Source organism: Protomyctophum bolini (assembly GCF_963924005.1).
Source record: "Protomyctophum bolini genome assembly, chromosome: 11".
NCBI lineage: Eukaryota > Metazoa > Chordata > Actinopteri > Myctophiformes > Myctophidae > Protomyctophum > Protomyctophum bolini.
In genome coordinates, this window is record NC_137872.1 from 32,392,888 (window position 1) to 32,453,835 (window position 60,948).

Consider the following 60,948-nt stretch of genomic DNA (forward strand, 5'->3'; position numbering starts at 1 on the left):
CGACCTTACCTGTGTGACCCGCACATGACTCAGCAGTCGCTACAGAATATTTAATAACTTTATATAATATAGCACCTTTCATGACATAAATGCAGTGCTTTACAGAGCAATAAATAAATAGAAAAGAATAATCATAAAACATAAAAAATAAAAAATAACAGTAACCAAATTATTCTGCTGGGGTTCCCCTGAGTACCCCTGTGAGTCCATGTTGTTCCTCATTCTGCTGGGCTTCCCCTGGGTACCCCTGTGAGTCCATGCACCCCACTTTGAGAAGCACTGCATTAGCCTTAATTCGATTTGATAGAACCACATTAGGGGATTTCTTTCAAGAATGGGGGCATGCCAGGACACACTGAGACTGAAGGATATGCGAAACAAAAGGAATTGCTTATGTGCACACATTTCAGCCAGCCTTTCTGATTCGTAATCAGAAACATGCTAAATGTCTGTTTTTTTTTATGGAAACTGATCCATTACAAACAAGCATAATAATTATTCGATATTATAAGAGGGATCGTATGAGGTGACACACATTTCCAATAAAATAATGAGAAACATTCGTGATGAGTTCCCTGATGATTGATCTAGCTCCTTCTATGGTTTAAGACATGGATAATTCATGACCATGGTTCCATCATTAGAAATCTCCAAATTAAATCTTAAGAGCTCCAGGGCCCACTTTCTTACTTTAAACTGGAGCAAACTTAGCATTTCTATAAATTGCTGCACAGTCAAATGTGTTCGTTTCACTCAGGAAGTGTAAAAATGTGTCCCTCGGAGGTGAATGAACACTCTGGTTGGGATGTGAACCCCCAGCAAGTGACAGAGAATGTTAGAACTGCATGCATTCGCCACATCATGAACCCTAAAGTCCCTTTCTGGCATCTTGTAAACTAACTGTGTACATTTACTCAAGTACTGTAACCTACTTAAGTACACTTATGAGGTATTTGTTTTTACTTTACTTGAGTATGTCAAGTTTTCAGTATATTTTCAGCGATGCGACGCATTGTGTGCTTGTAGCTTGCTATTTTTAAAAGATTTTTATATGTTTTATACATATGAAAACTTGTGAAATGGGACATTCTTTATAAAATAGCCATTGGGGCTTGTACATCGGCTACTTTCCCCAAAGGCATTCGGTGTAGAAGGAAACAAGGAGGGGACCTAATATAGAGCCCTAGGGAACCCCCGGTCAACAAGGGTTTCCGTGGTTAATTGAAGAGAAAGATAGCCCCTTGCGGTGGTTGTGTGTATATATTGTACAGTTCAGTGGTGGTCTATTCCAGTGACACCCAATCTTTTTAATTTCAAGGACACGGTTTGATATGCATTATTACTATGCCATGGCCGTCTTGGTGACATTTTCTACCTCTGGGCCCCCGATCTACACTGTAAATTCCTCAGTGTTCATTTATCTCTGAGAGCGTAGAAATGGAACCCTTCACTTGGTTCCATTTCTTTGTTTTCTTCTTCTTTTTTTCCACCCTTTTGGCTTTATTGATAGATTACAGTCGAACCCGCAACACGCTGTCAGCAGTCTAGGTGTCTGTACCGCTACCCTAGCCGCCCCGGGTCTATTTGGTTCCATTTCTGCACTGTGAGTTACAGACCCATATTTAGTTAAACCATCAATCATTTAGTTGGGGACCCCCTGGAAAAGGATTGACCCCTGGGTTTCTTTGAGTCAGTGGTGTAATAATGCTCATAACTCCTTGGAATTCTTTTGTCTGAAATGTACTATTTCTTGACTTCAGAAGCCATCACAACAAATTCTAATTCAAATATAATGAGCACATTTTGTCATGAGACTTCTTGTGAGTTTGACATCTTTTCTCAATTCATAATACTTTCTTTTCCATTGTTTTGCAGCGATGCTTTGGGTTATACGATTATTCAATGGACTAAAGTACCAGTCAGAACCGCTTCTTTCTTTTCATTGGTTTCCAAGTAAGCTATGTGTCATGGTAGGCTTACAGGAAGAAAAACTAAATTGGGGGAAACATGCAGACAATCATAATGGCTCAAAAGTGGAAATCCTGATATATATATATATATATTTTCATATTCTGTGGCAACCGACGTCGTTTGAATAATGTCATGATAAAAACGCCTTTCAGTGGAAAGTAAATTAGAGTGCGTGAAGGATAGTACCATGGGGCAGATAAGAACAGTTGAAGTCAAACATAATGTTCCTGTTCAGTGAGCACATTAAAGCCACAGATTTCAGCTTCCCCTTGCCTGACAAGCACCAGGACACTGAGTGCTCTTGAGAAAACACAGACCTGAACATTTCAAGCTTAGCTGGAGGTCTTTTTTTTTTCTTTTCTTCTTTAAAAAAAAAAAACTACAAACCAAAACAAAAGCCCACAGAAGACCCCCAGAGGTACAGACCTCCCCAACCTCATCAACCACTCAATCTCACTCACAAGACAATCCTCGGTTTCAGTGAACTCGAGTGCACAAATAGAACCAAATGGACCTGAGGATTTGACTATAGTACACACGCACACATACATATTGCACATGCCCCGATGCCCTTGTAAACGATGACAGCCCCAGCACAATTTATAGTGGAGCGCTACTGGGGAATTTAAAATCAAGCAACCAATAAGCTTGATTTGCTGAGTAACACAAATTCACACTCTCCTAAAGGAGAGGTCAGCACTCATTCAAGTGGTTTATTTATAGAAATGCAGCATGAACACTCCTTGTGGTGGTCCTGTCAACTAGCTGTAGCCTATACTGGAGTCATAATTAGATTAAACCAGCCCCTGCATTCATGAACAGACATCCAAACCTTTTAGTTTAACCACTTGATCCCCACTTGAACCCCAGCATGGGGAATATTCACCAAACATAGCAGATAGCATATAGGCCTACAAAGGACCCCAATAGAAACAAGCCATAGGATTTCTTTGGGTTTAAAATCCTCTTAGCAAACCTTGTATCGAACTGCTAATAAAGTATTAAATCAAACAAACAACCAATCAGATCTACAAGCTCACAGCGCATTTTGAGCTTATGTATATCGGCTATTCTTACTTCTTAGGGAAGAGATTTGGTGTAAAACTGTTAACCCTGTTACTTACAACTTATAGGCTTATTCATTTTAATCACCCCCCCAACCTTGAGAAATAGCAATGCAAAAAGAAACCTCGAAATTCAGACACAAATTCATAATTTATATATATTTTTATTCAGCTAGTTTCAAAGAAATAACTAGAAATGTACTCTGTCGAGGTTCCAACTTGTGCCTTGCACACAAGTTTAGACCCTTTAGACCCGTTATTGACCTTATACCAACCTTAAAACGTACCTTATCTGTTGGTACCATCAACAGTCAATAAGGGACCACCATTCTTACCCCGACATACATACATACATACATACATACATACATACATACTGTACATACATACCCAGCCGATCACCAAGCGTACCTTAGTTACGTCATCAGCCAATCCCTGATTGGCCGACAGACAACACCGACATACGACCGACATACGATTACAGTACTTGCACGCTCTTGCATGCTCGCAAGTAATAACTCCAAAAGCTGGAGAAAGGTTCCACAGGCCCAAAATAAAGAAGATGCATTTGTATTTCAGCTGTTAAGAAGTGTACAATACTCAAGGAAAACCTTCTTTGCATAGGTCTACAACAAGATTTAGTGGCGTTCTACATTATTGTTGAAATGAATAAGGATATCAAGATGTGTCTTAGTAGTCTTGAATAATGGTGTGATGTAACCCATACGTAACCCTCAATTTCCCCCCCTAACAGTACATTATGTTCTGAATACGATACAGGGTTAATGGAGGGTTACTGTACAGTGTACTGTACATACTCTAGTCTACACCACGGGTGTCCAAAAGGTTGATCGTGATCTACCAGTAGAACACAAAGGCTGTGCAGGTACACCACATGACATGCCCCTAAAAAATTAAAATATAGAAAGATATTTATCAACTAAAAACACATAACTCGTTCTCTTTTTGGCATCTGCCACTTGAATTGAGGTGACTTGATTGATTGACATCAAGAAGGGCCTGTCAGCTCCCTTCACAGCTGAGCTTCTATAGTATAGGCAAACCCCCACAATGCAATTAGAGATGCACAATATAATCGGAATCTGCCATATCGGCCATAAAAATGCCATATCGGATCGGTCTCAAAATAATCCAGATTATTTTCACAGATCTCTATCTCACAACCAGCTCACAACATGAAGCGACGTGTTGTGAGCTTGTAGATCGGCTATTTTCACTAGTTTGGATCCCAGGCAAACATCTCATTTCTCTCTTGGATGTTGAGCTAAAAACGTTTTCGGAACCAATGCTCTACACTGTAAAATCTGCACTATTAATTTAAGAGGGTACACATGTAAGGACATTTGTATCCTCTCAGTATCACGAATGGATACATTAACACTCTAGTGTACTACACTATAGGCTACAGAAGACATTTCTCAATGCTATCATTGAGAACCCAAAACTCAGATATCATGGAATATAGAAGATCGACCCTGAGTCCTGACCATAAATGAGATTCTCGTACGAGCCCTATACAGTTTATCCTGCAGTCTTCACACTCTGAAAAAACAAAAAAGCAAATGCATTGGTTGGATTTGTACACTCAGAGTTAAATGAACACCACGGAGTTTACTGTGTGTAGCCTCACACAATGACAGAACTTTGGTGGTAACATAAAAGAGCAGTAATGGCAGGGAGAGGCAATTTACTGCCACGCTCCATCCTTCTCCATGACCTTTTCTCAGGTATGTCTGTAATGTATTTGTGTGCCTGCCAGGTCTGTAAATAATACCACGGCAGAATCACAGATCTTCTATACCTTACCTGGGCTCAGTCTTCACAAAATGCCACCAGGTCATCAAACAGAAAGGCCCAGATTGATGACTGAATTTAAGGCGGTCTGCCTACAAAGACGTTTCCTCGTCGATGTAAAAAATTGTGCCCATTAGGTTGTCCATGTGGACCCAAAGTATTTATCAAATAATGAGCTGAATAGCATCCAAATGTCAAATGACTATAGCAGGAACAATCAATAGTATGGTGGAGAAAATACAAAGGGCTTGATAAATGATGGTGCTGCAAAATGAGGATCTTTATTTCAAATTAGCATTGGTGTCACACAGTAAATGATTTAGGACATGATGTATCCTAGCTGTTCCAATATCTCCTATTCTCAGGTGTAAAGTGATGCAAAAATAATATACAATACCATACTGCAATACACAAAAACATATTGTATTATGTGAACTATACAATATTTCCTTTCTGTATAAGGTATGGCTCCCCCATATCTTGCAAGTATGATTGAACCCTACAAACCCTCCCGCGCACTCAGATCAGCCAACGCAGGGAAACTGGAAGTACCCTCACTAAAAACGCCGGGACAACGCTCCACACGTCCCAAACTCTTCTCCCTTCTGGCTCCAAAACTGTGGAATGCACTTCCCATTGCAGTCAGAACTGCAGCATCACTCCCAATCTTCCGCCGTAGTCTGAAAACCCACCTTTTCAGACTCCCCCCCCAGATGGCCCCTAGCACTTACCCTACCCCCTTAGATAGCATTTCTGTAGACTTAGATAGCATTTGATACAGACTTATAGCATGTTATGTAGACAGCACTAGAATTGCATTGTATATAGTCATAGCACGCCATAGTACATATGTATAGCATAGTAGTATAATATATATGTATAGTTTCATTATATAGATATTCCACTGTTACTTTCTTAGCTTACGCATGTTTCATGATAAATGCTTTTATGTGATGTATTCCCATGCTTTTGTTGCTTAATGTAAGTCGCTCTGGATTAAGAGCGTCTGCTAAATGCCTAAATTGTAAATTGTAAATTGTAGGACACTAGTAAATGGATGCTTTTTTAGATTGACATGAATTCTTGATTATCTGGATCAGCCTAAAACCATTCTCTATTTTGTCTCTTCTCCATAGAGAACGCCTACCTGCATCTCATTTGTGTACCTGTTGCACTGCTTTGAGACCTCAGCAGTAATTAAAATATATTTTTTTCAGCAGAAGCCCCCCACAGCCCCACACCAACCCACCCACACTCTCCCATCAGACACAGGGACAGGCAAACACGGACCACGTACAGAGCTCCCCAGGAGACACCCTTGCTAAGCAGCGACTTGGAGAGACTACTGAAAAATTGAGTGGGGTGCAGTGGCTGATCTGGGCAGAACATTTAAAACACTCATCCTCACAGAAGCCGGTAGTGTTGTTTTATTCATTGATTGTTCACTGAGCCTTATATGTAGCCACGACGGGTCAAATTTACAACTGTTTCACTAATGGTATTTTGATAAAGACACATTCATCATGGATATGCAGATGTGCATCGCCTATTGACAGCAAAGCAATGCTGAGAACTGAACTCTGATCGTTGTATTGTACAGTACAGTACAGTACAGTACAGTACAGTACAGTACAGTACAGTACAGTACAGTACAGTACAGTACAGTACAGTACTATTGTACATTGTTTTGATTCAACATGAAAACCAATCCACCAACTCGCTCGCCCCATTTGTGAGACTTTCTCGCTCTATTGTATTCCATCCTTCGCCTTTGATTCTTAACATGTTCAAAGATCAACCTTAGAGACTCAAGGAATGTATTCTAATTTTAAGTCTATTGAGTAAACAGAGTCATGCCGTGCAGTACGTGCTCCACATTCGGAAGCTACTCGCTCCCTACCTCTTCAGGGATTTGAGAATGTTTCAGCGTGTTCAATTAAAAACTAAGTCATTAAAAATGTAGCCACCTTGAGACTACTCTGTGCTGTAGTGAGCTGCTATACAGATTCGGCCTGTGTTCCAGTGTACGCCAAGGGATGCAGATAGAGATTTAATTGTCTACATGTGAAATGAATGGGTGCAATTAAAACTCAACAAGCCCTTGAGTAGGAACATGTACAGTGTAGTACTGGGAGAGAAAATATCATGGAATTATATTTCGCGAAAGCCACACAACCACAAAGACAAATGTCAAAAAGACAGAAAAGCATGATGAACTCTACTTTGACAGCATTGATCTGGTTGTTCCATTAAGCCTCCAAGGTCTATCTAGAAAAGATTGAAGACACGATCAAACCTTCACTGGACTTTGGAATTACCTGCCTGAACAGATCATGCTATAGCAATTCAGCGTTTTCTTTTAAATCTCTTCTTAAAGTAAACTTTTATTGCGAACGCAGTGAGCACTTACTATGAGACCTAGCAGACCCAAAGCAGCTATACGTCCAAAACCCAAATATGTACGAGCTGCGTTCGCTTCCCGCGTTTGCGCGTCTTACTGGTAGTAAGTGCTCACGGTGTTTCGCAATAAGAAACTAGACCAATGCCTGTTGCGAATGCATGCCTCTAGGTTTATGCAATGCGAATGTTGTCATGCAGTACTAGTGCAGTATCCATTGTAGGCTACCCATTGTCAGTAGTACTAGTGCAGTATCCATTGTACCCGTTGTCAGTATACTCGTGCATGCAGTACCCATCATAGTCCTTGGTTGGAACCTATGATATCTATGATATCAGTGATCTGACGTCATATTGATTACATCGGGGATCTCCAATTCTCCATATGTGGGCATAAAAGGGACACATGGATTTATAGATATATTTTGATCAACTTCCTGGACCATCTTCCAGGAAATATGACATTGATCGTTCTTGCCTTTTTGTGCTGTATTTTTGAGGGCGGCTAGCCCCTCCTATGTCCAGCCTTGATTATGTCATCATGGTATGTCTTCTAGACTAATCCAGTTATATGCACTGTTTGAAATGATAAGCAGAGTCTGAGACATACCTTTGATAGCTCAATCAGGAATGACATAGTTGTACTGAATATCTGTATTCATTGATTGGAATATTTAATTCAGTCAGAAGATTAGAATGCCTTCCAGCAACTCCAGTCTAGTAATGAGAAGCTGAATCACAGACCAGACAGACAATCATTGGCACAAAATAACAAACGTATTCAAATTAATCAGCTGCTACAGTTGTGTGACAGTTTAAACAATGCAAAAGGGTTATGGCGCTTATGTTTAATTTACATACCGATGTCAAGTAATGTTTGGAAGTGATTGTAGTTAATGAACTCATCAAACATTAGTTAGACGGTGTCATAGAAACGCATTAATATCTCCTAGCGAGAGCTGTTGTATATACCCTTGTATATGTACAGCAACTATACTTTAACCACTTAAACCCTATTCACGTACTTTGTTGTAAGGAAAATAGCAAAAATAACTGATCTACAGTACAAGCTCACAAGGTCTCCAAATGGGGGCACCAGGGTTTATGTGGGTACGGGTGATTGGCAGTGATTAAGCAACTTAAGGTGGAGCACCTGTACTGGATGTTTTATTTACTGCTACTGCAGTATGGAAGAAGCAATAACTTGCTGTGACTTTTAATAGCTACATTTCATGCAACTTTTCATTCTTGAAACAAGGCCAATTTCATTTTTACACTGTGGCTGTGATCATATTTCTAAATCAAGAAGATAGTTCTCTGTTTAAGGACATATGCTTCATCAAGCAAACCGTTTTAGATGCAGCTGACTAACTATTTCTACCGTATGTACAGTAAAGGGAAGAAAGGTTCTAGCAGAATTCTGCTGAGACAAAAGTTAAAAGGCCTGAGAGGGATAACATGCGCCCTCCCAGTGAAACTCTTCACTGTCAGGTGAAGAGAAGCGGCTGACTCCTTGTGTACTGGAGAAGATGTGGTTGTTTGTCTATACTCTAAAAAAGAAACCACCCTCCCCACATCACCCACGGCAGGGTTGGCAGTGACAGGGACTATACAAACATGGGGGAATTGCCCAAAACGACTAAATTGGGCAGTAAATGCAATAATTATATAATACTGAATATTATCATCGTTATAAAATAAAATATCACTGATATATATTCACAAATTGGTCACAGATTGTAAATCCATATTTATTTGTGAATAACAAATATCCTTAATTAAGATATTTTTTCTTAATTTAGACTGTGCTGTACTTTAAAGGTTTAACAGAAGGAAGTCCAAATGACTACAAGTACAACAGAATACAGATCATTATACTACTATAAATCTCACTGTAAAGTACCTCCATACCTTTCTTCTATCTGTAATACAGCACAGCACTCTAGTGGCCACAAGCCTAATGATTGTGTGTGTGTGTGTGTGTGTGTGTGTGTGTGTGTGTGTGTGTGTGTGTGTGTGTGTGTGTGTGTGTGTGTGTGCGCGTGTGTGTTATGAAACACTTCAGATATTTAGTAGTTAATAACGTGCCATACACCGGGCGTATACGGATAGTGGAAGGGTGGATTTATACCCTTAAGATAATAATGATTTATGCAGTGAAATGTTGCATCGCAACGCTTTGTGAGCTTGTAGATCTGCTATTTTCACTACTGTATATATTTTTAGGGTCGTTCTTTAATCGTAAACGAGGCAAACGTTTTCAATCAAGACATTGAATTGATGTCATATCAGAACTATTACAAAGTATTACCAGTTGTGCTTCATCTCTACTATCTGCCTCCCTGTCTCTCAACACATTACCGTAGCTTTACGATAACATTATGGCTCCACAAGTTGACAGTTAATTGTACATGAAACTGAAAAGCTAACGGCATGTATAGGATGATATGTACACAGCTATCTGGAAGGTGGCAGACCATGGCAGTACGGTCTCAGGAAAGAGACATCAGACGTGTGTGTACGTGTGTGACAATCCACATGAGATGAAGGGAGAGAGAGAGAGAGAGAGAGAGAGAGAGAGAGAGAGAGAATACCAGTCACATATGATATAATTAACATTAAATTCAGTAGTGATGCGCTGATCAAATCAACAAAAACATGTTCATTTCAACTCCAGCATGCCTGTTTGTCAACTGTACACTGTATCTGTGATGTCAACACAGAGAGCTGCATTGGGTATATTATTTTTTATGCATGCATTGGCAAACGCCAGCAGTCTAATCTCAAAGGGGCTAAAAACTGACATAAGACAGCTCAGACTGAATTGAAAGTGTGTGTGGACATTAGGGCCCTGTTTTACATCCAGTATGGGTGACACCAAATAACATGCCGTTTAACTACCACGATTGGAGTACTCTAATATGTTGTCAATCATGTTTATGAACGTGTATTTTGGTCTTAATCCAATATTGGCTTTTGTCCACACAAGAATTTCTGACAAGGGCATGCATATTAAAAACAAATCATTCTACAGTGGAGACTTGCTACTGTATTAATCTGGGGAGGTATAGGACAGGATTTCTTACGAGGCATTTACAAAGAGATATTGCTTATCCGTAGTCGGTCGCGGGGGCAACAGCTCCACCAGAGAGCTCTAGACTTCCCTCTCCAGAGCAACATTAATAACTTCCTCCTGGGGGATCCCGAGGCGTTCCAAGGCCAGTGAGTCCGATATGATTCCTCCAATTGCGCCTTGGTCTGCCCCGGGGGTCTCCTCCCAGTGGGACGTGCCTCGAGGACCTCCCTTGGGAGATGCCCGAGAGGCATCCGAACCACCAGATGCCCGAACCATCTAAGCTGGCTCCTTTCCAAGCGAAGCAGTACTACTACTACTACTACTACTACTACTCTGAGTCTCTCTCGCTTGACTGAACTTCTCACCATATAAATCTCTAAGGGAGATGCCAGCCACCCGTCGAAGAATTTTTCATTTCGGCCGCTTGTATTCGCGACCTTATTCTTTTGGTCATGACCCACACTTCATGACCATAGGTGAGAGTAGGAACAAAGATTGCTCGGTAGACAGAGAGCTTTTCCATTTGGCTCAGCTCTCTTTTCGTCACAACTCGAGGCACAGCGACTGCAATACTGCCCCTTCTCAGCCTTCCCCTCACTCGTGAACAATACTCTGAGATACTTAAACTCCTTCACCTGGGGTAATGTCTCATTCCCTACCCTATTAATAAGAGAAGCCTATAGTACAACAAGTAGCAACACTGGCAAATAATATACCAAAATAAAGGTAAATCTGTAAATGATGAATATAGCATGTTCAGTGTGTGTCCTCTTTGACATACATAAAGTCTTGGGAATATGTTGTTTACTTTAACAAAGCAAACAATCAATAGAAAGGGAAATAATCAACATACACACAGCTAGCAACAAAACAAGTTGTATAACTAATTTGATTGACATAACACCACTGCTCAATTACAATATCAGGTTGTTGTTTTTTTTCAGGTGCTGTAACAGCAGGCCCCATATTGCAGAAAACTTCATCCTGGCTACCTGACAGTTTGAACTTCAGTCTTTCTGCATGTAAAATGTCCACCAGTTCTCTCAAAACTAGACAATGCATCTCTTGGCAGTTGTCATGCCATACATTACAGCAGGGTGATCAGTGCTGGCGTCAAATCTTCCAAGAGCAGTGGATTGTCAAAGCAAAGTAAAGTAAAGTAAAGCAAAGTATTGTGCAAAAGGAAAAACGCAGTAGAATACCATTGGAACATTAAACACCAAAAATGTTATGAATTTGGTCCAGAAGAGGTGTGCTACCATCAGCACCCTTACATCTGCTGCAATCTCGCAAACTGGAGACACATCAGGAAAGATTCTGGTCTTTGGAGTATCTTTGAAGCAGTTGTAATCTGGCATTAACAGATTTAATAACTGCCAAAGCATCATCCCCGACAGTATCATCAATCTCAATGTCCAGCTCCTCTTCCCAGGCTTGTTTTGCTGTTTAAATTACTAAAAACAATTGGCCACAAACCATATTTCTCAACTCTTTCTCAGCATAATATTTGAGCAATGATGGTTGTGCTTCAAATTATGTCATATTTTAACTTGTATAAAACTTTTAGTGGTAAGTATCAGAAGAGTTACTGTGATAATTTGGAGTGTAATTGCTCGAAACTTTTTGTTTATGTAGAAATCTTTTATACTGAATATGCCCTTCTGACTCTACTCTCTAAAGGCATCCTCTGTAACAGATGGTGAGAAACCAAATTGTGCCAAATCAGGGTGTGTAATGAGATGTCTGGGAGTTCACAGGATTTTCTGATCTGGTTCCAAATTTTCTGGGCCAAGGGACAAGATGAAGTGGTCCCCCCTAAAAACCTTAGGAGGCCTCGAAGCTGAGAAAAGCAGAGCAGGGAGAGAGGTTTTGAAGATTAGATTATTTTCAATTTCCAGCCATGATGGGTCAACTCTGTCCACATTATAGCCATATGCCTACATGTCATGGCCCTTAGCTGCCTCCCAATTCTCTATAGGATTCTTTCTGAAGGTGGACATTGGAGATTATATGTTTTTGTATCCCAAAATGAACGGCCTAACGCTGGAATAAATTGTTCTGAAAATGATAGAAATCTTCTTTGCAAGGAGACCATTATTCACAGAATGTACCCATGTGGCCAATCATAGACAGTGTACCATACAAAAGGTCTTAATGAAATATGTACACATACCAAATGTATACATAAATAGGATGCTTTTAGCCATGATTTTGTTGACTGTATCAACAAAATATGGGCTTAAAGCATCATATTTAGCTAATTTTCAAATATTTCAACCTACTGTACATACAATTCCTGAGAAATGTTTCTCATTCAGAACATACTGAGGACACAAACTCCCTCGAGTTTTTTTGTTGCAAGTTGCGTGAGGTTGACCCACATTTGGGGTAAAATGCCTGGTACTATTTATATCTACATAGTAGAGGGAGTAGGGCAGTGATATTCAACCTCAGGCCCGCGGGCCACATCACGCCCGCGGGACCATTATGACTGGCCCACCAATGAAAATCTAAAAAAAAGAAGAAAAAATCTGGAAAATGAAATAAAAATAAATAAATCTGAATGAAGTTATCTTTAATTACATTATTATAAGTAATACTATTAGAGTTGTACTATTACTCGAACGAAAATAAAAGCTTGGGGGGGGGGGGGGAGATGCAATGCAAATGAAAGACATATACTGTGTATCCCTATTCCCTGACATAATTTTATAGCTAAATGGACAGAATTCTATTTTATTTGAATGATGAAACCCAGCTGCCATTAATAGTTGGAAATTGCGGAAATGCGGAAATGGAAATTGCGGAAATGGTAATTGCGGAAATGGTGGAAATGGAAATTGCGGAAATGGAAATTGAGGGAATTGCGGAAATTGCGGAAATGGTAATTGCGGAAATTGCGGAAATTGCACTTATAGCTATCTATTTTCAGGTAGATTGTTTTATTTTACTCAGTCAGCCATATCACTACTCATTTTTTTTCATGAAAAAGGTCATAGCTGGGTAATCTATTTTCAGGCAAATTGTGTTTATTGTATTTTATTTTACTCAGCCATAACAATTTATTTTCTGTTAACCAACTTGCTGGCTGGCAGGCAGGCAGACAGCTACTCATAGACAGGCAGACAGACAGACAGCTACTCATGGAGAATTGGACAGGCAGGCAGTCAGACAGCTACTCATAGACAGGCAGACAGACAGCTACTCATGGAGAATTGGACAGGCAGGCAGACAGCTACTCATGGACAATTGGACAGGCAGGAAGGCAGACAGCTACTCATAGACAGACAGACAGCTACTCATGGACAATTGGACAGGCAGGAGGCAGACAGCTACTCATAGACAGACAGACAGCTACTCATAGACAATTGGGCAGGCAGGCAGACAGCTACTCATAGACAGACAGACAGCTACTCATGGACAATTGGACAGGCAGGAAGGCAGACAGCTACTCATAGACAGGCAGACAGACAGCTACTCATGGACAATTAGGCAGGCAGGCAGGCAGACAGCTACTCATAGACAGGCAGACAGACAGCTACTCATGGACAATTAGGCAGGCAGGCAGACAGCTACTCAGACAGGCAGACAGACAGCTACTCATGGACAATTGGGCAGGCAGGCAGGCAGGCAAAGAGCTACTCATGTTATGTTATTATGTTATTATAACAGCTACTCATGTTATGTGCAATAATTTGTGCAGTTATGGAAACAGCTCTTTGTGTTTATGCAAGAAAATGTAACACATTTATTTATTTACATATTGTGTGCATGCACATTGTACTTTGATACATTTTGCGAAAATAAAGCAATTGAAAGAGAGAAGTTATCAAGTATCATTAATGTCGTAATTTTATCTACTGGCCCCTGGCCCCTTTTGTAATGTGGCCCAAAGGTAAATCTATTTGAGTATCCCTGGAGTAGGGGGTTCTCCTCCACAGAATGGAACCTGCCATGAATGGACAAACTCATAGAACCCGTTTATATTCTTTGTGTATGTTATTTTATGCATGAGATTGGGACTCAAACTGAATTATTGCATAATGTGGCCGAAATGAAATGAAATTCTGGTACCAAATTCTGGTACCATAGGTTTACTCAACTTAACTTTTGAATATAGATATGAGAATTACATATTCACTGTTCCTAGACTGTTATCGACTAGTTAAGATTTTCACCAAATTTTCTATAAAGTAACGGTTTGGTCATGAAAAGTTTGACAGCAGAAAAAGAAAAAAAATCTTGGGAATTGCACTTGTGTCTTATGTAAAAATGCTATCTATAATGTATTGCTTTTTCCAAATAAAAAAATATATATAAAAAAAATTAAAAAAGGTTTGACAGCAATGATCTACATAGATCCACTCATAGGCAATGTATGTACTCTATAGTCATGCATATATTGGTGATAGATTGTACATTATAGTAATATGTATTGGTAGAACATATCAGACCATGTGCAGATGAAGGTAAAATTCCAGGTATATTTATTGTATTATTAATGAATTCTATCTCTAACTTACTTTCAAGCATCAATAAAGTTCTGTGTTATCTTATCTTTTATCTTATTCTTCCATTTGCAGGCAAGAGAATAACCCACATATCATTGCCTAAATGTGATGAGATTCTGGAATTAAACCTGCATGGCCAGTGGGCCACCTAACATTTTTACTGCTAAGTTACATAAGTTAATTATAAGTTACACAAGTCTCTCGCTCTAGTTTTTAGAATATATGCCCCACAGGGGGGAATAAAAACAAATTGTGGACTTTCTGAAGAAGTAGGTCGGGAGTGGCTTATTGTCAGTATCAGCCGGTAACACACGGGAGTCTGTCCCCACTCCCATTACAATGTGCTAGACCCCTGGGAGATGGATTGCTGAGGTGGAGCGCCACTGTCACCACACCTACCTTGGAATTACACTAGACTCAAACTTGACACATAACATGTTAAAAATGTAGCCAATAAAATCAAATAAATTTTATCCAATTGTGGTCCGAGCTAAAAACACCAATGCACTAAAAACATATATACTTATAAATTTACCAATAAAATACAGTGATAATTGTAAAGTGCAGAGGTGCTTAGCTTAAAAACTCAATTAAAAAATGTAGCCAACTACGCCACCTTTGTGAGAGGTCTGGTCCTCTATTAAATAATATGACTATAAAAACAAGGCAACACAGGTTCGTGGACAACTTCAAATATAAAAGGCAAACTTAAAACAGAGGCCGATTTGAATGAACAAACATACTTTTATTACACTAAAAACAATAACTCTTAAAATGTCCTTATAAAAACGTGTGCAAATTGGGCCAACAGGGGGGAATTCAGTCCATGAGGGGATCTCCATGGGCTTCTTTCTTCTTGGTTCACTGTGAATATACAAGGAGAAGTACATCTGTTCCACAATAATTTACTCTAGTGATGGTTCCACAGATAGGTTGGCAACACTACAGAGCAGGTACTTACAGACAGCCCAGGTTTTACCCTGGGCCCTTCTGATGATGGCGTGTAGTGTTGCGGCCTCTACGCTCTCCTCTGTCCATGGCCAAGTTCACCCAGCTGAACTTGGACTCTGAGGAGTCGTCTCGTCTTCTCCCCTCACCTCTGGGCAGCCCCCCCTCACGGCAAGGGGCGCAAACTCTGGAGGTCGTGGTGCTTATAGAGTCGAGGGACATGGCTACCACTGGCCCCCCACAGGGGTCGTGGTCATGGCACTTACAGCCCTTCTCGTGTCGACATCATGGCTACCACTGGCCCCCGGCTGCATCTTGGCCCCCAGCCATGAGGTCACTGCCCTCTCCACACCCTCCTTCAACCTTCCTTCTGGTTCTGTAGTCCTCTTTCCTGCTTCTGTTTCTCTCTTCCTGTTCCATTTGCCAGCCTCAATATATAGGGCTCCTGATTGCTGGCCACGCCCATTCCCAGGTGCAAGTCAGTCACTCAGCTGCAGGTCCTTAGTGAGTTATGGTAGCCAGTCAGTGGAAAAATAAAGTTATAACAAATCATGCAGTTCAAACAGAAATAAAATAAGCAAAATAATAAAGTAAAATCACTCGACAATAATCTCACTTAACAACAAAACAAAATCATAAAACACAGCAAATACAATAAACCAAAACACATCTAAAATTCCACCGGCTCACACAATTACAGACACAAGAGTCAAGACCATTATGTACCTGTAACAACAGATGCAGCTAAACTCTTCATGCATGCTATGATTTTTTTTCACACATGACATAACATACTGTTTCACAACCTAGTCACAGACAAAAAAACTACCAGAAGAGACTGCAAAGTGTGTTTGGGAGGCTCCGTTAGAGCCTCCCATCACTGGAACAGTCTCCCTACAGAAGTAAGAGAGACCCTCCAACTATCTGACCTTCAAATACAACCTTAAGAGGTGGCTAAAAACAAATCAAATCTGTAATCACGAGTTTATTTTCACTGGTGTCATTTCGTTCTGTCCCCTGTACAATGTTTATTTGTTCCTGAATTTATTGTATGTGTTTTTTGTATGGATAGTTTTATCATTTTTAAGAGCCTGCTCAAGGACTAGCCTACAGATGTAAATGTATGTATAGCTTCTGGCTAACTCTGGTCCATTTACATGGATGTGAAAACTGACATGTTGATTAATGAGCATTGTCCTTTTGTTGGCGGACCCCGGGATCGAACCCAAGGCGAGAGCTCTACTAACTGAGCTACCAGGACCTAACGCAGACACTGTAGGCCTACAGAAATACACTATACCATACAAATCTCTCACATGAATTCACACACACATATATATATATATATATATATATATATATATATATATATATATATATATATATATATATATATATATGTGTATTATTTATTGATTTATGTAATTGTATAAATATATACACTGTATCTATGTATATATAATATATATATACAATTACATAAATCAATAAATAATACAAGACATACAATACAATGTATAATTATTTTATTTCACAAATAGTGTGCAAGAAATTGATATATTTTTTACTGTACACACATACTCAATAAAACAGAAAAGAGAAGAAAAAAAACTATGCTGTACTGTGTTTGAGCCGAGGTGGCATTGCTTCAATCATTCAATGCATACCAAATGATACCATTTATTTTGGGCTCAAACTCAAAATGTATTTATTTTACCTTCTCCACCTCTGCCTTCCACTACTAGCAGTTTGCCTACAACGTGACGTATATGACCTCTCCTTCTTTAGGCAGCCTTGCTAGAATACATATGACGTCATCACGCTAAAGGGATCTTATTGGAGACGCTGTGCACATGTACAAAATAATGAATGAGGGCCGTTTGCTTTATAGATTTCACAACACATGTATGTTGTTAGTTATAACAAATAACCTCCAAAGTTGGATGCGTGGTCTGTGTTAACGCAACACCAATCAGTCAGACTTTCGGTTTCCATAGAAGACACACACAGGGTGAGGATTTGTATTAATTTTTATTCAGAACAAATAGTCCTGTGATTTGAGCGAACACATTCGTAGCAGTTTGCTAACATTAGCTGTAGCCTAGCCCCACAAGCAGAACCCAATGGTACTGAAGTTTCTGACATTTTTGAGACCTACGGGTCAGCCCGGTTCGGTTCGGATTGGGCTGACCCAGGGGGTTCCGAGATGGGCTAGCTGTGTAGCTGTAGCCCTGGCTGTCATGATCAGCCTCGGTGTGTCCTACTTTCTGCAGCCGAGACACTAAAGGCAACTCCTCTATAGCTTTTCCGCTGCATTAAAACAGAAACCACATACGGTATACCGGTAGTTGTTCAGCGATTTCATTAATTTTACTTTATTTTTTATTTTTTAATCATACGCTGGTGCCAGTCGAAGAAAATAACAGCTGCCTGTAAACAACGCTTTGCAAACCCGTGTGCTTGAATTGAATATCTGACATTTCGGGAAGCGACACGTACGTCGTACGATGGGGCTTGCTTCAAATTCAGATTATCTTGAAGTGATTGAATCTCATGAATTATTACACTCTCATTCACATTGATTCAGCCTGCCAGTCTGAATGTATCTTTGCAGTGTTTGCCTGTAGTTTAATGGTATAAGTCAGTAAATAATACAATATACATAATATGATATTGCAGTGGGTAGTAATTAGCGCCCTGGTCCATAGCTCTAATGCGTTGCATTTAGAATGAAATGAAACGCATTAGAGCTATGGACCAGTAGTAGTAGCCTACACAGTTGAAAGCTGCAGAGATGGCTGGATGGCCGGATCGCTTAATTATTTATTATTCAATAGAAATGTAGGCCAGGATCATTATGATTAAAAACCTAATTAAAGGCCACACACACACACACACACACACACACACACACACACACACACACTCATCAGGGATGGCAATATGCACGCACACGCACACACACACACACACACACACACACACACACACAGGATACTGAAAGTGCAGAGGAAAAAAAGACTGTTAATTGTTATTAATTTGCTTTTCTCCTGTCATCCCACACAGGATATTAAAATATGCCTTCCACCGAGCCTCTCATCAGATCAAAGCAGACGGAGCAAGAAATCAATGGCATCTCAACGCAAGTTGTTTGTACTGAATTTAGCAATTACATATTCATTGTTATCACACAGTATGGCAAGATTGGAACACTGGTATCCGTGACACCTGACTCCCGGACCCATGATACCATCTCTTCAATGTTCTCCACCAAAGTCCTGCTGGGAAAAGATGAGGTACGCTGTAAATGGACGTTTTCTAATAAATGGTACTGTCAACATGACGGCTTTGATCAGAATCAGATGGACCATAATTGTCTCACAATTATGGTCCATCTGATCAAAGCCGTCATGTTGAGTCACTCCCAGCTGTTTTACAGTGTGGGGCTCTCATTTCATGCTGCAAATAAATAGGCAAGAAAGGTTGTGTAGAGTCTACAGGAACCTTTAGTCTTTAGGAACCACTGCTCTACAGTCTTTTCAACTGTAGAGCAGTGGTTCCTATGCCCATGACCCAAACTAGTGAGAATAGCAGATCGACAAGCTCACAACATGTCGTTTGTAGATCGGCTATTTTCACTACTTCTTAAACATTTGTTTTCTAAGTCATGGAATTGCTTTGATTTTTCTTTTACTTTGTGAAATTGCCGAATGTTTTGTTTTTAATTCATGGAAAATGTTGCATTTTTGGGGAATGTTTTTTGAAAATGCTTTGAAATAATACTGTATAATCAAAAACAAAATGCAGAAAACAATAATTAAAGGGACCCTTATGTGTCCGACCCACTGTTTGGGAAACAGTGGTGTAGTAGAGAGACTGCTGTGGTAGATAGCGAGCCTAATTAAATGTGCCCAAGGATAGATTTCACTTCAGAGGTCTGCCTGGCTTCTTTCCATATAAACGATCTGTGTTCGTTGTAGGAACATCAATAAAGAAATGCATATTATCCATGGTCTATTGCATCTTGGTCAACAAGACATATATATACTTGTATGCCAAACGCGATTTCTGGAGTAATGGGAGTGGATAGGAAAAGATAAACATACAGTACTCGCCCCCATCCCCCCCCCCCCCCCCTCCCGTGGACAGTGGTGGACCACTGGACCCAGCTTTTTACTGACATTATGCATAGCTTTACTGAGGTTATGTTGTGGAATAAGTTTAGGGATAGTTTGACTGCTTTAGGAAAACCTGGTGGCGACCACTCTGAAGTCGCCGGATATGACCTGGGGTGAGCGTCTTTTGGGGTTTCTTTCCAGAATAGGGAGCTAGGGTGGTTAATTAAAAGCAAAAAACTGAATTCCTTTGTGTGACATGAAAGCGTGACAGTGGCAGTGCTGTACATGGCGTGTATACTGTATGATGAATGTAACAATGTCTTGTGTTTGATTTTGCAGGCTCTGACACATGTCTGTGCCAAAAACCTGGCAACGTCTGTGTCACAAGAAGCTGGCAACAGGCCTGTTTTGCTGGGACTGTCACTTAAGGACTCCTCCATTGACTCTATAAAACAAATGAAAGATGTTATCAAAAGTTGTCAAGTATGGTAGCATTAGTCAGCTGGAGAAACAAGGTAACTCAAACAAAGGACATAGAGCCTACATTTTGTTCAATTCAGCCTTTGTGCTGAACCTCTTATTTTCATTCTGTTTTTTCACCTTTTAAAGTTGTATTTGCTTGTTTTCTAAATGTTCATTTATGTAAAGGTCAACTTGGAATGTAACAATTGTAATGAGGTAGCCTAAAGGAATATGTCCTTGGCTTGGGCCAAGTTACATTAAACTAAAGTTAATGTTTCAAATTCTTGCACTGAGTTGAATCTTGGCAATAAAATGTGTTGTTTTAAAAGCAAGTTTACTTTATTCCGTTTATAGGAGTGTTAATGCCACTTGGTCCTGCTAAACCTGAAGGATGTATGAGGACTTCAATAAATAAAATCTTTATTATAGGAGTTTTGTATTTTTACCACCTTCCACTACTTGATCAAACCGATGATGTGTAGGCTGACATCAGTAGAGCTACGTACATCATAGTCTTTCATAGTATTATTAATATTAACTATGTATTTAGGGTTTAAGTTGTTACAAAATCTGTCGACTCAATTCAATATTTCAATGCATTTAATTGGATGTCAAAAGGATGAAACATGGAACAACTCCTGAGCTTACTTCCATTGTGGTCCTTTGTGTGCTAATGTGTGTACACTGAGTGTCATGTGTTTTGAGGTGGGTTTGGTAGCAGAGACATCCAGAAAAATAAGTTAAATGGCAAAGAACAACATGGGTATACTGGGTACTGTTACAACTCAAACTCATGTAATAGCCCCTTTTCAGGGTTCCCTTCAAATTTAGAGAAAATAAAAGCCATAGTAATGGTGAATAAATGATATGAAAATACATAGTACTGTTAAGGCCTATTCATACAATATGACGGTGGTCACCTCACCACTCACACAAACACATCTCTCTGTTTTTACTAACCACTGTTTCGGTGTTCACCTTATTGAGTATGAATACCGAATAGGCCTTAACACACACATTCCCCAAGGCAAATAACAGTGCACGCCAACCCTTCCCTGTCTGATGCACATCCATCACTGATCACTCTAACAAGTTAAATTCCACGACAATTCCAATCTTTGGAATGCCAATGTCGTTAGCCTGAGTCATAGCATAATTGCCTACGTAATTTGGTGGTCAAATCTTTCTGCCTATTAGTCCACTGCTGCTTCATTCACTGTGCCTATTGGCTATGTCCTATCAGAATGCTTGTTACATTGCAAAATCTCTTTCTGCCTAAGTCATTTTAACTCAACTTTTTTGATATACACCTATGTATACACTATTTATTTTTACAAAACCATTCAATAGTCTGTGTGACTGATGACAGGACAAAGGGACATTATTATGCAGTCAGTCCGTGACACAACCAGGATGAGCTGTAATGCTCTGACTGCAGTGAGGCAACGTGATGTTGATGATGTTGACTGATCACGTGACCCAGCCAGGCATTCACCTGTTCTGAACCTGTTTATCTGCTGCCCGGTGCCCGTGTGTGCGACTTGTCGCTCAACGATGATAATATTAGCACGACTCTAGTGTACCGGTTGCTTAGCGGAACAAGGTCAAGTACCATAGTATTATATGTTTTTATCGATCCGTGCTTACAGTAGCCTAGCCGCCGCCGGTGTGGACTTCGACCTTATCAGTTTACCTGTTTGTTTCAAACAAGGAAGTAGCTGCCTCTGGCTGACTGTTGGAACTGTCCACTGACGCAGTTGACGGGGCATTTCTAAGAGGACGATCATGGTATTTGAATAGGCAAAGTCCTATATTTAATATATTACTCGTCTCTGCGTGGACAAATGGTTACCTCGTCGTGGAATTAAAGCTATTTGGATCATCAAGCTGGTCACGTCACCACGACATCAAGGACGAGGTGCGTGAGCTGCTATTGTGTGTGTGTGTGTGTGTGTGTGTGTGTGTGTGTGTGTTGGCTACATGAAATTAATTACAATTATAGTAGCTACACACAACTCCTGTACCATGCTTGATCTGACAACTATATTGCCTCTGGCTAATTATTGTTCCTTCTTTACTCAAATAAACAAATCTGATCATGTTCTCATGTGCTGAAACAGTAGCCTACCCTAGTCTTTAATCAGAGCCATTGTGCTCTGATTTTACATGCATGATACAGTATGATAGGCCTACTGTATGAGAAGATGGGAGACAGTGAAGCAACACTGTCTGCCACTACATGGGAATGTCATTAACTTTTGCATGGAGGCCTTTAATTATTACACATTGTGTGTTTTCCTGTTGTTTCAGATGAATATTTCTTTGGAATACATGGACTCGACAAACAAGACTGGTTCGAATGGTTCTTTACCTCACTTGCCTGCAGCACCAATTCTTGGACGCGAGACTGATATCTCCAAATCCAATTTGACAATAATCCAAACAAGTAATGGGTCACTCATAGAAGCAAACCAGATGTTTTTAAATACAGTGGCTGCCCAAGCCATATCGGGGATTTTTGTCTGGGCAGCCTTGCTTATTACTTGCTATCAGGTGAGTTTTGGGAATCTTGCAATGATCTCAAGTTCTTAACTTGTACCTTTTGATATTAATATTTCTACACGCCAAGGAAACAAAATCTCTGCTTCTACCACACCTGTCTTAAAGAGAAGCAGCCTCAAGGTATTTACTCACTGTCTCAGTGTACTCAAAGGGTAATAAGAGATAGTAAGGATCTGTTTTGTCTCCACCCCTGCCAGAGGACAGTGACATAATACACATGAATAATGGCGGCCATCACTTTAGGTTTCAATGTTGTTTTTTGTTTAGTTTCTTAGAGCTAATGATTCCAGTACAGTGCAGCCTATTCTATAACCACATTTATTTATGAGTCAAGGAAATGGTGTGTGTGTTCTGTGACAGATGCCATGGTTTCCTTCATGCTATCATGGGACATTTTCCTTGCTGGCTTTCATCTTATCAGTGACAATCCCATTGAAATGGAATGAGCTGCTTCAGGCGATTTAAATGGGTTGATACAATGCAATGGACAGTCTGTAGAATACATAGCCTTACAGCTCATCAGGGCATGTGGATTGACCGTAACATCTATTAAAAAGAAAGTAGAGGGTTCTTTATAAATGAATTTTGCCTTTTGAGTGGGTGTGGTGGTTAGTTTAGTCTGTTCTGTAGGGGCCACGCGATAGCTTATCTTTATTATATAAGTACATTTCTGAGAAATGCAGTTGGGCGCAGTAAGTTATCGACGGGGAAATCAATTGATATTGAGAACTCATTTACAGCATCATAAAGAACTAAAGTCTTGCTTTCAGGCCTGCTTGCCAAATGTGCGTCCTAGTCAGCAGTCTCACTAGGGATGTCTGCTTCTTATTGGCCTCCTGATATTATTGGCAGATAATAGTTTAAAAATGTTACATTGGAAAAGATTTTACCGACTGAACAAAAATCTTCATCAGAAGAATCAACAATATCGTAAAATCACATATTAGCAAAAAAACAAATATTGAACATCCCTAATTTTCACATTTGGCTCATGAAATACAGTAATGACTGTACCTGCAACTTGCATTCTCCAACAGGATTGGCAGGGATGGTCAAGTCACGTGTGTGTGTGGTACACTCGGGATGAGTTACTTTACAGTCTCACTTAAAAGCCATCATTGTTCATGGAATTTGTGGCACACAACTTTCGTCTGATCATAGAGTTTTGCTTGTCCAATCACTTTCCATTAACTCATATTTATTGTGCAGTTAAATAAGTAGCGATGTGGAGAAATAATAATGCTCTAAGACCTTGGCTGTAGTCTCCTGTTCTCACAATGTGCATACTAAACGCAACCACCTCACATCCCCCTAGCTGTAAAGTTGACAATACTTGTTTGTCTGCTGCTTGTCCGTTTGTTTGTCTCATCCATCTGGTGGGCTTATTGGTGTCTGCACTTTACATCAGCAGATATAAAGAGGATCAACAGTACACAGTCTATTCTGTATAGCAGCTTAATGGCCTTTCTCACTCAGATACACTACTCAACATCAATATTATGCAATCACCACTACGGTTTTATTTATTTATTTCGTTTTATTGTCACAACGGGGCTGCTTACACTTTTAATCACCTCAGTGGAATGATGGGCTGGTTTTCTGAGCTGAAATTAGTCTGCGCTTGGGGCAGTGATCCAGGGTGCATCTTTGTATTAACTGTGAGGTCAGCATTGTGGTGCCGGGAGTACCATAGCTTTCTCTAGCCATTCTAGCAAAATGGAAGACATCCGTCTACACAGCCTGTTCGCTTCACTTCTCAACAGGGCCAGATACATCACCCCCCCCAGGCTCACTGTGGTCACGCTTTAATGTGCAGCCTCTAATGGCCATTAAATCATGCCACAAGCTTCTAATACAGTGAACTTGAAGGTGACCAATAACGACACGTAATCTTCTCCTCCTTCGAATTGTATTAGTAGATTATGAACTTTGAACTTATGCCTTTTTTATGAATATTCATGTGTGAGTTGAACAGGTGTATGATGATAATTATTCAGTATAGGTTCTTTAATTAAAATGATATTCAATTTCAAACCACGCTACACTAAAAACATTCCATCACTTTACAATTAGCCATGTATTAATTAACAGTCACTCATCGTGATTCTATACAAAACTTATCTCTTCAAACTAGTAACACGATGTCAAGGAACCAGAATAGATTACATTAAACATTAAATGAATGGCTCACCATAATGGAACATACACGTCAGCTCTGCAAAGTTAATGCAACATTCATGGAGGGAAGTGTTGTAACATGTTCACTAATACACCAGCAACACCACTATCATCGTGTGCATTCGGATATAGCACACTGTGCAATACAAACTTAATACGTGAGTGTATTCCCTGTGCGCATGATCGCATATCCGAACACACCCATCATGTCACTGTTAAATGTATAATTGCTGAAATTCTACCGCACAACATAACGGATTATGCAAGAAAGACCATAGATTACGCTAGGGAGAATGCCATAATTAGTGGTAACATCACACATTGACTGGGTCATCACTGCAGTTGATGATTTTTATTAATATACTAGTAAGACGCCTGAGGGCGAGAAGTGTGCACGCATCCGCCTGGGTGACAGCAGACTGCTGGGAGAGCGCTGGCGCTTTGAAATGGGGGGGGTCAGATCAACATATCCGCCTGGGTGACAGCAGACTGCTGGGCGAGCACTGACGCTTTGGAATGGGGGGTCAGATCAACATATCCGCCTGGGTGACAGCAGGCTGTTGGGCGAGCGCTGGCGCTTTGGAACGGGGGTCAGATCAACATATCCGCATGGCTGGGTGACAGCAGGCTGTTGGGCGAGCGCTGGCGCTTTGGCATATCAGATCAACATAATGGAATTAATTCTGTTCTGGCCATATATGGAGCGTGTCTTGAGAGTGTACAGGATTTGATGAGGTCAGATCAACATATGGAATGTCAGAACAGGTCAGCTCCATAGCAGTGTTGGCGTTTTGGGCCTTTTATTGATAGGGTACAGTAATTAGAAAGGAAAGGGGGAGAGAGATGGGGGGGGGGGGGGGGGGTGGAAGACACGCTGCAAAGGCCGAGGGGCTCAGGACTTGAACCTGCAACATTCCGCCAGGCCGGACCACCGGCCCAGGCACCAGGACCGTTCAGCTGTGGCCCAGGCCGCACATGGTTTGATGAGGGTGCAGGTAGGGCCAGGCCTTAATTTTCGTGCCTGTTGAGAACTCTAGTTTTCACCGCCTGCGGCTGCACTAATAACTTTGGGGCAGGCCCGTCTAGTGTTTGAATGGGCAGGTATCAGTCAAACGGGAGACATCGGAGAGGAAGGATGGATGGGGAAGGATCAACATATGGAATGTCAGAACAGGTCAGCTCCATATATGGAGAACTAAGGGTTTGAGTTGCCGGCCAATATTGATGACATCAGGGATCTCCATATATGGACTTAATATTGATTTCATCACGTGATGTCACGAGGCATGACCATATATGGGGCGTGACCAACTGACGGGAAATGCACAATTTCATAGTTAACTGCGTCGCAATTAATTTAACTAATCATTGGTTATAATTGGTTAATTTTAAGATGAAAAACCGTACATATTTTATTCTACTAGCAATTTAACTAACTAACAAATCAACACATCTTCAAACATTTAACCCCTGTTTCTGAACAGTCGCCCACTGTGGTTCTCAACCCTAGATGACAGTAAAGTGACTGAATGTAATTACCTATTAGCCCTTTTTAATACTTAAAGAAATGAAATGGAGAAAAGTAATCAACAAACTATTGTCAAATAATATAAGAAAGGCAAAAAAATTGAACATAGCTGAAGCACAATCTCACGTCGGCTATTTTCACAATATTTATCTGTGGAACCGAGTAAAACTAAATCTAATGCTTCAACTTTTATGATTATTATTATTTGTATTTTATTTTTTTGGCAGGGGGTTACAGTCCGAAAAAGTTGAGAACCAATGGCCTACATGTTTGCTTTACTTTTGTTGTCTGTTCTGTTGCAGACAGTGTTCTCAAGGACAGGTCACGTAATATGATACTTCCTGTCACAGCTGTCATGGTACATATCCTATTCCGTTCACTTTGCCTTTTGAGAAGCTATTGTTGTCGGGAAAATAGTTAGCCTTAGCTTATATAAAACAGTCAGACCATTTGGTTTTAAACTGCTGAAATAAATCTAAATGTCATGATTATGTCACCAGCTAGTTTGCCAAATGAGAGAGAATGTACTGTTTAAGAATGACTATTCTTGCAAATTAAGTAAAAAAAGAAGAAGAAAAAAAAATACTATTCAGTGCGTGGGTTTCACTCTCCCCACTGCAGTTCTGATCTAATTTAACAACAAAGACCCTCTCTCCCTGGCACAACATCTTTTAAATGGGGCTCCCAATCAGGGTCCTTGGCATGACTTATTCGGCTCTAAAATAGGAGTATGAATCGTGCCTTAGTAAGTTGACCGAGGCGGGCACCCAGGGGTCTAAGGTCTATACTTGGTCCCCTCCTTTTCCCTCAACACCATTTATTTTTTTAATTTGGCCAAATGTTTGGTGCAGAATGGGGATAGAATAGAATTCATGGGCTGCAAGCCTACTCCACCATATGCAATTTCACATTTGTCTACCTCACCATCAATGATTATTTTTTAGTTTAGTGTGTTCAGACAGTTTGTTGGTCTTAAAAAAGAAAAATCCTTGTATGGACCTCATATGAGGCAAATGGCAATAGTCTTTCTTGAAACTTTTTAATTAGGTAAACAAACAATAATATCGGCATGAATTATTTGGGCTTTCAATTGTTTCACCGCCTTCTTCTTTAAAAGCAAGCACAACCAGCTGTTTCTCATTCCACATCATGGCAGGCTACGTCATTTGAGAGAATACCGTGTCTCCCTCTGGTGTTTAACAGATGATGTCATGGGATTTTCTTCTTGTCTTTTAAAATCCTGTGGCTTTGTTGGCTTCTAATGATATTTTGAACACGTGTTTTCTTTCTTGCTACCTCTCTTTATGTCGGCAAAGTCTACTGCCGTGTTCAGCTATATGTTCATACTATCATCAAAAGTATGCAGGAGGTCTTCTAAGTAGAATCAGGAGAAAGGATTGCATCAACTTCACTTCTGTAATGACCACCTGTAGATTGACGATACTATTTGATTTAGGCTTAAAAGAATAGTTCACCCCAAAAATGACTTATCGGTATTTCGTTTTTACGGCATTCCTGACCTTCAATTGAGTCTCCTACCGTTGTTTTGGGTGAACCACTCCTTAAGACTTGTTTGATGGATTATAAACATACTTTTATTTATTTTGAGCAGGACAACTACCCAAAAGTCTCATTGCAGACCCGGTTTTGTAATTGCAAGTTGAAATCTTAAGGTGACGCTTCTAGTTAGACACCCATGACTGGCACAATCTGTGTGAGCAGAGGAATTCTGGTTAATGGAATTAAATAACTCCTTCTTGAATAAGTTATGGCCACATTCATGAATATTGCTTTTACTTACAGTACGTACAGTATGTAAGTAATGGCAGATGTGTGTGTGCGTGCGCTTCTCTGTTATTAAATTAATCAAAAAAGTAATTGATAGAACAATCGCTAAGAAAATAATCAATAATTGCAGCCCTACTTGTGAGTACATTAGTCAGCAGATCAGAAGGAAGCAAAGTGCTTAACACATCATTAAACTGAGCAGGATGGTTGTTAGACTCCAAGAAACGACCAAATCAATTATTCTCCTTTTGCTTCATGATAGTTAATAACACATTATCTATCATACAAAAAACGAATAAGAAAAGGTGACTTTTAGTTTAGTTGGTATGACTGCAATGTGTTAACCATTAAAACCGGGAAAGCATCTGTCATTTTAGCATTGTCTATAGATGGTAGTCCCTGCGACATACTAGCGTCATGTCCAGGGGGTGTACATCAAGCTGCCTCACGCTACAGAAACGGTAGATAGACTCCTGCCCTATGGGCCTCATGGCTCGGCAAGGCTACTTACTTATAGAGGGTATGCGCATGCTTAAAGTGAATGGCACATCGAGTGGCAAATCGAGTGTCAAAGCAACATGCAAAGTGAGTTTAACATTGTTTAGTTAACGTTGTTTAATGCAATCAGATAGGACTTTTCTGTTTGGATGCATGGGTTGTCAAGTCCAGAAAGTAGTTTTTTGCCACTCTGTGCGCGTTCCTGCGCAACTTCCGGGTTTGATGATGATGTCACGCGCATACCCTCTATTCAAAAATAGCAGATATGCAAGCTCACAACACGTCACTTCGTGCCGCGCTGCAAGCTTTTACATCTGCTATTTTTTAACATCTTTTTTAAATCTTGAAAGTGTGAGAACTACTGATTCGGCCTCAGGTCTTTATAGGTTACTTACCGTCTTCACCTTTCAAAAAACTAAACTCCCCTTTCTTTCTATGGTAATTCATGAACTTGATATTTGAAACCGACCTGTAACTGGACTAGGGGAAATGAATGTATCTCTTTAGAGGTGAAATTGGGGTGGACATTTCAGTCATAGTATCATTCACTACAGTCTGATGATGTTCATCATAATGCTTGCAGTGTTGGAAAAAGTACTCAAAGATTTTACTTAAAGGGATTGTGACATAGGTTTTTTTTTAATGTAATTGAGGTCATAAAACCTAAAAGAAAAACGAAAAATAAATGAAAATGAATGCCATGAAACCTTTAAAGAACCACTTTTCAACCTACCTTCATAATAATTGGTCCTCACTGATGTTCATGGGGTTTCTGAACTGCCCACAGCCCTCCTATGAGACACAGACTGAGTAGAAACAAATTGTGGTATTTTATCATGAACATTAGTGAGAAGAACCAATTATATATGAAGATAAGTTGTGAAGTGGTCCTTTAAGTAAAAGTGTCAATACGGCAACATAGATAGATATACTCTGTTACAAGTAAATGTATGGAATAAAATAAATACGTGAGTAAAAGTACAAAAGTGTTGGTATCAAAATGTACTTAAAGTACCAAAGTACTCTTTATGCAGAATATCTCATTTAAGGTTTTCAAATGTATAACAATCTTTTGAAAATAGCCGATTCGTTGGGATGCGACACATTGTGAGCTTGCAGATCGGCTATTTTCAAATGGCCGAAATGTATATAGGGGACGTGGGTAATGTATATGTTTTGTAATAATAATCCAAATGTACAAAGTAACTAAAGTTGTCAAATAAGTGTAGTAGAGTAAAAGTACAATATTTGCCTCTGAGATGTTGTGGAGTATTGGTGGTAATTTGAAAATACTCGAGTAAAGTATAATTACCTCAAATGTACATAGGTGCAGTCCTACAGTCAGTGTACTTGGCTACTTTACACCACTGATGTTTGCACACCTTCCATTGCAGATCTATACACACCTCAGGAACTACACTGTCCCCAATGAGCAGCGTTACATCATCCGGATCCTATTTATTGTGCCAGTGTATGCCTTTGATTCGTGGCTCAGCCTGCTCTTCATCAGCAACGACCAGTACTTTGTCTACTTTGACTCTGTGAGAGACTGCTACGAAGGTGAGCCCCTCCTCCATCCCCATTAGAGACTGCTATAGGAAGGTGAGCCCCTCCCTCCCCATTAGGGCACGCTCTATTGGGGTGGTTGTACTGTGTCTTGTGGTTGTACAGCTCTTCTATGGAAACATTTAGGCCCCTTTTCCACCAGAGTTGAACCAGTTCAGAGTGGCCCCTTTTCCACTAGAGTTGTACTGAACCAGTTCAGAGTGTTTCCACTGAAAATGAATTGGTTCAGAACCCTAAACGTTGGCTCGGAACTGGAACCGAAAAATGGCCGCCGGTTACATTCACCAAATAGCAGATGTACAAGCTCACAATGTGATGCGGTGTTTTTTTGCGAGGAGGTTTGGTGGTCCGTCTTACTAAGCGTAGAGGTTTTAAGTGGTTAAACTGAAGTGATATTGATGAATTCCAAATGTTATCAAAGCCCCCACAGGACTTTACAATTGTAGCAAGTGCATAGGATGTGCACCCCTACCCCCACTTGTGAGATGGGTATCAGGAGTTGATGGAGACTAAGTGCAACTGACCAAACTCGTTTTTCTTACCCGTCATTGTTTCCATGTGTTATTGTCTGTGGTGTTTTGCCCTCAGGAGGTGTAACCTAGTGGATGTCTTATCGTATTACATCCTATCCATTTGAGATGGATTATTTTTGTTTTGTGTTTCTTTCTTTATTACAAATATAATAGAAATATTCATTTTTCATGCAGAAATTCCTTCCTTTTTAAATGACTAAAATTCAGTAGATTGCTCTTTAATTTGCCATTATATAATGACTATAATTATGAATATGTACTGAATCTATCAGAGGCAGAGGTCAACCGTTATGCAAAATGAATTAGGTGTAATCTGAGAGAACAGCAAAACTTTAAAGAGTTTGGTAATTACATAATTGAGTAGATTAATTTCCAGTGTGGGTCAATTTTGTGGTTGGCTGATACTGCACTTTACGTTCGGAATTGGAAAGCAGGGAAATGTGCTACTGTATGCGTAAAACGTGATGGTCTTGCTCTTCAGTGGACACCACTAACATTAGCTTGACTTAAACCCTCCTTAAATAGCAACAAAAGATTAGGAGGGGATTTCCAGCACAGAGTCGCTCAGAAAGCCTCTTAATGTTAGAAACTGAAACTGTGTGATTATTCAAAAATACAGGTCCAATTACGTTTTTTATTATTATTTGAAATATGTTTTTTCTCCCTTGAAGATTATATCACATATTTATGACATAAACTGTAAGGTAATATTGTTTACAGTTACATCATGTCTTGACATACATGCTACTGTATATGATGTAAACAAGCAATTCTTCTCTCTCCATCACAGCCTTTGTCATATACAACTTCCTGACCTTGTCCTTTGAGTATCTGGGTGGAGAAAGTGCAATCATGTCAGAGATCCGAGGAAAGCCCATTCAGTGAGTGACCTCATTCCTGTCTTGTTGTTGTTCTTCAAGAACTGTTGGCCATTTTTACCACATGAACCTCGGCGTCCCTATTCTGGGCAAGTGACAACATGACATTCAATGAAAATAGCAGATCTACAAGCGGGTCTTCAAGTTCTCAGTCCTGGGGACGGATTTCAGTCTTGGGATTTCTTTGGCTTTAAGCCCTGTACAAGCTCACAGCACGTTGTGCTGCGACGCGTTGTGAGATTGTATATTGTTGGAACCCTTGTAGAGATTTCAGGTGTAGAGATTTAGTGGGGAAAAAGAGAGTATAGAGCCTTAACAAAGTGGTTTAAGGCTGCACACCCCCTACTGTTCTTCAAACAATGCAACTTATTTTAGGATTCACAACATACCGGTATGTCTTGGACTATATAAACAATGGTATGGTTTATGTTTGGTTTATATATCCACTGTGTCTACCCAAAGAACAGCAGGTAGAAGTGTTAATTAAAACCTGTATATAATGTCGGCACAAGACAGAGAAAACGGCAAAACAAGCAGTTAATCGTTTCACCTGTATTGTTCTCTCATTGTTTAATTTGTGGATTATACGAGTTTAATATAAAAACGGAAGGCTTGCAAATCTCCTTTTTTATTTGAAACAACGTTCCGACCTCTCCTGGGTGTTCTTCAGTTATATTAGTATTATATGACTATAAAAACTGGCTGTAGTCGCCCGGGCTTGTTCCACGACGGCAACAGTAACTCTGTCTTGGCCGTGCGCACTAACACAATTGGGCTCTATCATCATGCGCACACGCCATTTTGGAAATAACTCGGGGCCCCTTCCCTACTTGGTGTTACTGCTGATACTCATGATGGCTCTGTTCCATTCTTGTGAAACAGAGTCAGGGTGCTGCTGCTATTGTGCATGTTGGCTCACTGTAAACACTCTGCTACACCAGTGGGTCTCAAAGTGTCCTTGAGTGGGTTCCAAATGGCCCGTATGGGTGTGCAACTCTGAGAGTGTCCAAATACGGGTCCATTTGGTTCCATCAGTGTTATGGGGTCCTTTAAATTAAAACGTTTGAGAGCCACTGCACACTAAATGGAACAGAGCCTTATTTAATCTGTAACACCCGTGAAGGAAGTAGGGAAGCGACCTGGAAGTAGGAAGAATTATTCTGTGTGCATAGAGCCCATTTGCAGTGGGTTTTACAGTACGTGTGGGAAGGCGGCGGGGGATCGTGTCCTTGTTGCAGCACTAGGAACTCCTACTGGTTGGTTGGTTGGTTGATACAGGCACCTGTTCAGCAGGGAGGGGATCTGAGGGAGACGGCATGAAACGTTGTGTATGTTATGCTCTCTCTCGGGGAAACTCAGCAGCTGGTGATTTGCAGGAGACATGTGGTTGTCTACACAGTACACACCCTCCCCTGGCCAGCTGACAGGGACTGCCAAATAAGCTATGAGCGTGACATCATCGTACCCTGAAGTTATGCGGAAACGCCTACTGACTGGCAAAAACTAATTCCTGGCCTTGACAGACATCCAAACAGGAAAGTCCCATTGCATTAAATAACGTTAAACTCATCTATCTTTCTTTTTGTTTCATGAGATTCCACCATATAGACATGTTATGAGCTACTTTTCTGTCAAGAAATTCCCGTGCAGGTGATTATCTTTCTTGAGTGTCAGAGTTTGAAAGCGATCGTTTCAATAACGCAACGTCCTGCTGCCTCCTGCATTATGTGCAATTTAAAAACAGGTGGTTCGCAGGACCTCAAACAACTCCAATGCTCCATGCTGCTCAATGTTTTGCCACTCAGTCTAGACGAGGGGGGGGGGGTGCCCGGGGCTAAAAGTCATATGTACATGTGCATGATGTGCATACTCTGATTAATGTTCTGGATTTGGCCTCACCTGCCCAGCTTGTGAAAAAGGCAGCTGGAGATAGGCAGTGGAGACTCTGTCTATGAGCCAGACATGGCTCTGACCTTGGCCAGTGGAGACGAGGCAATACGTTTTGTGTCATAAGGAATAGATTTTTGCTTAGTTTTTCATTCAATGTAAAGGAATGAGACAAAAACACCATGTATTCAAGGCTTCACTGTGTGAATAATTGATGGATGAGAATTAATTTAGGTGGTTAAGTCTATTTGATTGTATTTGTATTACTAGTCTATATCCATATCCATGCTTGTTTCATAATAACCCAAAATAGCAGATCTACAAGCTCACAATAATGCGTTGTGAGCTTGTAGATCACTGCGCAGGTGGTGGTGGATCAGGGGTAGAGTGGCCGAATGGGAACCGTAAGGTTGCCAGTGCAAACCCGAGCTCCCCCAGAGTTGATGTCGAAGTGTCCTTGAGCATGACTTTGAACCCCTTAGTGTGTGTGTGTGTGTGTGTGTGTGTGTGTGTGTGTGTGTGTGTGTGAGAATGTAATGCAAAATCTATGTAAAGCGCCATGGATAAAAACGCTATATGAATGCAACATTTACGCACAATAGCTGGTAGAGGAAAAAAAGGGGAGGTATTTTGATGAGTGATTTTCAAAATATCCTGCATAGCCAAGGTAATCATTTATGAATGATGATTTGTTCTCTAGCCCATCAAATGCAAATTAATCAAATTGTATTCACAGGTCGAGTTGTCTATACGGTACCTGCTGCTTGTATGGAATGAGCTATTCCATTGGATTTCTAAGATTCTGCAAGCAGGTGAGCTTCACTTTCCTTTTTTTGATTGATTGAAGTATTTATTAACACTTTGCAGAATTACAGTACATTTCAAGCACAACTCGATACAAAACACTGAGTGGACGACCAATAAAGCACTAGACTTGTTTACAAGAGGGTCCACCTTGTTCAATTCATCATAACATTTAGAGACATACAAATATACACTTCTATATAGCGAAAAACAGGAAATCATCATCATAAAGGAGTTAAAAAGGGAAAAGAAAACATACAGTGAAGGGGAAAAAGGGGTGGATTCAGATTTTACGGGGGCCAGTTTCGAATTGCAGCCGTCCGTAGGTGCCCTTTGAGAGCGGTTTTGAAGGAGTCAAGGGATTTGCATGTTTTAATGACCGCGGTCCACATTTTGGTGGCATAGGAGCTAAATGAATTTAGTCCCTTGTTTGTGCCTTCTGTTCCATCTCACAAGGGATACCTGGATAACGGTCACTTCAAAAATATATTATGTAATTTACCCATTAAATAAACTGATTGCTGGGGTTTTTTCAAAATGGCAGCCGTTCATTGGTTGTATACATTTTGGAGGATGACATTCGCTGCTTAAAAGAAATAACGAGTAATTTAAAGCAGGTGAATCCTGTTTAGTAATAAACACTGAGAAATGTCATGAGCTGTCAGCTCAGAGCCCTGCTCAGTGTCTCGGGATGCAGCTCGAGCTCCCTGTTAAACTATGATGATGGGAATTGGATCTGAGAGGCGTCTCCAAAACGGAATCCAAGATTAAATGTGATTTGTCTTTTTCTTTTAAATGTGAAATGATAAACACTTTTTGACAGAGCTCATACAGTACGTGGTGTGTTTTAAAAGCAAAGCCTTGTCGTTTCCTCTGGTGGCAAATGAATCATGATCTCTGGATCCACTGTTCAGAATTAAAACAACAACACCCAGAACAGTATATTTTGAAATTGGGGAGCCAATTCCCCCCCCCCAGGGTGTGTCACAAAAATGATAGCAGGAGTAGAGATTGTGGCTGTTTTAAAAATCCATATAAGCCATGTTTTTCCAGAGTTGTCTGGCGCTTTGATTTTTTTATCAGCTTACAGAGCTGATCAATGCGAGCCCTGAGTACTATTAGTGATGTAGTGGCGTGATTTTCATGATTGGCTGGCCTCTAAGCCAATGGGAGACTAGCCCTATACGGCCAATGGGAGACTAGCCCTATACGGCCAATGGGACACTAACTCTCCAGTCATACGTGACGACAGAAAGCCCCAGTAAGGTACAATATGCAAGAGAATGGAATGCAAGCTGATATATATATTGACATGAGTCATTTCTTGTTGAAATATAATATCCTCATTTGCATTCACTGAAAAAGACAGTTCTTTGGCCTTTTTAATTCAGTTTTTGCAGGTTGGCTTGTGTGACCAATATTACACTTTGAAAACAGCTGCAGTGCTTTATATTATTAATCAGGATTACAGTGGTATCCATGTGTCCCACATGGCGGTCAACTGGAAGTCAAGTTAAGATGAATTAAATGTGTTATGATCATGCTTATTAATCTTAATGAAAAGTGAAACAGATTTATTCTAATTTATCTACTCATGACAAAAGAAGATAATATAAACCTTCCAATTTAAATTGGGTAGTAACTTTAAGGTAGCAATATAAATGAGACGGCACCCTGCAAGCTGTACACGACCAGTACACCACTAATGCTTTCTGAACAAATGATGAATTTCCAGTTCAGTAAATGGACATTTGATATGTTTTTTTTTATCCCACGATTTTGTAACCCAATTTTCAGCCCTGTGTCAATTATCTAATGTGATCCTGGGCTCTACACACTCTCCACCAACCTAGTCCCCATATATGGGGGACATGGGGAGAGCAACGGACTTGAACTCCGTCCCTTCATGACAGTTGATATGTTGATGACAAGATGCTCAACGGCAGCGTTGTAGCACTGATTTATCCAAAGTTCTAAGAATCTAACGGCTACTGCATCACCCCATGCAGACAGTTCACAGTTAATGTGTTGGGTCAAGTGGTACAGAACCGCAGACCCAGACACATTAGCTGTGCTTTAGTGCACAGCTAATGTGGATCCTAACAAATAAAAAAGACTATATAGTCACTGAAAGTTTTATGCCCCATTATCGCCAACATTCTTATTCTTTTACTTATAATTGCCTTACTCTGTAGAAAAACATTTGGGATGATGGCAGGGAGGAGGAGGAGGGCACGGGGGTGTGTGTGTGTGTGTGTGTGTGTGTGGGGGGGGCCGCCGATGCAAAGCATTCTGGCGTAAATAATTTAATAAGAGTCCTTGTTTATGACTACTTCAACTTCCATCTCTCCACCATGAGTTGCCTGCTGCATTTCAAACCGCTTCTCCATTTTACAATGAGTGATGACGCTGTTATTTGAAAGGATTTGTGTTGAAGGTATGGGTGTGCACCATTGCCCTGGTGTGTCATAAGCCTGTGTTAAGCAAGCCGACAATGGAGCAGAGATGCCATCCACACCACTAACAAAGCAACCAAATCTTGCACCAGAAAGTCTGTGTATACTGTTTGTGTATACTGTATGAATGCAGAGCTCACCGCTTTACGCATTTCTGGAATTTACCTCACCAACTATGTTGGTAATATTTACTATATATATAGTTGAATATATGGTGCTTAAAAGTTTGTGAACCCTCTAGAATTGTCTAATTTAAATATGATCTAAAACGTCATTAGATCTGTTTGTTCACTGCCAAATTAGGGTTCGGGATTTGGCTTATTCAGTCATGCTTGTCATTGTTCTCTCCAGGCAACCCTTCAGTTCTGTGTTGTCAAACCCCTCATGGCTGTCATCACCATCGTTCTGCAGGCCTTTGGCAAATACCATGATGGAGATTTTAAGTGAGTATAGTCTCTCAAGCCAGACAACAGATTGCGCCTACAGAAAGCTGTGAACGACCAGTAATGAAAATATATATTTTTTAATATCTTTCATATATATTTCCATTCTAAACTATGCTTCGACTAATTTGATTTACAGTAGGACAAATGTAATGTGACTGCAAATGCGAAACGGGACGCTGTAGTTTCTTCACATTTGCAGCACTTCTGTTTTCTCTATAGCATAAGCGGAAAGCATTTGAAAATCGTGTGAGCCAACAGTCTGGCTCGAGAGACAATTAAGAGGGCCCCACCTTCCCTTACATTTCCTTTTAATGTTTCATTTGTCTGTCTTGCATACCCACACGTTTCAAAAGTACTTGTATGGAGGCACGTTTGTGACTCATGTAAACACTTGTATTTGCCAGTAGCGTCCAAAGCTGTTGGCAGGCACAGCCTAAGAGTAGGTTGAACCGGTTACTTTGATATTTTGACACATTTTCAGCTATTAGGTATTGGCACTTAATTACAGGCTTTGCAGTCTTTTCTCAGGCCATTTCCCCTGTCAAAGGTAAAAAGACTCATTCATAATCATTAAAGTTGTCCCGATCAGATCGGGAGCCAGAAAACGTGATTGGGACATTACCTAGTATCAATATTATATCCATAACATGATATTAGACTGGATATTGTACTATTGTGATATGGCATAAACGTGTTCTATATAAATATCTGATTGGGAAAAATTGGTATCGGGCTCACAATCAAATGATCGAAATCGGATTGGGAGCAAAAAAAACGTGAATCATATATGCAATTAGTTTGTAGTCAAAAGTCTGGAAATGGCAGGTAAAACATGGATAACTTACTAAGTTTTAACAGCTCCCTTTTAAGACATTCTATTTCATGGAGCTTCTTTAATGAAGCTGTGACTTCACTTGATTCTTAATTAGTTCACGATAGTCATTCAGTCGGCCAGAGTATAAACAAAGACATCAATAACTTGTTTAGCTGTCGTTTCCCTCTGCTTATTCTCTCACAGAGGTGAACAGGACAGTTGGCGGAGAGAAACCGTTAATGTTGGTCTTTAATCTCTGTGAAGGGGCACAGTGATTTAAGGCCGGGCTAATTGGCATCTCATTTACTGAGCAGTGCATAGTTATATAGCCGAATCCTTGGGAAAATAGACTCAATTGCAGAAAGGCTGGAAAGTGGATCTGTTAAGCTCTTGAAGAATCTGGTGGAGTTTATGGGCTGTATCCTGAAATGGGGTGACCATGATGTACAAGAAGTCCTACAGCTCTTTTGCTATTCATTCTTTAACTGCAGGTGCCATCGATTAAAGCGAATGGTCTGCATTTTCTCCCATCTTGCTGGGTCCAATTTTGTTCAGTTTTACCAGGGGCCGCCCGCTCGCTTGCCTCTGCCTTCCCGTTTGCCCCCCCAGCCATGGTCCGGGGGCGCTCCCCCCCCGGAACCGGGCACTCCTCGAATCCTCGCCCAGATTTTACTGATTTGGTTTCTCGATTTTACTGTAACAAATATACTTGGATCAACTCACCTTTCCAACAATTATCCCTATTGTCAGTTTAACTCTGAGAGTGGAAAAATGGGCCTTTGACTGACTGACTGTTTCTTCTTTTCATTTACAGTGTAAATGGAGGCTACCTGTACATTACCATCATCTACAATTTTTCAGTCAGTCTGGCCCTCTACGCCCTGTTCCTCTTCTTCTTCGCCACCAGCGACCTGCTCAGACCATTCGAACCCGTGCTCAAATTCCTCACCATCAAATCTGTTATCTTCCTGTCTTTCTGGCAAGGCAAGTCCACCCATCCCTCAGCTTCATTTGTACCAACAGCCACTATCTCTAATGAGTTGCCACAATTGGTGTGTGAAGTGAGGACGCTGGCGTTGACTGTTTGCCACTTCACCCAATGTCTGAATGAATGGACCATTGTAAAGCGCTTTGAGTAAGCACGTAGTGCATAGATAAGCGCTATAAAAATGCAATCCATTATTATTATTATTATTATAGTAAATTGTCATTTATGAACAATGCACAGTCTGTGTCAATTTAACTCTGAGAGTCTACAAACGTAGCCCAGTGAGGGTCCATTTGGTTACGTCGTTGCACTCTCAGTGATACAAATGGATTGTATTGGTTATTGTTTCCCAAGCTGCTTATTTTTCTTTACCCTCGCCTGATTGGTCATATGCCTGATTGTCTGGTGGAAGAAGCTATTTAGCGATCTACGCTAAGGGTTTTACTGTGTACTGTGCCACTATTCAAGCACTTACAGTGGGATATTGATCTCTTATGTAGGAATGGTTTTGGCCATCTTGGAACGATGTGGGGTCATCGATAAAGCGCTGGTGATCAATGGGCAGGAGGTTGGTGCTGGCACCGTGGCAGCTGGGTGGCAGAGTTTCATCATCTGTATCGAGATGTTCTTCGCTGCTATCGCCCTGCGCTACGCCTTCACCTGCAACGTCTACCAGGAGAAGAAGAACGACCTACCAGGACCAGGTAAACGCATACCACTGTCTTTAGAGAGAGGCGGCACGCAAGCTGTTCAGAGGATCATTACATGCCACGCCTCTCCTCCCTCATTCCCCACCCTGACAATAGGTTACACGGTGTAATTGTCCCTATCCTGACCTGGATAGGGACAAATTAGCCATTGGGCCAGTGGGGCCGTGGCCCAGGGGCCCTTGGCTTTCAGGGGCCCTTCAGGGAAATTGGACCATGCGGTACTGAGTTTGATGCCCTGAAAAGGGCTCCTAGGGCCATTCATTGGCCATTGATTTAGTAAAAAAGATGATAAAAACATAGAAAAACATGAAAATGTCACACTATGGGAGCTCTGCAAAAATTACCGGCCCAAGGGCCCTCATGGGGGTTCATCTGTCCCTGCCTATCCATCACTGAGTATGGGGCTGGCATTCAATTCCAACTACAAGGAAAACGAATAAATAAATGCTAACCCTTTTTGTTAAACGCTTTACAATATAATACTTTACATTCACTTTCTTTCACACACGTTCATACAGTGATGGTGAAGAAAGGACACCAACCAACCTGCTCATCAGGAGTAGTCATGGGTTCAGTTCAGTGTCTTGCTCAAGGAAGGAGCCAAACACTGGCCCTGTGGAGCCAGGTATCAAACTGGTAACCTTCTGATTTCATTTCCCAAGCGGCTGCTCTCAGTACCTCCTGAGCCACTGCTGCTCGCTCTGAGCATATTCACATAATTTAAGCAACAGTCATTTTGCCATGTTATCCGTCTGTTTTCAAACATGACACACAACCCGATGTGTGTCTTTTCACATCAAGGCCCATTATTTCAGCATTTGAGCCACGGACCACCAGTTCATTCCCATACAATAAAAACTAACAATAACAATAGTCTGGTTGCCCTGTGGCCAACCACACTAATCGTAATTGTAATTGTGTGTATGACTGATTTGTAAACCAAAATCAACTAAACGTCCATGATCCTCAGAGGAAACACTAGCTAGCACAGCAAAGCAGGGGAAGATGAAGTGGTATTCACAGCCTCAGTGGAGAGACTAGCAGGGAGCTAGAGGTAGCCCTTTGACGTCAATACTGTTCACCCTTCCAAGACAAATAGAAACCAAGGGAAAAGCCTTCTGCAGTGTTATCAATCATTTTGGCTTCACATTTCACTGCTATAGGAATGCTACTGTTGCCTTCAGAGAGAGAGAGAGAGAGAGAGAGAGAATTAAGAGCTGATAAACACTTTAATATCAATTTACGCATAAGTCTTTTTATTTTTAGAATCAAATAATCGTCGCAGATCTTTTGCTGTCCCACTGCTATCAATTATAAGAGTTATGTAATAGACTAGACTAATAATTAGATTTCTTAAACAATATGTTGCATCAACACCACATACACACACACACACACACACACACACACACACACACACGTTAAATTTAATCTGTGGTCATTGCCATTGTACAAATGGAAGCAAATTCCATTTGTACATGCTTTGTAGTTAAATTAGCATTACCATTAACAGGATTGTGCAGCTGTGTGCTATCACTGCCACTGTCCATGAGAGGAAAGGGAGGGTATTTCTTCTGGTCCTAATTTGGAAACCCTGGCACAGGCGAATACAGCTGGCTGAGCAAAGAACCTTCAATACAAACTAGTCTCCAGTCTATTACAGCATGCAAGCAGTGCCGGCATACGTGTATAATATTCTACAAAATATATAAAAAGGAGATGGAGCCTTTGGAGCGTCACACTACGTCACACTACAATCATTATGTTTTTACTCCACCACTTCCCTGTTAATGTTTACAATGGTTTACAAAGATATACCGGTACTGTACATAGGAGCCCACTGGCCAGGCTTTTCTAGCACTGTAGCACAGCATATATTTTGAGGTTTTAGTATCTTATTTTTTAATAGCTGGAAGGTTTCTTTTTATATAATTGTGGAGGGAAAACCCGTCAACAAGTATTCATGTATCGATTACACATTTATGCAAGCGTTTCATAAATCTATAAGCTCACAGCCAAAGCATAGCTTAACTAGAGTTCACCGGGAGAACGAGTTCCTGCCATTTGCATCCCATGTTAGTAGAAGCATAATATAATATTGTCTCTGTCGGGTCCAAAACTATTACTTTTCAGGATTAAAATTCAGAAGTAGTAAATATAGCAGATCTACAAGCTCAAAACGCGCCACTTCATGCTTCGTTTCGAGTTTGTGGATCTGCTACTTTTTATACTATTGTGTCACACTGCAGTATGAACAAAACACAAAACGTTAGAATATGGAGATAAGAGGTTTCTGCCCGTCTGCAATGATGTACTGCAGTTGCAGCAAAGCAGTTGGGGAGTCGGAGCCTTGTTGAAGGGCAGTTCACCCATAAACGTAGACTTGGGAAAGGTGCATTTTTACTATGTGTGGTGTGGTCTAGTTCAGTGGTTCCCAAACTGTGGTGCGTGCCGTGCACCCCTTGTGGTGCGCGAGCACCTTCTAGGGGGTGCGTGACATGAAATGTCTAATGGTGGTGCTATGGTTTTATTTTAAATATATTAACATGTTATGGCAAGTAGGTCGGGAGGTAACAGTGGGTGCATGGCCAAAGATGTTTGAAACCGCTGGTCTAGTTCACTTGACCTGCACAGATTCCCCCTAATGTGGTGGTTTTCACTATTCCATGTTCTAATGCGGTGGTTTTCACTATTCCATGTTTTTATGCCCAAGGCACACCAATAAGCACTTGAAAATCTCAAGGTACAACTGTATCCATAGCGGGGGAAAAAAGACGATGCACAAACTCGCAATACGTGACGTGTGAGCTTGTATATCAGGGTCGAGTGTATTTAAAGTACGACTTTTTAGGGTATAGAATTTGTCTCTGTATTGGGAAATATGTTCATACAGAGTACTAATGCAGTAAATAAAAAATGCATACCTGGTTCATCGTTGTATAATATTGCAATCAACAATAATGTGTGGTTGTCACTTTTCACAAACTAGCCTGCCCCAGCCTGTGTGATTTCTGGTCTAGAGGGTGCCGGAGAAGACAGCCGGGGGATCCTATTGGTTCACCAATCTGAGTGCCTGCCCCCACCCCCCTCCACCCTTCCCCTCTGCACTGTTATTGGTTAGCGAAATACAAGTTGACTCCCACTTCCTATGGCAGATTTTCCAATGGGTTTCCCCAGGCTTTATTTCTTTTTGAGCCGAACGAAAATTTAAGCCTGGGTAGTGGGTTACCGAAGCTGGTCACAAACAAACATGTGGTAGTGGTACACCGTTTGGGAAGCACTAATGATCCGGAGCTTTGAATCCTCATCGATTTGTCATTTCTTTTTTTTTTTAACACTTTATTTTGATTTTTATTGTTGAATAAATGAAAAAACATATGTGTACATTTTGTTGTATCCGACATGTAAATATCCCCCCCTCCCCCCCAATCAAGGTCAGAACAAGACAAATAAAACAAAGACAGACAGTACAAGACAGTAAAAGTAATTAGTAAACTAGTTTTGAAAGTACTAATGAACAAAAAATACGATTTGTCATTTCTGCTCTTTATTTATGTTTTGCAGACAATATCGCCCCCATGCAGAGCATCTCTAGTGGTCTGAAAGAAACGATAAACCACGGGGACATGGTCCAGGATGCCATCCACAACTTCTCTCCAGCCTATCAACAATACACCCAGCAGTCCACACAGGAGGTGATCCAGCCCAGCCAGAATGGCAAGGCAGGCCCGGGAAGCAACAAGGGCCCCCGTAAGTCTGACAAAATAATGCTGATCACATCAGACGATGAGTTCTAGGCTGTTACCCAGCAACGTGGAGGTGTAACAGGGAGAGAGACTGTTGCTGTGCTGCCCATCCTGATGAAACCGTTGTTTCGCATATTAGGCCACATGAACAGCTTCTATCCGTGCGCTTAAGTTTCATCATCTCAGCCTTTAAGATCAATTTCTTTCTTCTGTCTGGTTTTAACGAATAATGCAAACATCAAGAGATTGACTGAAATGGATTTTTGTCTCTTTGGTGGTGGTGGGGTCATCGTTGAGCAAGTCGATTTTTAGATGAGGTGACGTGATGTCACCTCATCAGCAGTAATCACAGGAAAGTGGGCTCTCTTCTCGACGCTATCAGACAAATCTGGAGCTGTGTTCCCCCCACTTGGGTCTCTTCAGAGTTTGTTTCAGGCATATTGGTTATGTGCTTGTCTGGCTGGCCAATTCTGTTGTCTGTTTCAAAGAGGAAGTGGATTAATACCAGGAGTGCACCCAGGAAGCCACTAGTGACTGATGTTGAGGACTGACACTGTGTGTGTGTGTGTGTGTGTGTGTGTGTGTGTGTGTGTGTGTGTGTGTGTGTGTGTGTGGGGGGAGGGGGGGGACTTTGCTTGTTTGAAGTATTTGCAGAGCAGTCCCTCTGTAGGGTTTCAACAAATAGAAGGAAGTCTTTCAAAGTGGCTGCTCCACACCGGCTGTGGAGCAGCCACTTCAAACTGCAGGCGTCGGTTGCTTTGAAATTCCTCGCTTCTCAACATAGCATCTACAAATTGGATGATAAACCTGTCTCCAGTAAACTGCATGATTGTTTTATCCTCATTAATTTGCTCAGCATGCACAAAGAGTGTAAAAATCCAATGCAACTTAGACAGTGGTTTAGTAACCATTAACCACTTTAACCCAGGTGTCCCTCTTCTGGGCATGCCATTAAAGATTTTTCAAAAAAGATCTTTCAAAAATATCTTTTCTACAAGTTCACAACATGTCATGATGCTGCACGTTGTGAGCTTGTAAATGGGCTATAAAGAAACTGAAAGAAAATATTTTAGACTGTTTGAAAACATGGCTTTGTCTTTGGTTAAAAATCTATTATTCTGCAGCTTCTGTCTTGTGAAAACCTTTGACGGAGCCTTGTTGATATTCAGACTTGTATTGATGTTTCAGGTCCCTGTTCATCTGATAAGAAATGTACATAAATTGTTTTCTTCTTAAAATGTTGGGGGGGAAACAAAGCTCTGATATTATGCTCTGGAACATCTCTTATTCTGTTGCACATATTCAATATATTAATTGGGTTAGCTTAACAGTGAGGGAAGGCAAACACTAAAGGTGGTTGCACACTTTCGCTCCGTTTTGCATATCCGAAAGTAGTAGGCTATCACTAGCTGTCGACTAGCCCGTCACCAACACCCCACTAGACAGCTGCGGAAAATGGATAAAATTTATCTTGGTCCGAATAAACTTTATACAGATGAAATATTCTGCATAAAGTGAGGTTGCTTTTTAGTTTTTTTTTAAATCTTTTTTACGTCCTCGGAAAGTGTGCAAACACCTTTTAAAACAGTGTTTTTAGTATACTTGTGTGGGTGTTCTTTTCCCCTTTCCCCAACCAGACAATCAATTCTATAAGTTTATGTCACTAAGGGAGAGATGTGTATCAATTTTTAGCGTAGAATCTAATTGCATATTGCATATATTACAATGCAATAGAGAAGAGTCTTTTGATACCCTTTTGTGCCAATGATGGCTGCCTTTCTGGGAAAGCAGACAGAATTAGATCGGAATAAAGTCATAATTCAAAATATTGTATTTTTTACAAGTAGTATCATTTGTCTTATTTATATTTCTCATGCATGAAAAATAAAACTTATTTTTCACCCATTCTGAACATTTGTGTTAAAGAGTTTAACGAGGAGAGCTATTTATTGAGTAAAAGCTTTATTTAAAAGTACAAAAACAGACACAGCAGACCTACGGTATGTATAGGAATAATTTACCTCAATTTCAATCATAACAAACCAATACAGATTTTATTTGTACATGAGTGTAGTTTGAGACAATATGTAAATAAATGTATGTAAATAAAATAATTTAGATGTTGAAAATAAAATTAGAGAAAAATCAATGTAATAAATATAATATATATACGAGCAGACAAGTCAGAAAGGTATGTTACATATACTCAGTTTATGCTGCCTTAATATCATCCTCATTTGCAGTCACTATTGGCTGTGAGCTCTTCATTATACAAATATACACGGCCATGAGACTATAATAGGAGATTCCATTTGTCTTTAAAGTCCATTGTATAACTTAAAAGATACGAACCAATACGATGAATGCAACATACCATTTAATTTAGCCATAGTTCTTTCACCCCTAACCAAACGGCCAAGACTTGATGTCTGTATTATGAAGCTTGTTGTGAAATTTAATTAAGTGAAATTTAGTTCACTTAATGTAGAAGACTTGGGTATTGCAAGGGTGATTTGTTTAAATGCAAATAGCTTTTAGGACTGAGAAAGCTTGTGTGTGTGAGAGCTTACTTACACGAATACAAACTCTGAGATAATATAACAAATCTTTAAGGCTGCATACAGGACATATACAAGGAAGGAGTACTCAATATATATTACCAACCCAACTTCTATAAAATTGCATTGTCATTTGTCTGGAAATCTGAGCAAGTCAATGATATCCTAACAGTCCCAGTGCAATGTCTTAAAACACATTAAACAGTCAACAAGCACTTGTGTTCAACTGGACGAACAGGGCTCCCTTTAAAAATGTAGATAACTCCCTAAGTTCTGTTTATGCAATTTAAAAAATAAGACACTTGAAAATGGACTTTTGTTAACTGATACTAAGAATGTCTGAGACCGATAGGTCTCATTGCCACCTATCAGAAGATCGAAACAAGTTTTCTTTATCTTTACTTAATTCACCTGGAGTGAGGTTTGTCTCTGTTATGGCAGTACAGAACATATACTGTATATATTTGTATCGATTGAAGACATTAAATGTTTTCTTTCAAAGGTGAACGACTAAAGGGCATTCATTCACCTTGTATCCAATTGCCTTACACAACAGTATTGAGTAAGGCAATTGCCTTACACAACAGTATTGAGTGGTAAAAAACAAAGCATTTAGGTTTGGAACTTTACCACAAGAGGTCACTGTAATGCTTTGAAAAGTGTAGCAAAATAAGCATACCACATTAGTGTTGCCTAATCCTAATGTGCTGAAAAAGTGAACTTGTGTAAACGACATGTAAAAATAGATTTGTGTTTTCCACTGCCTCGATCTATACTCGTGTTGAATACAGTTAATTGATAGAATAAAGGCCAGGGTGGACAGTCTAGCAGCTCTGGAATTACTTTCAGGTAAGGTTTTGTGGTTGTCACAAAAGCTTTACCATCATCATTTAAATGTCTGTGCACTAAATCAAGCCTCTTTAGAAAAGCATCATCTCAAGTCTTTCTATACTTGAATCAACCAACGGCTGTAATATAACTAACTAGGTTTACATGATATCTTATTACTTATAAATGAAATCCACACCATTACTGCTTACATTTCAGCTCAGAAGGCTACATAGCCTGTAATTTACCTCTGAATTTCTGCCATAGAATATTGGTCATTTAAAAAACCTGTTCACATTACGTCTTCACTTGTATGAAGCATTTGTCATACGAATATTTAAACTAGACAGCCTAAAATATGCATAATCTTTGCGGTTACGGTCCTTTCCTTTGCATAGATATTTGTTCCGCTACCTTTCACCTCAGCATTTTATAGATATTGGGTGTTTGTGCTTCTAAAGGAGAATAGCCTTTTTCACTATAATGTTCAACTGAATTGCAAGTTGTTAAGGACAACATTAAATGTTAATCCAGATACATTTCCATGACTTGAGTCAGGTTGTGCAGACTGCAGAGATAATCCAGAGATAATTGCGTTGTGTATATTGTAGACACACTTAATCATTGACTGTCCAAATTGCAGATTAAATGAGTGTTAGGTGGCGGGAAGGTCTATTCACAGGGTGTTCAATGCATAAAACAGGATTAGGTCACAAGAAGTGTTCAGTCATACATGAATACAACTATTTTTCTAAGAAGTTCAACAATACTCATTTGACTCGAAAGAATGATTACTGGATCACACCACTCCCAGGATATTACAAGACATAAATATAGAAAAATATGTATGTATATATAATATAGATATAGTATATAATATAAAAACTAAATATCAAGAGAAAACATGGATGTATCAACATATAAACCAAGTGAAAATACAAAATGAGAATAAGAGCACAGCAATGGCCCTGCTTACAATCTCAGCAGGTGATACAGCAGCAAAGTCCCCCATAGTTTTCTTTGCAGCTATGGAACAGAGGAAGAACAGTCATGTCCTCTTTGCAAAGAGAAAATCCTGACGTGAACAATCTCTATTTGGCTTCACTCCACATTAGGAATGGATCCTAGGTAAGTATGACTTAATTAATTTCAAGTTAATTTCATTTTCAATCGTGTTGCAATCACAATAGCAACATGTTTCACTGCACCATGGCACCATGGTGTCTAGAGACGGGTGTCAGGAGTTCTCTTGCATAAGAGTCTGTGTCATAAAAGGTACGTTACTACAGTTTCAGATACAGTACCAACACCGGCAGCAGCGTTTTCTCATGACGTAGCAGTAGGAATGATTTTTACGTGGACGGAGTTCTCAATGTAAAGTGACATAGGAGGCAATTGAGAGAGTTGAGTTTCCTTCTCTCACAGGTAAAACAAAACGAAAAAAAGAAACATCTAAAGCCTCACTGAAAAGCACTGATTTACAGGCGAAAAAGGCTTTTGTCTGTAATATACAAGAAATGCGTTGCATTGCATTTCATTTGTCAGAGCAGATCCCATTATCAGTTTATCCAATATGGATTACCTACCACAAAAATGGCATTGCATATAAAGGAAATAGGCAAAAAGATCATAAGTGCTTCTCTGGATAATATAAATACGCCCCCCTGGCATTAGTTATAACTTGGCTTGACTCTATGCAATAAGTGCTCAGACCACACACAATATAGTCCTCCTCATACAGTCAAACCCCTATAACTTCAGAAATGCAACACTCTGCTCTGTTTGTAATGTTCCTCTATCACAGGCCACAGATACCCTGTGATTTTAGGTTATTTCTGAATGTGTATAGCTTTTATACTGTTTCTTTGCAGTTTTAGAGTAAGTGCTAAACAAATGTGGCAAACGGTAAATCCTTTCAGTTCCTCCAACATAGCACTTGCCATAATATGGACCTTAAGTTTTCATTGAAAAAAACCCCCAATATGCTTTTCAGAGAAATTGTATCCAGCAGCCCCTTTCAATTGCATTGTTAACAAAACAATGATTAAACCATTTTTCGCCCAACATACAGGCAGAAGAGCTACTTGGAGAAATGGGCAGCAGGTTTTTGATGAATCAGGTAGGCTTCTTTTAAAATCTGAACCATGCTTACATGAGAAAAACTTGCTGAGCATGTCACTAAACTTGTTCCCAGTAGCCTATAGGGTCCTGATTAGTTCACTGAAGTATAGTGGGTGCCCTTTTTTGTAGCACGACTTTCTCATTGCTAAGCAAACTATTTGGCATGATTGGATGCACGTGGTGCCCTGGTTGGTGTTCAACATTGGTCAGTTTTCATTGCATACTGGCTGAGTGAACAGATTTAAAGAAAAAATATTCCTTAATATGTTAAACTGTGTGACCATCAGTATCTATATTACAGAAGTCACCCACAGGTTGTTTTAAGGCAAAGCTTATATGACTCAACTAACTTACATTGAGACACTGATGGGGGGGGGGGGGGAAGGGCCATCAAAGTAATACACATTTCTTATCCTCTCTGATGGTGTGTATATGCGCAATAACACCATAAATATCAGAGCTGTCTTACACCAGTGCTGTCATAGCAAGACATGCCATACACAATTCACCCTGGAGTAACAGCAAATATCTGCTAACAGTCATGGAGGTACGGTCAGTGAGGCCCAAAAGCCCTGCCGGTGCTGGTGGGGTGGGTGTGGGTGGGGTCGCACAGTGCACAGACAAAGTTGATTATTTAAGAAAAAGAGAGAGGGTGAGTGTGAGAGTAGTGAATGCAGCATCGTATCACACAGAGTTCATCGCCCCCCACTCCATCCCTCAGTCTAAACACTGAGCTTCCTCTCAGTACGGGACGAGTGGGGTCAGCCTGGGGGTCAGGAAGGACCAGGCGGGTGGGTGACGGAGAGAGCACCAGTCCTGTCAACACTAGGAGGCGGCCGAGAACGGGCTCACGCTGGCCTTGTTGTGGTTGGCGGACTTGACAATGGTGATGACACTGGTGGTGGCCACCTTGCCGGGGGCGAGCGGCCCGCGCGTCACAGTCCGGGCGAAGCACTGCAGGGCCTCGTACTTGGCCCGCAGCGCGTCCAGCTCCAGCCGCATGCTGGCGTTCTCGCGGGCCAGCTTGTCCACCTCCTGCTGCAGGTCCATCTTCTGCCTCTCCAGCTCCTCCTTCTGGGTGACCCGCTTGATGCGGCAGCTGGCGGCGTAGCCCCGGTTCTTCAGGGTCCGCCGGCGCTGCTTCAGCCGCACCACGTCGTCCTTGGTCAGGCCGCGCAGGTGCTGGTTGAGCTCCCGCACCGACATGGCCACCAGCTCGTCGTCGCTGACCCCCGGGGCATTTTCTCCCTCCTTCTTAACCTGTATGGGCAAATCAGAAGTGGTGGTTTATATACTACTTAAGAGTATGAATCGGCCATGAGGAATGATCCTGTCTCTCTTCATTATTGAATCAGACCTACAGTAGTAAAACACAGCCATAACGTGAAACATTGCTATTCACACTTGCCTTCAAAGCGTTGCTCGGTTTAAAATGAGTCGTCATACCCTGAATGCGAACAATTTGGCTGAGTCTCACAGAAGTCACGCTGTGGAAAGAGATGATAGAATTAATTAGTGAAAGATATCTAATAAATTTGAATCAAGGTTTTGTTTGTATGTATATAGGCATGTTTGTCCATACAATGAATCACATTACATGGTGCACAAAAACCAAGTGTGTGTCTGTGAGAGAGACCGAGCTGGCCAGCAGAGGGCAGCACTATACTATACCATGAGATGGCAGCACTGTTGCGTGCCCTTATTTGCTTCTTGGAGGGCCTCAACAATGTAGTTCACTAGACCAAGCAAGATTAGAAACAGACCCCATCTCTCCATACATCTCTGTGCCTAAACAGTCTTCCTGGGCCATTTTGCCAGTGTTTTTTAGAATGGCCCCTCTGTATTCAGTACCATGAGCCACATGCTTCTGAGATTACTGCCATGGCCAAAAAAAGAGAGATCACTGTGCTATGATCCTGTGAGAGGCACACATCCCCCCAAGGCTCCATTTCAGGACCTGAAGACCAGGCTTACTGCGAGTGCACTGTTCCATACTAGACCGCTGCCATGGAAACACCCTGCAAATGGGTGTGGGAGTGTGAATCACATGTTCAGCAAAAAGGGGTAAACAAGTCTTAATTCATAATACCGGCATAAACTTATAGATGATCGAAACAGGCCTGGCTAACTTGTGTTGGTCAATTGGCTCAAAATGTACAGTAGGATATATACAATTCCACGTTTCCAAAATTGGCTGTGGTCTTCTTTTTAACAGTTACCATCCCGAGACCCATGTAGGCCATTCTTCTTCAGCACTGTGTCTCGTCATCACAGACAGCGGCAGTAAAAGTGGCCATCACATCAGTATAACATTTAAAGGTATGCTGAACTTTACAGGGCAGCAGATACGCATGTGGAACATTCCTGGAGATAGAGTGTCACAGAGGAATAGTTTCCTTTCTAGTCACTGGTGTATTTTCGCTGTGAGACAATGTACTCCCATAGATTTAGTGCTGTCTCGTCTGTTGGATCCTCTTACACTGGGCTTTCCTGAGCGAGCGAGCGGCCGTATGCCCTTATTTAACTCGAGCAGATATATTTAGCTCGCTTGTGCTGACACAAATTTCTGCCAGCTAAACAATTTAAGTGAGCATGCGATAAGTGATATCTCAGTAAGAGGGCAAATATTTTGTGCGGCTCTCGTGCTGTGATTACTGCTGATGTGCAGTTCCATCTGCAGTTCAAGTTTGACATCTGCTACTCTCTTCTTCTCTTTTTAAAATATGAAATTATAATTTAAGCAATACAAAGTGTTTAATGCATCTGGATTAATTATATTTAATACTATACACTTAGTCATCCATTATCCTTCTGTCAACATGCATGCAACATTCTGCTATGCCTGAATTTCCCGTGGGATTAACAAAGGTCTATCCTTATCCTAACATCACTGGAAGAACAGCGACAGCCACCTTGTGTCCATGCTGTTTTAGCCATGAGCATATAATAAAGGAACAGAGCCCCAGATAGTCCTGACAGAGAAAATAAACAGATCATCCCCCAATTGAACTGATGAATCCAACCAAGAACCACATGCATTCCTGTGTATACTAGTGACTTTATGATCCATTTAAAACGGCATCAAAATAATTTGTTCTCCAATCACAATTACTATGTTGTTGTAATGGTGCAGAACTTGGAAAGCCATATCGGAAACACAGGCACAAACAAAGATTCCTCGACAGCAACGCCGACCCAAACAGCCTGCTTTAGCCAGCGTTGCGTCAGAGGGGGTCCCTGGGTGTATTCCTTGCAAGGATTTTGGAAAAGTGGTGTGGGGCCTCCCTCCCTCTCTCCATACAAGAGGCCTCAATCTTTAGCTAAGAGGCCACATTGGAATTCTTTATACATGTGTTTATGTTTTGCAAATACCACCAGGAAGAGCCTTCCAGATCAACATGCACAAGTTGCTTCAGAGAGGACTAGAACATTATGCTACAAGGCAAAATGTATTTCTTTTCATATTAATACATACAATTATATTATATTCTATAATTAACTTGATTGTAATATTTTCTCCTGATTCCATTATTTTATTTTCACTGTAATGTTAAAAGAAGGATTCTCAGAAAACACTTCAAAGAAAAGCCAAATTGACAATGGATAAAGAATGGTTGAAAGAACCACATTCCTGAAGGGAAAAGAAAAACGCACACAAATCTTCATTTGGGTAAAATGCAGTCAGAATATGTCCTGCAATGCACCCAAATGTGGGGGTGGAGTTTAACCAATCCCACTAGTAAAACCTACAAAATTCTTAAAATGTCTGGAATTCCAAAGTGTCTCATGCGTAATTGCGTATGTTCCAAAATATAGTCTGTATAGGTCAGGGATATGCAAACCTCCTTGTAGTTCACCCTGATTTTCACTTCACTTCGTTTCTTATAGAGTAGTCGTATGGACAGTCACTGTCAAATGGTAGAATAACTCATAATGGGGAAATAGCAAAAATTTGAAACTTACTGAGATTAAGATAATTGCTTCTACTAGAATCACATACAGTACATGACATTACAGGTCACATGAGATTTTATTGAGACAGTGTTCCATCGGACGTGTTATTTCTGTTGCATCTACTCCTTGGTCATGTACCAATATGAAAATTTAAAAAATCACACCCGTGTGGGCGGGTGTGATCTCATTCTGGCCAATCACAATTTGTGTCCTCACTCTTATCTTCAATGTTTGTTTACACAAACCCAGAAAGAAATACAATAATCCACCACTACATAAGAAACAACTATTCTAGGAAATAAACTGTCATAAGGAAATTAACCAAGACAAAATGCAGGTCGAAATATGTTTGCTTTTATCTATTGTTTTTAATTTGTAAGTATTTGTTCAATCTCACGTCTGTTTTTAGTAGACCTACTCATGTTACAATCATGTTACTCATGTTTCGCCTTTTCATTTCTCAGTTTTGGGATTTGGTTCCGCTGCGAGTGGAAGTTGCTTGCCTTCACACAAACAGCTGCTCAAAGTTCCTCTGAGAAAGCAAGCGCTGCCTTCTGCTTACAACAATGTCTTCTCTTTCTCTGTTTTCTCAGGGAGGTGGAGAGATTATTCTACAGACTGGGGTGTTGCTGCATTCTGCGCTTTCTCCAGCGCAGCACATTTTGGTGGGATATTATGTAAAGGAAATGGAGAACATAGCTGAGGGGTGAGTCATGCTGTTTACTGGTAAAAAACGATGGCGAGCGGCAGGGAATCACACCCTCCCAAACTGACGTTTCCTGGAAAACCCCGTTGTTTCAGAGGGAGGAAGGAAAAGTACAGAGAACCTTAACCCATTCTGACCTGAGATCAGATTCATACGAGGTTTCCACCGGACACACACTGGTCTGATTAACCCATTCTGACCTGAGATCAGATTCTAAAAAAATGTCAGTCGTTCTTCGATTTTTCAAAAATAGCAGACCTACAAGCTCGTATCGCGCCACTCGGTGGCGCGATATGAGCTTGTAGATCTGCTATTTTTCAATAGCTAAAGCATAACATGATGCCAACACCAAAATGGGTGCCCGGTCAGAATGGGTTAATACCTCAGCAAAGCTATTCCCCAACTAACGATGCAGGGATTCTGAGGAATGACAAATATGCAAAAAAAAACAAGGAAATACCTGTCCCGTTTTTTTGCTAATCAGGTGATCAGCTCAGCTGCTACAAGTGGAAAGGGAATACTCTTGGGAAAGAAAATAGATTACCGCTCACATTTTCCAGTGAGAAATGCCAACAAGAGAGCAGGGCTTCACGTCTTATAACTAATTTGATGTTTATTTTCCTTCCAAACTGAGGACATGACAGGTTGTGAGCAACACACGCGCACGACGCACGCGCGTGCGCACACACACACACACACACACACATACACACACACACTCTCTCTCTACTACTTAAATCTCACATTAGAAATGAAGGGGTAAATTATATTTATAGCATTCATCTTAATAGCATAATCTCCACAAAACAAAAACACTAAGCACTTCCATTTAGTCCATCCACAGCCCCCTGTGTGTAATGTGGTTTGAACGCTGGTTTTAAATCCAGGAACTCTCAGAAAGACAAAAGCAGGGATGGACAGGAAGTGCATCATTGTGGGTGGCAGAGTGAGAGGGTACGATGTTCGGTCGATATGTGGTGATGTGATGAGCAGCATGTATGTGTGCCGAGCCCCAGCCGGATACAGGAGATGTGAGTGAGTGGAACAGTAACCCAGTTTGGTTTGGTAGGCTACACACATCTCTATTTGTTTTAGCCTGTAGTTTCTACACCTTAATGTCATTAATCAAAACACCATGTTTTAAAAAGATAACCCAGAAAAATAATGAAACAAATTCTAATAAACAAACATGCATTCCCTGGCTGGGAGTCATTCCATAATACACTAATCCCTGCTGTTTCACTTCCACAGCACTCAGCCACAAATAACGTCACGTCAGTAAAGTAGGCTGCTGGTTGCTGCATCCTTTGCAAATTCACAACTAATTTAAAACACAACACTAAGTAGCAAATTATGATTATTATACACATTCAAGTTCTCATTTATATGTCTTCACTCAGTCACTGTCTGACAACCGAGTTGTTATGAGTCAGCCTAACTTCATCATTTGATGAAGACGTCATCACATTGATTGAAGCACATGTCAACCCCACGAGGATTGCACACACATCTGCCTGCGTTTCTCTAAACAAACACAGCACGTAATACTTAATAGAACCTACATTTCAAGGTATAAAATGGTCAATCAAACAATCTCATACCATCAAAGGGGGAAAGTCAAATTCGTAATTTGTTATACAACCTACTAAAATAACTGTTTACAAATGTGGGAAAACTGTCAAATCAGCACAACAGGGGGGGGGGCAGCAGTGTTGACACTCCAATCATGCTGCTGAGTAATAGTGTAATTGCTTAGTAAATAATGTATTATATCATCCACATAGTGTTTTTCCTACAGTTAGGCTATACAGTACACACCTTTCTGTCATCATTCATCTCGATCTCTACTAACTGTCTTCTGTCCCACTCAGAAGACAAAGGCTGCTTTTGAGAGTTTTGTGAAGGAGGCGCGTTTCGGGACATTTATAATGTTTTATTTCATCTTCATTCATAGTAGCTTGTAAATCGGCTCTTTTCGGCAAGCGACGCCGCGATGGAGACTCCTAGGCTACTCGCCGGCGCGCGTTTCTCTCGCCCAGCCCTGTCCTGGTGGTCGCACTTCACGATCGCCGTGCCCTTTGTCCCACTAGTCTAAAATGCAGACCACGTGTTGTTTGTTTCCTATGTCAAAAAGTAGCAATATTTTGCCATATAGGAAATGCGCGCGCAATAATCCAGCTTCTGGATAATTAAGGGAACACACGTGGCTATATAACGTACGTTACTTTAAATATAGCCTAAAGTTATAATATCCTTCACTTCACATCGTTTCTTCCAAAAAGCTAACTCGAGTGTTGTAATAATTAGATAATAGACAAATATTAGCCCACATTGATTAATAATTATATGATAATTTGCCTAATAAGCGTAATGGATTAAATTATCATATTCGGGCAAGTACAATTATTGTATAAATAATACTAATAATTATTCTATAAATAATTTTAATCTTCCACGCGCCCGACACAATTGTCATTTTTTTACGATACTCCAACACGTGTCCAAAAGACTACAACATTCCATAATCTATAGATATCATATATATCTATAGATTTTAAATACTATGTTTTTACAAGTACTTAAATTATGTGTACGACATGGGCTGCATGTAATAAGACCACCTACATGCGTTAATGTGTCACCATGAGAACTTTAGCAATTTAGAAAGGAATGTCAAAACATATCCCCAAAAACAACCTCACCTTTTGATCGCGGATATCTGTGAAGGGATTGCGTAAAAACTTGTGAAGTAAAGAATCCTTTGAAGAAGTCTTGAAGTTTACTTGTGACAGAAGCGCTGAAAGCGTCCCGCGTGCGACCAGCAACGTATCCCTGCGTACTAAATTAACTACAAAACAACAACAATGTATCAACATTCCACGCTTTGCTTCCGCAACCACTCACGTCACCAATTCCTCGTGACCGCCCCCTCCATTCATGAAAATAGCTTTCTGCTGACGTGAATCAGAGTGAGAGAGGGGGGCTTTGGGAGGCCATAAATAGAAGATAGATACAGCTGGTGAATGTTTTTTGCTTAGTTTACGAAACTTATCTCTACACAATATTCGGTTCATAATGTCTTAAAGCTTTGGCTAGACTTAGCCTATATACTAAGAACAACATTGGAGGAGATATTAAGTTTAAAAATGAAATTTCCTGCCTACCTTTTTGCATTGTGTTTTAGATAGACAATGATTAAGTTTATTGAATGAAATAAACTGTGGCAACCCCCCTCCCCCTCTCTCATAAGTAGACTAATGTTAAGGTCAGACTTGAGAACAGAACAGCAGTAGCATTCCATTCCAAGGGAAAGGAGAGTATGTGCCATAGTAGACTAGGAGTCACAGGATTTCTGTTATTTTAGGTGCACTGTTGCCTGCAATGTCAAGCTATTCTTGGGAAATTGACCACTAAGAGAAAATTAGCTATTAAGTCAGCAGAATGTATAAGGATAAGGACTGCATCAAGCATATTTCCACCAAATAGTTTTGGTTTAAAATTAAATCCAACATCAATACACTACCACTTTGGAGCTTTATGTCACATATTTTTTTGCATAATTATATTATGTATACTATTCTGTACTATTTTGTTCCTCACTCTATAACACTGTTCAACTGACAGAGGAGGTGATCAAACCCCCACCCGCCACCCCACACAATACACATGTACACACTTGGACTGTGCCCCCTTCCCCCAACAACACTGACTGTGTGATCATAATACCCCCTCCCAGGTTCCCACCCACACACATACACTGTCACATGTACTATGCAACCAGCCAACCACCCACGCACACACAGTGACTCTGATCATAGGATGTGTACAGATGTCATTTCATGTCCGATGTTCTTTTATGTTGTTGATGATTGTTGGAGGAGCATGTGATGATGTAATGCAAGATCAAATTCCGTGTGAACGGACAAAAAAAGTGTAATCCTATCTTACTATAGGTGTACATTGTGAGAAATTAACGTGGGGGATATTTGTTTTTGCTTTGTCCAAATTGCTGAACATGGCCTTGGAAAGTGAAAATGTTCCCTGACTGCATACTTTGTTGTCACATGATCACACAGGTAAATGTATAAGTGGGTGCTTGAAATTATTTTTTGTACTAGCTCCCATCATTTGCAGTTTTTAGGAAAGGGTAAAGAATACGTTGCGAAAGTATAAACAAAGAAAACTATATACGTATATATAGGTGGTGTTGATGTCTCAGACGTACCGAGACTATAGGGGGGACAATGATTTACGATTCTGTCACTATTGGGACATAAGAGAGAACTTGAACTTCGCAACGTTCGGCACGGTGAAACCGAGTGGATCAACCTTTTTCAATGTGACTGGTTTTCCATACTGTGACACACACACACACACACACACACACACACACACACACACACACACACACACACACTCACACTCTCTCATATATCAGGGATGGCATCATGGCAATATTGTTTCAGTCCAATGATGCTATTCAGATGGTTTTGCAGATAAATTGGTTTTACAGATCAATACTCAATAATGCTCATTATAAGATGTTACCTTTTGTGTCTACCCACACTCTCAGAGGAGGCTTATATTTAGCTGTGGACAGTTCAGAAACCTGCCTAGCAGTGACAACATTGGTAGGCACTGTCAGGTTTGGTCATTTCAGAAGATTTCAAACTTATTTGATATTGTAATTTTTAATGCAAGAACAGTGGCTTCTATTTCAATATGCTAACTTTCCACAAAGAGAAAGGCTGTATACTATCAGCTTGGGATATCTTGATCCATTCTGAACTGTCCATAACCCACCAATGAGATGCAATTGTGCCATTATGAGGACCAATGGCCAAGTAAGTAAGTATATTATCAATATTGAAAATTGGCGAAGTTCTTCTTTCATTTACCCCAATTGAAATGTTCATTACTTTTGTAAACTATACCATTTATGTTCTTTATACATTTTAGTTTGTGTACCTAGATTTAAAGAAAAATATGTGACATTGAAAAATACTGTAAATTGCGAAAGTGAAAGAGGGTTGAATATTTATTCTGACATTACTAACCATAACCACGCGCAAGTCTTAACCGGTCACAGATGTCGGACTAACGGGATGTCGGATGTGCAGCGCCGCAGTCCAGTCCCCATTATTATTTCAGTCCAGTCTCTTGCACAATGTAGAAAGATTTCCTCAAACTGGAAATAGTAATTCCTGGGAATGCATTCCGTTTACAGGGACTTTTTGCCTGGACTCCTGGATGGTAATGTTTTTACATTTTGACACTGTCAGACGGAAACCTTGTATGTCCAAAATAAAACCGTTACTTGGGGGAAACACTTTATCTGTAGTAAAGCTCTTGTCAGTACTTTTCATTAGTCTCAAAAATCTCAAATCTATTGTAAATTCATTTATGAAAAACAAAAACAAAAGAGATGAAATTTGGACATACAAGGTTTCTGCCCGACAGTGACCATTTCTGAATGTGGATTACCACTAGTGACTCACCAGATGAATCTTCCTCTGAGGGAGACATATGGAATTAATTATATACTTGTGATGGCGTGCTGAATTCTTTCATGTGAGTACGTTTTTTGAGTATGTTTTGAGTAGGAGGCAAATAAACTTCATCAGATGAGTAATCATGCACTTCACCCTGAACTTCACTTCTTGCACTTTTTAGCCCCATTAGTGGTGGCGGATCACGGGTGACGGGTGACACATGTTAGTCCATCCATCCATCCACCACTTTGGTCCCAAACAGCATATCTGGAAAACTACTGGCTAGATCGCCATGCAATTTGCCATGCAGCTTCCTGATCCCCAGATGAACCGTACTGATTTTGCTCCTGTCCTTTAGTGTCACCTCACCACTATGCCAAAATCTCTACTTGGACACAAGCTATGGGTGAATAGAGAGGGTATGCGCGTCACATCATCATCATATCTAGAAGTTATGTGGGAACGCCTACTGAGTGGCAAAAAACTACTTTCTGACCTTGACAGCCCATACATCCAAACAGAAAATCTGATTGCATTAAACAACGTTAAACAACGTTAAACTCACTTTGCCACTCACTTTGCCACTTGATTTGTCTCTCACTTTATGCATGCTCATACCCTCTATTGCCGTGAATCCTGATCCCTAGAGGAGGGCTTTACTGATTTTGGTGATCCTGAGACGCAGTCTCAATGTGATTTTACTGGTTAAATAAAGGTTAAATAAAAAAATGATATACCGTAAGATGTAAACGGATTGCCGTTAAACTGCTCCTGAGAGAATGAACCCTAACTATTTGAGTCTTTGCATTGCCGTTCCTCTCTCATAGTCATAATCAAATAGGCAGATTGCAGGATGAACCCTATTGATGTTGGTACTTTGCTATGGACATTGTTTTGTTAATACCATTGTGTTTGTTCTATATGGTACTGTCTATTTAACTCTAGTATAAATGCAGCAGGTCTCTCTCTGTGTGTGTGTGTGTGTGTGTGTGTGTGTGTGTGTGTGTGTGTGTGTGTGTGTGTGTGTGTGTGTGTGTGTGTGTACTGTTGTAATCCACGTAACTCGAGAACCGTTCGCCCCACCGACTTCAAAGCCGTCACACGCGTTCTAGCCCACCACAGGGGTTGCAGTGCCCGGTGTCGAGTCGGTCGGACCCACGGTTGTCCAGAACCGCCCCAAAAAGGCCTCTGCCCGGGCTCTGGACAGGGACCCTGCCCAGTGTCCATAATATGGAGCTGGCCTGTTCTGACATCATTCTGACGTCTGCATAGACTCCATATTTGGGCATGCCTGACAAATAACTCCATAAATGGACATAAAAGGGACACAGACATAATATCTGGGTGGGGCATGCATTTCCAACTTGCATCATTCCAAGTAGGCCAGTGCTCAACGGGCACCGCTGTAGAGGATCCAGCTCTAGTTGGACATAAAAAGACAATAACATTTAAATTTTAGGGTGAATGTTTGAATGCTTACATTTCATCCACCCATACACCATACAAAGACATTGCAGATGATGATAATCTCCCCTTCGATCCCAT

At 40.6% G+C, this 60,948-nt stretch overlaps 3 protein-coding genes across 3 annotated transcripts; 2 read left to right on the plus strand and 1 right to left on the minus strand.

The window, feature by feature from the left end:
- Nucleotides 1–17,626: 17,626 nt before the first annotated feature.
- psmg3 (proteasome (prosome, macropain) assembly chaperone 3) lies at nt 17,627–20,788 on the plus strand. Its single transcript, XM_080775781.1, has 3 exons — nt 17,627–17,793; nt 18,849–19,078; nt 20,240–20,788. The coding sequence occupies exons 2-3, from the start codon at nt 18,860–18,862 to the stop codon at nt 20,390–20,392; spliced, it is 372 nt and encodes a 123-aa protein (XP_080631907.1). The 5' UTR covers nt 17,627–17,793; nt 18,849–18,859; the 3' UTR covers nt 20,393–20,788.
- Nucleotides 20,789–21,904: 1,116 nt separating this feature from the next.
- On the plus strand, nt 21,905–45,637 carry tmem184a (transmembrane protein 184a). Its single transcript, XM_080777115.1, has 10 exons — nt 21,905–22,280; nt 22,673–22,915; nt 30,311–30,476; nt 31,806–31,896; nt 34,517–34,592; nt 37,392–37,483; nt 39,115–39,284; nt 39,789–39,992; nt 43,563–44,317; nt 44,366–45,637. The coding sequence occupies exons 2-9, from the start codon at nt 22,673–22,675 to the stop codon at nt 43,793–43,795; spliced, it is 1,275 nt and encodes a 424-aa protein (XP_080633241.1). The 5' UTR covers nt 21,905–22,280; the 3' UTR covers nt 43,796–44,317; nt 44,366–45,637.
- A 52-nt stretch (nt 45,638–45,689) lies between these two features.
- mafk (v-maf avian musculoaponeurotic fibrosarcoma oncogene homolog K) lies at nt 45,690–56,750 on the minus strand. Its single transcript, XM_080777080.1, has 3 exons — nt 56,614–56,750; nt 50,660–50,738; nt 45,690–50,511 (listed from the first exon to the last, which is right to left on the minus strand). The coding sequence occupies exons 2-3, from the start codon at nt 50,693–50,695 to the stop codon at nt 50,077–50,079; spliced, it is 471 nt and encodes a 156-aa protein (XP_080633206.1). The 5' UTR covers nt 50,696–50,738; nt 56,614–56,750; the 3' UTR covers nt 45,690–50,076.
- Nucleotides 56,751–60,948: the final 4,198 nt, after the last annotated feature.

Excerpts from the sequence above, each read along its gene's own strand:
- psmg3 (XM_080775781.1), top strand. The coding sequence starts at position 18,860 with ATGCCTTCCACCGAGCCTCTCATCAGATCAAAGCAGACGGAGCAAGAA. Across the intron at positions 19,079-20,239 it reads TCCTGCTGGGAAAAGATGAG|GCTCTGACACATGTCTGTGC; the intron begins GTACGCTGTAAA and ends TTGATTTTGCAG.
- tmem184a (XM_080777115.1), top strand. The coding sequence starts at position 22,673 with ATGAATATTTCTTTGGAATACATGGACTCGACAAACAAGACTGGTTCG. Across the intron at positions 31,897-34,516 it reads ATCCGAGGAAAGCCCATTCA|GTCGAGTTGTCTATACGGTA; the intron begins GTGAGTGACCTC and ends TTGTATTCACAG. Across the intron at positions 39,993-43,562 it reads GAACGACCTACCAGGACCAG|ACAATATCGCCCCCATGCAG; the intron begins GTAAACGCATAC and ends TATGTTTTGCAG.
- mafk (XM_080777080.1), bottom strand. The coding sequence starts at position 50,695 with ATGACGACTCATTTTAAACCGAGCAACGCTTTGAAG. Across the intron at positions 50,512-50,659 it reads AACCGAGCAACGCTTTGAAG|GTTAAGAAGGAGGGAGAAAA; the intron begins GCAAGTGTGAAT and ends TTGCCCATACAG.